General features: G+C 36.0%; 4 protein-coding genes, 2 long non-coding RNA genes and 1 other non-coding gene across 41 annotated transcripts; 4 read left to right on the top strand and 3 right to left on the bottom strand.

The window, feature by feature from the left end:
• Positions 1 to 12,704: 12,704 nt before the first annotated feature.
• Positions 12,705 to 16,529, top strand: LOC112790276 (carbon catabolite repressor protein 4 homolog 3). Of its 2 annotated transcripts, none has more exons than XR_011879800.1 (13): positions 12,705 to 13,161; positions 13,253 to 13,416; positions 13,498 to 13,563; positions 13,736 to 13,788; positions 13,875 to 13,956; positions 14,501 to 14,587; positions 14,902 to 14,994; positions 15,102 to 15,134; positions 15,293 to 15,405; positions 15,479 to 15,587; positions 15,698 to 15,783; positions 15,864 to 15,963; positions 16,186 to 16,529. XR_011879800.1 is itself a non-coding variant. In XM_025832603.3 (13 exons), the coding sequence occupies exons 1-13, from the start codon at positions 12,903 to 12,905 to the stop codon at positions 16,318 to 16,320; spliced, it is 1,365 nt and encodes a 454-aa protein (XP_025688388.1). In that variant the 5' UTR covers positions 12,705 to 12,902; the 3' UTR covers positions 16,321 to 16,529. The 2 variants fall into 2 exon arrangements, 1 of the variants encoding a protein (XP_025688388.1); XM_025832603.3 differs by having other exon boundaries at positions 15,879 to 15,963.
• Positions 16,530 to 16,547: 18 nt separating this feature from the next.
• On the top strand, positions 16,548 to 18,300 carry LOC112790275 (uncharacterized). The gene is made up of 3 exons (XR_003196585.3): positions 16,548 to 17,412; positions 17,635 to 17,878; positions 17,996 to 18,300. It is a non-coding gene; the product is annotated as an uncharacterized lncRNA (long non-coding RNA).
• A 947-nt stretch (positions 18,301 to 19,247) lies between these two features.
• Positions 19,248 to 23,740, bottom strand: LOC112790273 (proteasome activator subunit 4-like). Of its 31 annotated transcripts, none has more exons than XR_011879782.1 (11): positions 23,313 to 23,740; positions 21,782 to 21,846; positions 21,596 to 21,689; positions 21,289 to 21,515; positions 21,133 to 21,208; positions 20,768 to 20,811; positions 20,632 to 20,674; positions 20,394 to 20,545; positions 19,994 to 20,239; positions 19,616 to 19,670; positions 19,248 to 19,505 (listed from the first exon to the last, which is right to left on the bottom strand). XR_011879782.1 is itself a non-coding variant. In XM_072232804.1 (9 exons), exons 6-9 carry the CDS (start codon positions 20,782 to 20,784, stop codon positions 20,134 to 20,136), a joined length of 318 nt encoding a protein of 105 aa, XP_072088905.1. In that variant the 5' UTR covers positions 20,785 to 20,811; positions 21,133 to 21,208; positions 21,289 to 21,515; positions 21,596 to 21,689; positions 21,782 to 21,846; positions 23,313 to 23,740; the 3' UTR covers positions 19,785 to 20,133. The 31 variants fall into 31 exon arrangements, 9 of the variants coding, with proteins under 9 accessions (XP_072088905.1, XP_072088906.1, XP_072088909.1 ...); XR_011879786.1 differs by having other exon boundaries at positions 20,394 to 20,492; XR_011879779.1 differs by having other exon boundaries at positions 21,289 to 21,689.
• Positions 23,741 to 29,810: 6,070 nt separating this feature from the next.
• LOC112790272 (uncharacterized) lies at positions 29,811 to 35,217 on the top strand. Its single transcript, XM_025832601.3, has 9 exons — positions 29,811 to 30,285; positions 30,675 to 30,848; positions 31,117 to 31,513; positions 31,638 to 31,909; positions 31,995 to 32,063; positions 32,558 to 32,614; positions 33,556 to 33,608; positions 33,708 to 33,783; positions 33,909 to 35,217. Exons 1-9 carry the CDS (start codon positions 30,245 to 30,247, stop codon positions 34,846 to 34,848), a joined length of 2,079 nt encoding a protein of 692 aa, XP_025688386.1. The 5' UTR covers positions 29,811 to 30,244; the 3' UTR covers positions 34,849 to 35,217.
• A 166-nt stretch (positions 35,218 to 35,383) lies between these two features.
• LOC140183775 (uncharacterized) lies at positions 35,384 to 39,056 on the top strand. Of its 2 annotated transcripts, XR_011879777.1 has the most exons (4): positions 35,411 to 35,751; positions 36,149 to 36,275; positions 36,731 to 38,087; positions 38,546 to 39,056. It is a non-coding gene; the product is annotated as an uncharacterized lncRNA (long non-coding RNA). The 2 variants fall into 2 exon arrangements; XR_011879776.1 differs by lacking the exon at positions 36,149 to 36,275 and having other exon boundaries at positions 35,384 to 35,751.
• An 8,207-nt stretch (positions 39,057 to 47,263) lies between these two features.
• LOC112790270 (3-hydroxyisobutyryl-CoA hydrolase-like protein 3, mitochondrial) lies at positions 47,264 to 51,642 on the bottom strand. Of its 3 annotated transcripts, none has more exons than XM_025832595.3 (10): positions 51,015 to 51,642; positions 50,637 to 50,738; positions 50,388 to 50,452; positions 49,123 to 49,257; positions 48,929 to 49,025; positions 48,687 to 48,816; positions 48,317 to 48,495; positions 48,040 to 48,167; positions 47,848 to 47,949; positions 47,264 to 47,726 (listed from the first exon to the last, which is right to left on the bottom strand). In XM_025832595.3, the coding sequence occupies exons 1-10, from the start codon at positions 51,250 to 51,252 to the stop codon at positions 47,625 to 47,627; spliced, it is 1,278 nt and encodes a 425-aa protein (XP_025688380.1). In that variant the 5' UTR covers positions 51,253 to 51,642; the 3' UTR covers positions 47,264 to 47,624. The 3 variants fall into 3 exon arrangements, with proteins under 3 accessions (XP_025688380.1, XP_025688381.1, XP_025688382.1); XM_025832596.3 differs by lacking the exon at positions 50,388 to 50,452 and adding an exon at positions 50,104 to 50,156 and having other exon boundaries at positions 51,015 to 51,638; XM_025832597.3 differs by lacking the exon at positions 50,388 to 50,452 and having other exon boundaries at positions 51,015 to 51,521.
• A 15,514-nt stretch (positions 51,643 to 67,156) lies between these two features.
• Positions 67,157 to 67,264, bottom strand: LOC112792885 (small nucleolar RNA R71). Its single transcript, XR_003197605.1, has one exon. It is a non-coding gene; the product is annotated as a small nucleolar RNA R71 (small nucleolar RNA).
• Between the last annotated feature and the right edge of the window lie 3,863 nt (positions 67,265 to 71,127).

The raw sequence follows: 71,127 nt of genomic DNA, 5'->3' as shown, positions 1-71,127 counted from the left end.
TTCAATTCTCTTGACTTGAGTTTCTCATATGCATTCTCATTTTGTTAGTGTCAGTAGTATACAAACTGCTAAGTTTGGTGTCTTGCATGCATTGCTATTTGATTTTAGTTGCATTTTCATTATTCCTTATTATTAAAAATCCAAAAATAATTTTAATTTGTGTCTTTTCAAGTCAATGATACAGAGAATTGAAGATTCAGAACATACTGCAGAGGAATTACACAGAAAAAGCTGGGCGTTCAAAACGCCCAGTGAAGAAGGGCAAACTGGCGTTTAAACGCCAGCCAGTGTGCCTGGCTGGGCGTTTAACGCCCAAAAAGGTAGTGTTTTGGGCGTTAAACGCCAGAATGTGCACCATTCTGGGCGTTTAACGCCAAGATGGCACAAGATGGAAGATTTTGTTTTTAATGCAAATTTTTTTTCAAGTTTTCAAAATTTTTCAAAATCAAATCTTTTTCAAATCATATCTTTTCAATCAAATCTTTTTCAAAATCAATTTCTTTCCATTTTCAAAAATACTTGCTATCAATTAATGATTTGATTCAATATTTCAAGTATGTTGCCTTTTCTGTTGAGAAAGGTTTAATGTTTGAATCATATCTTTTCTTGTTAGCCAAGTTATTAATTTTTAAAATCAAATCTTTTCAAAATGTTTTTCAAATCATATTTTCTTAACCACATCTTTTTCATAATAGTTTTCAATCAAAATCTTTTTCAAAAATCACTTGATTTCTTTTTCACTCTTGGTTTTCGAAAATCAATTAGTGTTTTTCAAAATATTTTCAAAATCTTTTACTTAATTTTCAAAAATTACTTCCCCTCTTCTCACATCCTTCTATTTATGGACTAACACTATTCCTCAATGAACAATTCGAACTCCATCTCTCTTGATAAGTTCGAATTCTTCTACTTCTGCCGTCTATTTTTCTTTTCTTCTGACACATCAAGGAATCTCTATACTGTGACATAGAGGATTCCATATTTCCTTGTTTTCTTCTCTTTCATATGAGCAGAAGCAAAGACAAAAGCATTCTTGTTGAGGCTGATCCTGAACCTGAAAGGACCTTGAAGCAAAAGCTAAGAGAAGCTAAGGCACAATTCTCTGTAGAGGACCTAACAGAAATCTTCAAAGAAGAAGAACCCATGGCAGCCGAAAACAACAACAATGCCAACAATGCAAGGAAGGTGCTGGGTGACTTTACTGCACCTACTCCCGACTTCTATGGGAGAAGCATCTCTATCCCTGCCATTGGAGCAAACAACTTTGAGCTTAAGCCTCAATTAGTTTCTCTAATGCAACAGAATTGCAAGTTCCATGGACTTCCATTGGAAGATCCTCATCAGTTTTTAGCTGAATTCTTGCAAGTCTGTGACACTGTCAAGACTAATGGGGTTGACCCTGAGGTCTACAGACTTATGCTATTCCCTTTTGCTGTAAGAGACAAAGCTAGAATATGGTTGGACTCACAACCTAAAGAAAGCCTGAACTCTTGGGAAAAGCTAGTCAATGCCTTCTTGGCAAAGTTCTTTCCACCTCAAAAATTGAGTAAGCTTAGAGTGGAAGTCCAAACCTTCAGACAGAAGGAAGGAGAATCCCTCTATGAAGTTTGGGAAAGATACAAACAATTAATCAGAAAGTGTCCCTCTGATATGCTTTCTGAATGGAGCATCATAGGTATTTTCTATGATGGTCTCTCTGAACTATCCAAGATGTCTTTGGATAGCTTTGCTGGAGGATCTCTTCATCTGAAGAAGACGCCTACAGAAGCTCAAGAACTAATTGAAATGGTTGCAAATAACCAATTCATGTACACTTCTGAAAGGAATCCTGTGAATAATGGGACCAATAAGAAGAAAGGAGTTCTTGAGATTGATACTCTGAATGCCATATTGGCTCAAAACAAAATATTGACTCAGCAAGTCAATATGATTTCTCAAAGTCTGTCTGGAATGCAAAATGCACCAGGTAGTACTAAGGAAGCTTCATCTGAAGAAGAAGCTTATGATCCTGAGAACCCTTCAATGGAAGAGGTGAATTACATGGGAGAACCCTATGGAAATACCTATAATCCTTCATGGAGAAATCATCCAAATATCTCATGGAAGGATCAACAGAGACCTCAACAAGGTTTCAACAACAATAATGGTGGAAGAAACAGGTTTAGCAATAGCAAGCCTTTTCCATCATCTTCTCAGCAACAGACAGAGAGTTCTAAGCAGAACACCGCTGACTTAGCAACAATGGTCTCTGATCTAATCAAAACCACTCAAAGTTTCATGACTGAAACAAGGTCCTCCATTAGAAATTTGGAGGCACAAGTGGGTCAGCTGAGCAAGAAAATTACTGAACTCCCTCCTAGTACTCTTCCAAGCAATACAGAAGAAAATCCAAAAGGAGAGTGCAAGGCCATCAACATGGCCGAATTTGGAGAGGAGGAAGAGGCAGTGAACGCCACTGAGGAAGACCTCAATGGACGTCCACTGGCCTCCAATGAGTTTCCCAATGAGGAACCATGGGAATCTGAGGCTCAAAATGAGACCATAGAGATTCCATTGGACTTACTTCTGCCATTCATGAGCTCTGATGAATATTCTTCCTCTGAAGAGGATGAGTATGTCACTGAAGAAAAAGTTGCTAAATACCTTGGAGCAATCATGAAGGTAAATGACAAGTTATTTGGAAATGAGACTTGGGAGGATGAACCCCCTTTGCTCACCAAAGAACTGGATGACATGTCTAGGCAGAAATTACCTCAAAAGAGACAGGATCCTGGAAAGTTTTCAATACCTTGTACCATAGGCACCATGACCTTCAAGAAGGCCTTGTGTGACTTAGGGTCAAGTGTAAACCTCATGCCTCTCTCTGTAATGGAGAAGCTAGGGATCTTTGAGGTGCAAGCTGCAAAAATCTCACTAGAGATGGCAGACAATTCAAGAAAACAAGCCTATGGACTTGTAGAGGATGTTCTGGTAAAGGTTGAAGACCATTACATCCCTGCTGATTTCATAGTCCTAGAGACTGGGAAGTGCATGGATGAATCCATCATCCTTGGCAGACCCTTCCTAGCCACAGCAAAGGCTGTGATTGATGTTGATAGAGGAGAATTGATCATTCAAGTGAATGAAGAATCCTTGGTGTTTAAGGCTCAAGGATATCCCTCTATCACCATGGAGAGGAAGCATGAAGAGCTTCTCTCAAAACAGAGCCAAATAGAGCTCCCACAGTCAAACTCTAAGTTTGGTGTTGGGAGGCCACAACCAACTTCTAAGTTTGGTGTTGAACCCCCACATTCAAACTCTAAGTTTGGTGTTGGGAGGTTCCAACATTGCTCTGAGCATCTGTGAGGCTCCATGAGAGCCCTCTGTCAAGCTACTGACATTAAAGAAGCGCTTGTTGGGAGGCAACCCAATGTTATATTTTATCTATTTTCCTTTGTTATTTTATGTTTTTTGTAGGTTGATGATCATGAGAAGTCACAAAATCAAATGAAAAAGCAAAAACATAAAGAAAAACAGAAAGAAAAACAGCACACCCTGGAGGAGAACTTGCTGGCGTTTAAACGCCAGTAAGGCTAGCAGATGGGCGTTTAACGCCCAGTTTGGCACCATTCTGGGCGTTTAACGCCAGAAAGGGGCACCAGACTGGCGTTAAACGCCAGTAAAGGGCAAGAAGTTGGCGTTAAACGCCAGAAATGGGCACCAGCCCGGCGTTTAACGCCAGAATTGGCACAAAGAGCAATTTTGCTCGCCACTTGGTGCAGGGATGACTTTTCCTTGACACCTCAGGATCTGTGGACCCCACAGAATCCCTACCTACCCCACCACTCTCTCTCTTCTTCACCCATTCACCAAACACCTCTTCCCAAAAACCCTTCACCTATCAAATCCCATCTTTCTCTTCACCACTCACATCCATCCTTCATAAAACCCCACCTACCTCACCATTCAAATTCAAACCACTTTCCCACCCAAACCCACCCTCCAATAGCCGAACCATAACCCCCCCCCCCACCCCTATATAAACCCTTCTTCACTCCTTCATTTTCACACAATCTAAACACTACTTCTCCCCCCTTTGGCCGAACCACAAAGCCTCATCCATCTCCTTCATTTCTTCTTCTTCTACTCTCTTCTTTCTTCTTTTGCTCGAGGACGAGCAAATCTTTTAAGTTTGGTGTGGTAAAAGCATTGCTTTTTGTTTTTCCATAACCATTTATGGCATCCAAGGCTGGAGAAACCTCTAGAAAGAGGAAAGGGAAGGCAAAAGCTTCCACCTCCGAGTCATGGGAGATGGAGAGATTCATCTCAAGGGTGCATCAAGACCACTTCTATGAAGTTGTGGCCTTGAAGAAGGTGATCCCTGAGGTCCCTTTCAAACTCAAAAAGAGTGAATATCCAGAGATCCGACACGAGATCCGAAGAAGAGGTTGGGAAGTTCTTACCAACCCCATTCAACAAGTCAGAATCTTAATGGTTCAAGAGTTCTATGCCAATGCATGGATCACCAAGAACCATGATCAAAGTGTGAAACCGGATCCAAAGAATTGGCTTACTATGGTTCGGGGGAAATACTTGGATTTTAGTCCGGAAAATGTAAGGTTGGCATTCAACTTGCCCATGATGCAAGGAGATGAACACCCTTACACTAGAAGGGTCAACTTTGATCAAAGGTTGGACCAAGTCCTCACAGTCATTTGTGAAGAGGGCGCCCAATGGAAGAGAGATTCAAGAGGAAAGCCGGTTCAATTGAGAAGGCATGACCTCAAACCCGTGGCTAGGGGATGGTTGGAGTTTATCCAATGCTCAATCATTCCCACTAGCAACCGGTCCGAAGTTACTATAGACCGGGCTATCATGATTCATAGCATCATGATTGGAGAAGAAATAGAAGTTCATGAGGTTATATCTCAAAAACTTTATAAGGTGGCGGACAAGTCCTCTACCTTGGCAAGGTTAGCCTTTCCTCATCTCATTTGTCACCTCTGTTATTCAATTGGAGTTGACATAGAGGGAGACATCCCCATTGATGAGGACAAGCCCATCACTAAGAAAGGATGGAGCAAACAGAAGACCCCTCTCATCATCAAATCCCTGAGATGCCTCAAGGGATGCACTTTCCTCCACAAAACTATTGGGAGCAACTAAACACCTCCCTAGGAGAATTGAGTTCCAACATGGGACAACTAAGGGTGGAGCACCAAGAACATTCCATCCTCCTCCATGAAATTAGAGAAGATCAAAGAATCATGAGAGAGGAGCAACAAAGACAAGGAAGAGACATTGAGGAGCTTAAACACTCCATAGGATCTTCAAGAGGAAGAACAAACCGCCATCACTAAGGTGGACCCGTTCTTTAATTTCCTTGTTCTTTATTTTTCTGTTTTTCGAAAATTATGCTTATGTTTAGCTATGTTTGTGTCTTGTGATCATTAGTGTCTTAGTGTCCATGCCTTAAAGTTATGAATGTCCTATGAATCCATCACCTTTCTTGAATGAAAAATGTTCTTAATTGAAAAAAGAAAAGAATTGCATGAATTTTGAATTTTATAACAGTTTAATTATTTTGATGTGGTGGCAATACTTTTGTTTTCTGAATGTATGCTTAAACAGTGCATATGTCTTTTGAATTTGTGGTTCATAAATGTTGGCTCTTGAAAGAATGATGAAGAAGGAGATATGTTACTGAGGATCTAAAAAATCATAAAAATGATTCTTGAAGCAAGAAAAAGCAGTGAATACAAAAAAAAAGAAAAAAAAGAGAGAAAAAAAAACGAAAAAAAAAGAGAGAAAAGAAAAAAAATAAAGTTGTGATCCAAGGCAAAAAGAGTGTGCTTAAGAACCCTGGACACCTCTAATTGGGACTCTAGCAAAGCCGAGTCACAATCTGAAAAGGTTCACCCAATTATGTGTCTGTGGCATGTAGTTATCCGGTGGTAATACTGGAAGACAGAGTGCTTTGGGCCACGGCCAAGACTCAATAAGTAGCTGTGTTCAAGAATCATCATACTTAACTAGGAGAATCAATGACACTATTTGGATTCTGAGTTCCTAAAGAAGCCAATCATTCTGAATTTCAAAGGATAGAGTGAGATGCCAAAACTGTTCAGAGGCAAAAAACTAAAAGCCCCGCTCATCTAACTAATACTGATCTTCATAGATGTTTTTAGAATTCATTGCATATTCTCTTCTTTTTATCTTATTTGATTTTCAGTTGCTTGAGGACAAGCAACAATTTAAGTTTGGTGTTGTGATGAGCGGATAATTTATACGCTTTTTGGCATTGTTTTTAGTATGTTTTTAGTATGATCTAGTTAGTTTTTAGTATATTTTTATTAGTTTTTAGTTAAAATTCACTTTTCTAGACTTTACTATGAGTTTGTGTGTTTTTCTGTGATTTCAGGTATTTTCTGGCTGAAATTGAGGGACCTGAGCAAAAATCTGATTCAGAGACTAAAAAGGACTGCAGATGCTGTTGGATTCTGACCTCCCTGCACTCGAAGTGGATTTTCTGGAGCTACAGAAGCCCAATTGGCGCACTCTTAATGGCGTTGAAAACTAGACATCCTGGGCTTTCCAGCAATATATGATAGTCCATACTTTGCCCAAGATTTGATGGCCCAAACCGGCATTCAAAGTCACCATCAGAATTCCCAGCGTTAAACGCCGGAACTGGCACAAGGATGGGAGTTAAACGCCCAAACTGGCACCAAAGCTGGCGTTTAACTCCAAGAAGAGTCTCTACACGAAAATGCTTCAATGCTCAGCCCAAGCACACACCAAGTGGGCCCGAAAGTGGATTTTTATGTCATTTACTCATCTCTGTAAACCCTAGGCTACTAGTTCTCTATATATAGGACCTTTTACTATTGTATTTTCATCTTCTGATCTTTGGAATCTTTTGATCTTTAGATCTTTTGATCATTGGGAGGCTGGCCATTCGGCCATGCCTAGACCTTGTTCTTATGTATTTTCAACGGTGGAGTTTCTACACACCATAGATTAAGGTGTGGAGCTCTGCTGTACCTCGAGTATTAATGCAATTACTATTGTTCTTCTATTCAATTCTGCTTGTTCTTGTTCTAAGATATCACTTGTTCTTCAACTTGATGAATGTGATGATCCGTGACACTCATCATCATTCTCACCTATGAACGTGTGCCTGACAACCACCTCCGTTCTACCTTAGATTGGGTGAATATCTCTTGGATTCTTTAATCAGAATCTTCGTGGTATAAGCTAGAACTGATGGCGGCATTCAAGAGAATCCGGAAGGTCTAAACCTTGTCTGTGGTATTCTGAGTAGGATTCAATGATTGAATGACTGTGACGAGCTTCAAACTCGCGATTGTGGGGCGTTAGTGACAGACGCAAAAGAATCACTGGATTCTATTCCGACATGATCGAGAACTGACAGCTGGATAGCCGTGCCGTGACAGGGTGCGTTGAACATTTCCACTGAGAGGATGGGAGGTAGCCACTGACAATGGTGAAACCCTTGCATACAGCTTGCCATGGAAAGGAGTAAGAAGGATTGGATGAAGACAGTAGGAAAGCAGAGAGACGGAAGGGACCAAGCATCTTCATACGCTTATCTGAAATTCCCACCAATGAATTACATAAGTATCTCTATCTCTATCTTTATGTTTTATTCATCATCCATAACCATTTGAGTTTGCCTGACTAAGATTTACAAGATGACCATAGCTTGCTTCATACCAACAATCTCTGTGGGATCGACCCTTACTCGCGTAAGGTTTATTACTTGGACGACCCAGTACACTTGCTGGTTAGTTGTGCGAAGTTGTGTTTATGCCATGGTATTGAACACCAAGTTTTTGGGTTCATCACCGGGGATTATTTGAGTTGTGAAAAGTATTGATCACAATTTCGTGCACCAGAGAGACTCAGCGCCACCGCCGTCCATTGTGCTCAAGGGCCACCACTGTAGGGAGTGAAAAACTACCACCATTTACTGCGTTGTGGTTGTGCTCCAAGTCTCCCCCTGTTCACTCTCACAGTCTCACCAATCGCAGCTTCTTCTTCGAGATCGGTGTCTGACGTTGTCTTCTTCTACTTAGCCCCACTTCATATAGCTTCCCGTGGTGGCTCCGTGGACTGTGGTACATTGTTTCTCTTCTTCTCAATTGTTTTTCTTCTCAACCCCCTGTTCGCACTTCGCTCTCTTCTTCCTCGCTCGGTGTCCATCCTCCATCATCTTCATCCTGCGCACCGTCATCTTGTCGCCCATGTTCCTGATTCTAGGGTTTCCCCTGTTCCTGATTCGATTTGGAAACCCGAGGAGCTAGGGTTTCTGCGCCCTGCCAGATCCGATTCTTTCTTCCTCCTCCTCTGAGAATTCAAGATGTTTTGGCGCTTGGCTGGCTTGTCTACTGTGTCTCCTGTGAGTTTCGTACTCTCTCATTTCATATAGTACTTCAATTTTTGTGCGTTGTTTTGCAAGCTGCTTGGGTGCACTTATTTGTTGGTTGTTTTAATTTGTGTGGTATTTGATCGAATTTGATTTTCCATACGGAGGGTTCTTGCAATTAATTTACTATGCAATTGATTTGATTTAGTTTTTGGATGATTGATTGCAGAATCTGATGTTGTTGCTTGTTGCTATTGCTATTGCTATTTTGAGTATCAGAGTGATCGGAGCTTTACCATGATGAAAGTATTAATCAAGAAGCAGTTGCTGATAACAATGTATCTGTGAGTAATAATTCACCTGCCAAGAAGCTCTTTGTAATTTCAGTTATGTTTTTAACTTTGTAATTGCTGTTCTGTAATTTTTGGTTGTTGGTTGCTGGTTGCTGTTTTATAATTTCTGTAATTGCTAATGCTAATGTTCTTCTTTTGTAGTGTTTTGTAATTGCTGTTTTATAATTTAATGTCACCCTTTTAGTATGATTATTGGTTAATGTTCTGTAATATTTGTTGTTGAATGCTGATTGTTGAGTTCAGATATGGTGTTGTTGGTGGTTAATTTAGTCTCACCATTTAAATGTTTGTTGCTGAATGCTGCTTTTTTAACATTCCATACATGTTGGATACACTCAAATATATAGTAGAGGCTATGCCTATTTGTGTTGTGTATTATAGGGTTATATTATCATGTTGTATATGTGGCTTTCCATGGATGAGAAGACGAATAATTTTGTGTTTGATGTGAATTTGTAGGGCTACAAGGATGTGAAGGACATGGAGTGGGTCAAAAACAAGTTTCCAGTGAAATCATCATTAGGGAAAGAAGATCTCTAAAGGTAGTTGATAATAGGAACATGTTCTTCATCTTTGAGTTGTACAATTGAAATATATAGTTCTTGTTAATTGTTTGTATCCAAAGTGTTTGGCACACACAATACTCGTTAATTACTTGGGGAAGCCATCTGAATCAGGGTTATAATTTTGAGTTTGGATTTTGATAAGATCATATGTATTTGGTTGATGATATTTTATGTAGTGTTTTAAATTTTGAAGATATTTTAAGATTTATATTAGACTATAATTATATTTTAGGATGTATATTTATAATTTTTATTATTCTATTCTAAAACAGTTTTTTCAGTTGAACCACCGGTTGGACCAGTTAGACCAGTGAACCAGTGAACCAGTGACTAAAACAGTTTGATGACCGGTCCGATTTTCTGAACCTTGCTAAAAATAACAAAATTGTAATCTCTCATACAAATATCAAAATTACATATCTGAATTCATATATTAAAAAAATTCTGGTGCATGCATAGCCTCCAAATCCAACACGCACATGTAAGATGGCTCCTCAAACAGATGCTGGTTTGCTAATACATTTGCCAACTTCACGACATCTACCTCCATAGTGGCATTAACTTGATCTTCATTTTCACTTGGATCAACAATCTCATAGTTGCTTTCAAACTTTTCCTTGCTATCACAATTGTAATCTTCCCGTTCGATATATCAGTCAGCTTCAGATTGTTCGAACTCAACATATAACTCAATGAGCGATATTTGAGAGCGAGTTTCAATATACATTGAAAACATCTCTTGCATGCTCGCTTCATTAGTCACATATTTAGTTTGAAATTGAACGAATCCACCAAATACTAATATAGCATACTTGTACAAAATACATGACACTCTCCTTGATATTTGAGGATCTATCTTCTCACAAATCACACCTTTGAGTTCCTCAAATGAGAGTGTAAATAGAATAACAATCTCCAACATATTTTCACATACAAATTTTACTCTTTTAGATGTTTGTAATAAATTTTGACCATGATAATATACTTTCAACAAAACTCTATCATCCATCTTATATATTTTACTTCACATTGAAAATATTCAAACTCACTGTAATTTTTGGAAGCAAAAGATAAGAGGGAGAATTCTGAAGATATGAGTGACAATGAAATAAAGAAGAAGAAGGAGTTCTGCCAACTTAGATAGGGGTATGTATATAAGGGTACAAATCGAATGGTCTGATTTGTATTTAAGTATTTAAAATTTTTTTACCCATATAAATAGGACAATCTGATTTGGTGCAGCTCGAAATAAAAAAAATACTCAAATTAGACCTACCAATTTTAATACCTCCGAAATTTTAAATTTTTTCCCTCCATACAAATTGGATCATATCAAAACTTCAATAACAAAAAATTAGACGATCTAATTTTTAACCTGTTAATTAACAAAAAGCAATTACTATCCCAATATAACATACCTCATATCTATATCAAAGCACAACACATGCATAACATTCATATAAAAAAATGAGTCAATATAATATATAAGTTATTTGATTTATAATATTAAATATATAAAAAATAATAAGATAGTTTTTTTTACAAAATAATTTAATAGTGATATTAAATTTATTAATTAGAAAATAATACTAATAAAAGTTATTAATCAAATTTATTATTAATATTAATTAGAAGGTAATGTTAGTAGAAATTTTTAAAAGAATAAAGACAATTAAAAAAGGTAGAAAAATTATAACATAAAAAAAAAGCTTATGTGGTAATATAGGAATAGTTGTGATGTTAAATTTTAGTTATAGTAAAACTTATGTATTAACTTTTATGTAAATAAAATGGATGGAAAATCTCATGGTTTTATTGAGCAAGTCTAGTAACACGAACTTATGATTTTTTATGACGCTGATACACTTTTGGAATTTTTATTCTCCTAGAAAAATTTTTTTCTTCTGTTAATAAATTCTTAAAATCACAATAAAAATGGTGAAAAGAACAACACTTGTTTGGGGAAAAGAACTTAAATAATAAGGTTAATGATCAAATTAGTTTTTAAAAAATAAATTAATTTTTAAATTTATTTTTAAAAAATTTTATTAATTAAATTAGTCTTTTAAAAATTATAAATTAATCACATTTGTTTTTCTGTTATTTCGTTAATAATTTTTACTAACGATTGATGATGTGAAACGTTAAATAAGAGTATAAATGATATCTAGTAATAGGTGTTTATGGATCAGATCTGATTCTCATATTCGCGGTATGTATTTGAATCTAATTCGAAAATTATAGATATTGATCCGATCCGTACATTTAATAGGATGTGATTGCGAATTTCAAGTCGATATCCGCATATCTGATACGCATATTCACAGATCAACAAAAATAAATAAATAAATAAATATTTTTTTTATGCTTTATTTCAACTAACAATTATCATATATGTTGTATTATTTTATTTTTATTATTTAAGAAAAGTATGTTTAATAATATTTTACTTTAAAAGAGTAGAAAGAAAGGATTTTATTGATATTTTTTAATAAAAATAAATTTTTTAAATATTTTTATATTTTACAGATATCTCCGACATTCAATTCGACCCAATCTGCAAACATGCGGGTCAGATCGAATTGGATCCAAACTTAAAAACTATGGATATTGGATCCAATCCGACGATTTTAGTGCATATCGGATCGGGATTTTGATTATATTTGATCCAATTTGCGTTCACTCCTATTTAGCATGTCCAATTAGATAGTGATCAAATATTTTTATGAAAATCTATAAATTTAGTCTCTTTTTCAAATTATATAAACTCTAATCCCAATATAACCTAGGATTAAATTGATATATTTTTATAAATATATCCGGTCAGTATCCAATTGAACATATTAGGTATCATATATATTGTTATTTATTAGTTAATATTTTACATCATCAATCGTTGATAGAGAAACTGAAGATTAAATCGATTAATTTGTAATCTTTAATTGATAAAATTTTGTACAAACGAATTTGAAAAACAAATTATTTTTTAGAAACTAATTTGACTGATAAACTCCAAATAATAAAATATAAAAAAAAGAATAATAATAATTTTAAATTGATTTTTTACATATTGCCAATGTAAAAGATACATTATGAATTCATGCATTTCTATTTGTAAAATTCAAATACACTTTTCTAAATATGCATTTATCAAGATATAAATATGGTAGATTATGCACGTCAAAGAAAAGATAGATTGTGACTTTTGCTCGAGATTTGAAGTGATGAATAAATTAGACTGTCAAAATAGGTCAAATTTTGGTCAATATCTGTTTAAATGAATAGTTTTTTATTCTAAAAAATAAATAGACCATTTCATTTTTTATTGAATTGGCTATAAATAATTCAGACTAATGACTTATAAATAAAACGGTTTAATCGGGCCATTTATTTAACTCATAGTATAGACAGGTCGGTCTGCTTGTTTGAGGGAATAAATCCATAAAATAAATAAATGAAAAAGCATTAACGGTTGGGACTTGGGATTAACAGGGAAAGTAGTAGAGGAGAGAACGTCGAGATTAGATAACGAATTGTGGCGCTAAACTCTGTTTGGGTGCTTGGTTCTCGTTACCTTGCGCTGAATCGGTTGAGTGAACGACGGCACGGCACGTCATGGCCTCCTCTGCGCCTCCCTCTTCCTCCTTCTTCGTCTCTTCCTCTTCCACCACCAAACGCCCTCCCTTTTTCTTTGCACCAACCTCCTTTAAATTCTATGCCCCCACTGCTTCTGACTCTAATTATTCTTCCTCGTCTTCGTCACTCTCTTCTACTCGTCGGTGGTTCAATCCCCTGCGACGTAGAAAATTTGATCAGCCTCCCCAAATTGAGCGCCACTGGGTTGAGGCTCCTCATCAACCTCTCGCTTCCTCAGGTTAGAGGTTACTTCTCTTCTTTTCCGTAATGAATTGATCAGTGAGTGAGTGAGTAAGTGAGTGATTTCGCTACAATTGCGAATGTTCCAGAAAGGTTCAGTGTGGCTTCTTACAACATACTTGCGGATAGAAACGCTTCTCAGCACAGAGATCTGTATGTAAATGTTCCTTCATATTATGTCAATTGGGATCGTCGTAAGAGAGTTATTTGCAAGGAACTCTTAGGATGGGATACTGACATTATCTGTTTACAAGTAACATCTCCTTCCATTTTTCCTTCTCTTGTTTTCCATTCATATATTCCAATAATACTCCGTATGTTTTATCACTATCAGGAGGTGGACAAGTATATTGAACTCTCAAACATTCTAGTTAAAGCAGGATATACAGGATCGTACAAGGTATTTTTCACTTTAGTGTGGCCTACAATAGTTTTTGCATCAATATATTTTTCTTCCCAGCATGTATATCATCAATATTCATTCGCTATTACTATAGTAGTAAATCAAAATGTGTAGTTATCTTAACTCTTAAGGGTTGTGATACTAATAAGTTGTGCAAATGGAGTTGTAGAGACGCACTGGAGACACAGCTGATGGTTGTGCAATGTTTTGGAAAGCTGATAAGTAATCTTAATTCCTTACTTTGTTGCTTAGATTGAAATATTGACGGGGTCTAGTATATTCACTTACCCTTTTCTTTTTGGGATCAGGTTCCGGTTATTAGAATCAGAGAGCATTCAATTTAAGGACATGGGCCTTCGTGATAATGTTGCTCAACTTTTAGTTTTTGAGGTATTCATTCTTTGATGTCAACTACTTTGTAATGCAAGCATTGGCCCTCTTTGGGGTATTTAGAGTAATGCTTCCACCACAATAGGCATTTTTTCAACTGGGATAATTGAATGTCTCTGGAGTAGAAGTTTGATGATTTAATGCTGCATGGCCTAGCGTAAAGATATAACAAAGTCACAATTGCCGTTGCATATCTTATATCACTAGTTGTTGGAAACACACAAGAGACTCACATTTATTTATTTCGTCCGTGTTGCCTTAGGAATACTTGTTAAACACAAGTCTGTGACACTGCTAGAGAGGTAGTGCATAATGTAAATGCTTTACAAATGTGAAATAAATATTAATTCTTTGAAAATTTGATATTTTATGTAGTTTGATCTCTTACATTAGCTTGAACTTAAAAGCAGTGGAAATTGTGAAATTTCTTAATTATCTGCATCTGGATTCTTATTTGCCATCATGTATCTTTATTGTAAATGTTGGTCTACTGTACGTCCAGTTAGTCATTCTTTGCATATCTAACTTCATCTTGTACAGGCAGATGTGTGAATTTGATTCAAGAAGGCTGCTAGTTGGTAACATCCACGTACTTTATAACCCAAACAGGGGAGAAGTTAAATTAGGCCAAGTAAGTTCCCACTTCCCTTCCCCCTCTGGGAAGTTTATTATATTCTGTAACTTGCTCGAGAATTTATATTTATTTTGATAATGTTTTTGAAATAATTTAGTGGTTAGAGTAGAACCATTAGTATGAAATACAAACGAAAAAGAGCTATCCAAGAAATACCAGATGGAGTAGGCATTTCACCTCATTTTTGACATTCATTATTGATTATTGATTCTTAACTGCTCTCCTCCACTGAAAAAACGTTCACTTGCTCCCCCAGAACTCCATACACTGTTGAAGACTGAGATGTTTGATATTTGATATTTGTTTTTCAGATTCGGTTTCTCTTAGCAAGAGCAAAGGCCCTCTCAGAGAAATGGGGTAATTCCCCTATTGTGCTAGCTGGTGATTTTAATAGTACTCCTCAGGTGCTGTATTCTGGAAATATTATATTAGATGTAACTTTTCTTTTCATATTGTTTATTCTGTACTTTTGACATAATGATTTCTCATTGTAATTTAAATTCATCAACAGAGTGGAATATACAAGTTTTTATCATCATCTGAGGTGAGTTACTTGAAAATAATTTGTCATATTCACATTATCTTGGCTTGCAAATTCATTATATACTGCCATGTTACCAGACTGATCATGCTTTGAATCTAAACAAGGATTTCAATCTTGAAGAAGCTCACCTGAAATTAGATATGGTTTTCAATTTGCAGCTTAATATTATGTTATATGACAGAAAGGAATTATCTGGACAAAAACGTTGCCGTCCTGCTCAAGTTTTAGGCAAGAAAAAAGAAACTTTTGGTCCATTTATCTTACTGGATGGGTATTCTTCTACTTCTTTTTTAAGTTTGTGCTATTAGTTATATCAGATGATGCTCATGAGTTATTATTTCCAGATTGTTAAACTGCTGGACAGATGAAGAGGTAAAAGTTGCAACGGGTGATTCTGGGTGTCATTCAGCTGTGCATCCATTGAAGCTGAATAGTTCCTATGCTACAATTGATGTACCTACTCATTATTTTGCAGCCTATTTTGTCTATACATGATTTTTAAGAATCTTTCTGCATTGTTCTCTCATGTAAAGAGTTAAAAAAAAAATGATATTCCTTGTCAGGGTTCAACTAGTACACGGGGATTCAACGGTGAACCCTTTGCTACTTCCTATCACTCAAAGTTTCTTGGTACCGTAGATTATTTATGGTAATCAATGTCTTTCCTAAGTTCGTTTAATGATTTTGTATCTAACCTTAATGATGACAGTGCCCTAAGAGTAAGATTAGTTACCCTTGATGTAGGTACTCAGACGGTATTTTACCTACAAAAGTTCTTGATACCGTTTCAATTGGTGATCTTGTGAGGACAGGTGGTCTCCCATGCAAGGTATCACTGCTTGACTTGGTGACTTCTAAACATTCTGATAATTGATTTCATATAGCTGTGTATCAATTAAAACATTTGAAGTGGATGTCAGTACTTCACAAAATTTAAATGATCATCTCCAAACCTCATATTTCTCACTTGAGATTTATTTTTGAACCATGAAAACAAATGCATAAACATAAAAGGTTTCCAATTTAACAGTCTTTTTCTTGATCAATTTAGAAAGTGGGAAGTGACCATTTGGCCTTGGTTTCTGAGTTTTCCTTCTTAGATGCCAACAATGCATCTACAGAAATAGTTGCAGCATCAGCATCACCTAGACTAGATAATGAAGAACAGGACAAGTTGCAGTCATAATATCGTAGAGAACAGCTCGGCATTGAATGGAATTTTGCTCACCTTGTGCATACTGGTTTCTCTAATTTTCTTGGTTTGAAATTAGTTGAATTTGGTTGTAACTAGGTAAAAGTCAAGGCTCAAGTCAATGGTAAGAATTATTCACTGTAACACATAATATGCATTCACAATTGAGGAGCTTTCTTTGGTGGAAAAGTATATTTAATTAATGGTGTTTGCTACGGTACGATGATAAATTAATACATACCGATATATTTAATATATGAATAAATAATAATTAGCCACGTGGAATTTATTTTCCATATCAGCATTTGATTTTTTCTTTTTTAAATATATAGTATATCACCACTTTTACTAAAACACCCTTTTAATTAAATAAAAATAAAAAATATTTATTTATTTAATTTTATAAAAAGATTTAAATATCCTTCTTTTATTTGATTAGACAAAAATACCTTTTTAACTTAATCAAATTTTATAATTCAATTAATCCTAATTTTATAAATTCAAATAATTGAAACAATAAAATAAAAACATATTAAAAAAACAAAAAATAAAAATTATTCTTCATCTGGGTTAAACATATTAAAAAAACAAAGAACCAAAATTATTCTTCAATCTGTCCAATTCCTCTAGGTTAAACATATTAAAAAATCAATCCTTGTTCATCTTCTCCTTCCCCTAATCAATCTGTCCTCCTTTAAAGCAAAGCAAAATATATCAATTAAACTAAAAATTAATGGTTCTTCATCTTCTCCAATTTCCCTAATATCATTCGTGCCCCACCTTTCTGAAGCAAATCAAGAAAAGTTCCAAATCAAAATGTAAAACCCTAGCCCCAAGTCGTCCCCTGTCTCAGCGCTTCCGCTTCTTCGTCTTCCCTTTGTCCGGAACCCAGGTAGCTCGGCACATCGTCTCCATCCTCGCTGGCTTTTCTGTCCGTGGCTTGGAGCAGCTTGCCATCGGGCCACCGCTTGCCGTCGTCTCTGCTCTCGCCGTCGTATCGCCGGTCGCTACCAGAATTGGGTCGCCGGTCGCTGCCATTTGGGTGCAGCGAAAGCTCTTGGTCAAATCAAACCTCTTGGAGTTGAGGTCAGTAATTTATGTCATAGTTCATGAATTTTTTCCCTTTGTAAAGAATGAAATTCAATTGATTGATTTGCACATAGTTTCATTTGTACAAAACTAAAAGAATTTTTTTTATCTCATTTCTTATTTAACACTATCGAGTTTTCTATTGCATTCCATGTTGCATATGAAATTTCATTTTAGTTTCTTTTAAAATTTACGGGTCTATGCTTGTTCCTGGGCTAGAATCTCCGGCTTCAAACTTCAGATTTTTTATCCCTGCTGCTTGCTCTGTTGCACATTCATATCTGGGCGAGTCTAGAACAAAAACAAGGGCTAGGTAGGTAAAGGTTACAGGGTTACAGCCATAGGGGATCTTTGCATTAGAGCTAACAACTTATGAATATTATGGCTATCTGATGAACTTTCTGCCATTGTCTCACAAGATCTCAAATAGGATGATGCTTTATGTTTGAGTACACCCTGAAAGGTAAGCACATTTGCTTTTACTATATCTCAATTATCATCTCCTTTGCAATTATATATAAATAGATCTCATAAAGTAATGGATTCAGGAAGCCTGCTTATTTTTTGTTTGCTTGAACAGGGCTGGAAGGATACCATAGTCAAGCAAGATCAATCTCATGAGAACCAATTAGAGTGGAAGCATGTTATGACATTTTCTTTTTTTTTTTTCTATCTTTTAGGTGATTATTCTTTACGTGAGAAGTAGTTCAGGAACACAATTATCTAATATATTATTCTTTATTATTAAAGTTTAAGGGGTAGAACATCTTTTAGTTAATAATATCTTTTACATAGTGCTAAAACTATGTGGTTCAATGATTGTGAACTAATAGCATATATGTGTTTTAAATTGGGAGGAATCCAATGATTGTATTTATTTCTTCATTTTACTGCCTAGTCGGTCCCTTTTTTTTAATAGTATGTTGTGGCTGTTCTTGGATTGATCATGTCAATTTACGGTGGGTAATCATTCTTCAATAAGATGTATGGAGAGCCATTAGAAACCCCTTTTAAAGTTGTAACGGTGGGTGATCATTCTTGGAAGGTGCATATTGTATATTTCTAATGTCAAAGTTGCATTCATATCCCTTGAACTTTGTCACTTTTCAAAGGGGATTGGGTTGTTTTTCATTTTCAGTGGTTATCAGAGTAATTTGGTAGACAGATAGAGAGATATGGAGAGCCAAAAGGAGGATGAATGCCATGGTGGATAATGCATATTTTTTGTTGCTTGTTTTGGATAGAAACAAGCCACCATTTTTCTCCTCCCACTTGTAATTGATTTTTTATTTTTTTTAACCCATTGTCTCTGTTCCTATCTTAGAATATAATTTCATTTGTAATCCAACACTAGAGTTAATGTTAGGGAGTCAACAGTTGATATGCTAATAAAATTGATGACTATATGAAAAGCAAAATGGTGTCATTGTTGTGAGTCAAATTAATATAGTAATTTCACTTGCAAGTAATTGCAATAAGATCATAATTTTTTGTTCAACGGTTGATATGCTAACAAAATGAAGCTTGTAATCTATCAGTCACTGTCTTACTTGTATATATAAAGAATTAAACTCAACACTGCTTCGAAATACATGCTCTTGATATACTTTGAAATGTGCATGTTACACCACTCAATTGTTATTTTCTTTCTTCTTTCATGTATATACTTTGTTCATTTTCAGAGGATGCAATCATAATTACAACTTAACAATTGCTTGTAACATTCGTTCATTTGAATCCTTATACATTAATATCCACAATGAAATTTATAAATTGCATAAGTGAAGTCTATGTAAGCTTTATCAATGAGTAGAAACGTTGTAACAAGGCCATTGATGCTAAAAATTCAGTGTTTTATATGAAAATAATAATAACAAAACATAGCTGAAGAATAAAAAAATGCTAATGCCATAACTTTCTAACACCAGAATTCTTCGTAAGAGATCTAACTATTCTTACAGTTAATATTTGACCACAAAACTTCTTTCACTTTCTTTCAACAAATGACAAGAAATTCAATGAAAAAATAAATTGTTCTAGTTAATTCCAAGACGACAAATTGAATTTTTCTTTATGAGGCCAAGTTCCACCTGCATCAAACATGAAGCATATATGGTTTTGTGACAATATCACTTGTAAAACTTATCAAGAAAAAAGTTGTTGCACAGGACCATATATTTGGTATAACTTAACAATATACCTTGGGACCAAAGAGATCTCTAATGTTATCGATCCCACATAGTATCATCGTTGGCCTGTTTCCAGAGACAAAAGAACTTGTCAAAATCAATTTTGAATGAAGTTCAGTAGTTAGTTAATATGTTGTACTAAAATTCCTAGTGTTTTATTAGATTCAAATAGAAAATGAGTACCGAAACAGAAGAATTTATAGTAACTTTAACAAATGGTAGCATACAAAGAAGGAAATTTTTTTCCATTATTTATTACCTAAAAGTACAAGGGACTGGCCTGGCCCCAGAGAATTAAATGGCACCAGGGTCAAGCACCAAAAATGAACTATAAAGAATAGACTAAAACAAAAACAAGGTTGGAAAAAAGAAAAAGAAAATCCACTGACATGCAACACACTTTTTTGGTGTTTATCAGAATCTCTCAAAATTGTTCTAGCCATATCAGCCATTAAAGGTGTGAGTTAAAGCTTCTTCAAGGGATGACTTGGTATTGCCTTGCAAATCCTCGAGTACAGCAGATTTCTCACTAGGTGACAGCTTGTACGGTGATTTCTTTAAGAGTGTATTCAAAGCCGAAATTGCAAGTATCCTTGTCTGAGGAAGTTGACTTTTCAAATTCTTCAAAAAGTGGCCTATACGAGCAAAAGCATAAATAGTAAACACAATGCACAAAAGATAGCACAAAGGAGGATTCAAAAGTATATAACAAGCAATACAAACCAGCTATTTCACTCAGGATTCTAGTCTAATATGAAAAGAAAGAAGGCCAAATGAGTTGCCATTTACCGCCAATACAAGCCAGTGGAATCAAAACTCATAGAGCCAATCTGAGAAACCAAATCTGAAAATCCCAGTCCACAAGTATGGTTGTCTTTGTCTGATATCCTAAAAAAGCTTTTAAATACTCTATAAAATTGGATGTTGTACTTTACAAAAAGCTGTTGAAAATCAGGAACTATTAAATTATATCAAGACAATAAAACTACAGTACAAGTCAACAATCATCTGAAGGGGATAAGTTTACCCCATTAATTGCTTTCTGAGCTTTCAAGGATTCATGATGAGAACTTCAAGGAGAAACCAGCAACGTATTAGTCTCTCAAATTACCCATAGCACAACAATTTTTAACTACAATGGAAAACAATGAAAATGGAAATACCTTAAGAGAATAGCCATGATAAATGAAGAGAATGACTTCAGATCCTGGAATCAAATAAAGCATATAAGAAACATGAAACTAATAACCACCCAGAAAGACAATTTAAAGAAAATGCTTGATCATCACTGTAGTCAAAATGTAACAGAAAATGAAAATAGAATTGAAATTGCAACCAAACAGGCCCTAAAATCCTGTTTTCTGATTTCACTTTTTCCTTCACAAATCTTAAAAATAAAGAAGATTGAAAATAAAAACTAAAAATAGAAATAGAAATGCCAACCAAACATGCACTTTTCTTCCCCTAGAATTTGCAAACACACCCTAATAAAACACAACAAAACTCACACAACCAGCTATATACATACCTATACTGATCTATTGGATAATAATGAACCTGACTTCCAAGAAGGGATTGTAGAAGATGATCAGCAACCCTATTAACTTGTCATTGAGAATAAGAATAACCAAGGTCAGATATGTACTAGTAGACCATTATCAACAAGGTTGAGAGAGAATAAAACCTTCCAGGATGTTGAGTCAAAAGCCAAGAAGATAGGTTCTTTAAATTGATCCTTATAGCGGAATATTGTCGGACCGCCAAAAGTGATGCCAACTGATAATATTTTTAATTGATAAACTCTTATAAACTGATAAACAAAACCAGTCATTTACCATCCAAAGGAAATGCTCAAGCAGGGCTAGTTCAAACTACACATAGATCCAATCCATGCCCTGAATTTCACAAACACTAAAGTAATGCATCAAAGCAAAACTCCATGAAAGAAACATATCAATAGTTTATTATCACACATAATCCTCTCCCCTCACCTTTCCTCCCCTTTTACCATAATGCCCTCCGGTTGGCTGGTCCCAAAAGACTGTGGAATCTCACAAAGTACCGTTCTACATGGCAATGCACATTCTCCAGATGTACAAATAGGGAACAGAACAGTTAAATTCAGAAGTAAATATGACTTGTTCAATGTATATGCTACATAAAATTGACGAGCATACCTGTGATAAAGTAATTTTTGAGTCATACATGCTGATGAATGAATCAGCTAAATCATGTGCCTCATCTATTTTTTTAATCAACGTTAGCCAAAATAATAACAACCAGGACCAGAATATCCGGTTTATTAAAGAAAAAGTTGAGCTAAAAATAAATGAATAAACCCAGAGAATTTTCGAACACTTATGTTAAGGGTATACAATACTGCATAGTAAAAGTTAGTTCCAGTTGTGTGCTAAATCGGTAATGAGATGCCGAAAGTGGCCTAACTAGATTCAAACCAAAAGAGATCCAAATTTGACCAAAATGGAGTATATTTGGGAAACCTTTATTAGCTCCCTCAAAATTTAAACTTAAATGAATGAAAACAAAATGAGCAAAGAAACAAAAATTAAATGAATAAACAAATAAATAAATAAGATCTCCTAGTTTCTGCCATCAATAAAAGTTGGTAAGCAATAACATATTATCTTTCTATGCAACTGAATATAAGCATATCCATTGAAATCTAAAGACCAAAGCAGAGAGATAACAAATAAGTAAAACCCAAAATCACATCCACACAAAACCTAAGAGAACATATGATAATGACATTGAAGAAATATTAAACCAAATATAAGATTGATAATGACAATCAACAAAGAATTAAATAGCAAGTATTTCTTTCTTTCATCGCTGTCTTAGTTCCTTAAAACTCCCTGGTTTGCTCATCAATTTTACAGTAATAAACTAAAAGTCATTAAGAGAGACAAAAATCTGTTTAGTTAAGAAGGTAAAAACAATACAAATTTAAGCTAGATAAGTAACAAGGATCAAATTCTTTGTAACATTACATGCATATTTAAACCAAATGCCTATTTCTGCTATAAACTACTAGGAAAGAGTTAAAACAGTACTATTAATTTGGTTTCAACTTTCGATAGGCATGCAACTTTTCAATTTTCTTCTGATTTTTATAAAAATGATTTGTAACATGCTCTATGAATTATAATTAGCCAAACTTCAAAGATTTAGAGTTGTATTACTAATTATGATATAAATGAAACACTCGTATATGAAATAACATCAAGTAGCGTGCTATGGTGAAACATAATAGATGTAGTGAAAAATCAAGAATCAAGAATCAAAAATCAAAGAACAGAATCAAGTCAAATACAGAACAGGAAAAAATAGAAGCATTAAAAAATCATAACAATAATCAAGAATCAAGAATAGCAACCAAGAGAATATTAGAGAACTGCAGAAAATATGCCAACCAAGAATCAAGAAATTTAAAAATCATAACTAAAATCAAGTACTACAATACTTAGTAGTTAAGTTACAGTAGTGATATCACTCAGATGCATGCAGAAGCTCATTCAAAAAAATATCACAACACACAAAAATAGCAACACAGCAGAACTAGAGCTCATTAGTAATCAAATAATCCTTCAATAAAAAATTAAAATACAAAACATTCAAATATTCAGTAATCAAATAATCATTGAAAATGGCATAAATAAAAAACGCAGAAGAAGTTAGCAGTGAACTGACCGTCGAAGTCTAAGATTTTTTTCTTGGTTGAGCTTCTGCTCTCTGGACTCGAAGGAAGGAAACTGAAATGGAGATGGGTTTTTTTTTTCTGAGCAGTCTGAGAAGAGGGGGCAGAATCGTGACGGAGACAGAGGCCAGGCGACGAACACAACTCAGAAGACGGTGGTGGGTTGGAAGAATCTGCAACGACCAGACGAAGACGATGGTGACTAAGCGCCCGACAGACGGTGGCAGGAGCGCGATGGAGCAGATGAATACCAGGAACTGACGCGACGAGGTCGAGGAAGAAGAAGCTGCGATTCTTGAAGGAGGAAGAAGCACGGACGACCAGACGACGATGGTAGTGCCTGAGAGCGACGGACGGCGGCAGTCCTTGCGGCGGTGGTGGAGAAGCTAGTGTTTATGTTTCAACTTCCTTTTTTTGATTTGAGGAGAAGCTGTTAAGATAGGGGTATTCAAAGGGTATTTTTGTCTAATCAAATAAAAGAAGGATACTTAAATCTTTTTATAAAATTAAATAAATAAATATTTTTTTATTTAATTAAAGGGGTGTTTTAGTAAAAGTGATGATATATTATATATTTAAAAAAGAAAAATCAAATGCTGATGTGAAAAATAAACTCCACGTGGCTAATTATTATTTGTCCATATATTAAATATATCGGTACGTATGAATTTATCATCGTACCGTAATAAACACCTTAATTATTTACACTCTGTCCAAGATTCTTTATAAATCTTATGTATTAAAAAATAAATCAATGGGTGAGATAAAAACATTTTACTATATAAAATAACTTATAATATGCTCATATTAAAATATTTAAAAATACATTTTACTTTAATATACCTATTTTATTTTTCTTCTTTACCCGTTGGCCTCCCTCTTTCTTCTCTTCTTCAGAAACTCATCTTCTTACCTTGCCTGTCACTACATTCTCCCCCTGTCGGTGCCTCTTCCTTTCACCTTTTTCTTTTTAAATTCCTTACCAACTGGAAAACCTCTCCAGCTTATGGTATCTTTTATTATGTGACAATGATTTTGAAGGAACGATACCTTTTGAGCTTGGAAAATTTTCAAGCTTAAAGCAATTTTTTCTAGGACATGATGCTCTTGGTCTTCTCACAGTTGACAATGGTGGAGGTCTATGATGGCCGTCTAATCTCACCTCCTTAATCATTCTTGATTTAAGTGAGGTGATTAATCTCAACAACAGTTATATTTGGATACAAATCTAACAAAAATCACTCTCATTAAAAGAGCATCATTACAAGCGCTCGTCTTCTTTTAAATATATGCATGCGTCTTCTTCTTTCAAATTCACGTATACCTCCTCTTCCTCCCTTTTTGCGCACGCAGATTTTTCTTCTGCTTCTCCTCCTCCTCCTCTCCCTTCTCTTTTTCTTTTCCTCCTCTTTCGTTATCGTCATTACTAACAACACAACATTTTGCTAATGGATTATGTTTTGTTCACTCAGTACTATACAATTGTTTCACTATGAGTAAGTGTTCAGTTTAGGATTTAGGATTTAGAGTTTAGGATTATGTTTCGAATTTAATTTTATATAATGGATTATGTTTCGTTCATTCAGTACTATACAACTGTATCACCATGAGCACGTATTCAGTTCATTATGCAAAAAATGTTCGAATTTGAATTTATATAATGGATAATGTTCCATTCGTTTATCACTATATTATTATTTCACCATAATAACATAATCAGTTCATTTCTTTTCTGCACAATTTAAAATTCTTTATCCTCACTTTCTACTGCTTTTTCACCAGAGAGAATTAAAAAAGACAAAAAAATACAACAGCATCAATAACAGAAGAATGACCATAAAAAATTATGTAAAGAAAAAAGAATACGAAAAAGAAGAAGAAAAATAGGAAGGAGAAAAAATGCAAAAAAAAAAAAACAAAGAAAAAGACGCTCGTGCAAAGAAGAAGAGTAGGAAAAGAAGCCTAAGGGTTTGTTTGGATGGAAAGATGGAAATGGAAAGGGAGGAAATAGAAAGGAAAGAAAAGAAAGGAAAGAATTTGAATGTATCTTTATTTTCTCTTGAGTTGTTTGGATGAAAGGAAAATGGAAAGAAAGAAAAGAAAAGAAAGAATAATTTTTTTTATTTGGTTAGAAAGAAAATTAAGGAGAAAGAAGAATGAAATATTAATAAATGATATTTTTGTCTTTATATTTATAAAAATAATATTTTATGTATATGATTTATGAAAGGACAAATATGGAATAATGTTTTTGGGTTTCTCTTTCCTCAGTTTTCCGTCCATAGTTGGAAGGAAAAATTTTGAGTGGGACCCACTCTTAATTTTGAACTGTTTTAGTTTTCCACTCAAAATTTCATTCCAAACAAACAGGAGAAAATAAACGTTTTCCCTCTCACTTCCTTCCTTTTATTTTCTTTCCCTTGATTTTCAGTCCAAACAAACAATACCTAAGGAAATAAGAAAGTGAAAAAAACGCATTATCTAAAATTATTTGGATGAACTTGGATACCAAAATTATTTAAATGTGGAGGATAACTCTAATCTACCTCATCTTCAAAAACTCTACTAAGAAAAGTATATGAAAAATTTCAAATTCAGTTCTTCTTCTTCTCTTCAAAGTGTTGATCTCAAACGAGCATAAAGAAAATAGGATAAAATGGAAGAAATGAAAAAAATAAAAATAAAAAAGACATTTTATATTATTATTTATATATTTTTATAAAGAGCACTAAAATCCTGCGTTTGGATTTTCCCACCTAAGTCAATGTATATATGTTATATTGTTATCTCACAATGTTATTCTTTACATAATTTTGTTATTGCATATTTGTAGGAAAAGAAAAGGTTATTATTAAAAGGGCCCCGCTACACATACAAGCAAATAACGCATACAATCCTTACAAGTTGGCCCAACTCAGGTTTAATCCACGCGCACTCCCTTCCTTTAAATGGAGCGTCAATTTCACGCGCGTCACTCGAACGATTACGCTTCGAAAAAACCGCTCGTTATGGCTCACTCTTCCTTTTCTCCTTCAAAGATAACACAAATCCTCAAGTTTCGAGCAACATTCCAAACTGAAGAGACATTTGAACTCGTCGCGAATAATAGCAGAAACCATCAACAAAATATTATTCAAGGTACGTTATTATTTTACTCATCTTGTACATTTTCCACATTTCTGTTTCTGATTTCGAAATCGAAGAACTATGTTTTACTGTTCTTCTATGTTCTTCTAGGTTTTATTGATCTTCTTGTTCTAAGAAATTGAACACATGGTGTAAATATATTTGATCCAATTATAAGTAAATTTTTTTTCCATAATTAAACTCTCTTTGGTGTATTCAAAATGTCTGATTTACAGGTACTATAATATGAAGTGGTGATCCAGATAGATTGGAACCCATATATGACGGTCTGTATAGAGATCTGCATAATACACCCAAACACAGACTATAAATACACCCGATAAAAAATTAAATTTACACCTCTGCTGTAGATTTTAACCCAACACTACCTGAAAGCTACTTGTTGTCCACAAGTCCAAAATTAATTAAACTCTCCCTAGTGTATTCAAAATGTCTGATTTACAGGTACGATAATATGAAGTGGTGATCCAGATAGATTGGAACCCATATATGACGGTCTGCATAGAGATCTGCATAATACACCCAAACACAGACTATAAATGCACCTGATAAAAAAATTAAATTTACACCTCTGCTGCAGATTTTAACCCAACACTACCTGAAAGCCACTTGTTGTCCACAAGATCAAAATTAATTAAACTCTCTCTAGTGTATTCAAAATGTCTGATTTACAGGTACTATAATATGAAGTGGTGATCCAGATAGATTGGAACCCATATATGACGGTCTGCATAGAGATCTGCATAATACACCCAAACACAGACTATAAATACACCCGATAAAAAATTAAATTTACACCTCTGCTGCAGATTTTAACCCAACACTACCTGAAAGCCACTTGTTGTCCACAAGACCAAAATTAATTAAACTCTCTCTAGTGTATTCAAAATGTCTGATTTACAGGTACTATAATATGAAGTGGTGATCCAGATAGATTGGAACCCATATATGACGGTCTGCATAGAGATCTGCATAATACACCCAAACACAGACTATAAATACACCCGATAAAAAATTAAATTTACACCTCTGCTGCAGATTTTAACCCAACACTACCTGAAAGCTACTTGTTGTCCACAAGTCCAAAATTAATTAAACTCTCTCTAGTGTATTCAAAATGTCTGATTTACAGGTACTATAATATGAAGTAGTGATCCAGATAGATTGGAACCCATATATGACGGTCTGCATAGAGATCTGCATAATACACCCAAACACAGACTATAAATACACCCGATAAAAAATTAAATTTACACCTCTGCTGCAGATTTTAACCCAACACTACCTGAAAGCCACTTGCTGTCCACAAGATCAAAATTAATTAAACTTTCTCTAGTGTATTCAAAATGTCTGATTTACAGGTACTATAATATGAAGTGGTGATCCAGATAGATTGGAACCCATATATGACGGTCTGCATAGAGATCTGCATAATACACCCAAACACAGACTATAAATACACCCGATAAAAAATTAAATTTACACCTCTGCTGCAGATTTTAACCCAATACTACCTGAAAGCCACTTGTTGTCCACAAGACCAAAATTAATTAAACTCTCTCTAGTGTATTCAAAATTTCTGATTTACAAGTACTATAATATGAAGTGGTGATCCAGATAGATTGGAACCCATATATGACGGTCTGCATAGAGATCTGCATAATACACCCAAACACAGACTATAAATACACCCGATAAAAAATTAAATTTACACCTTTGCTGCAGATTTTAACCCAACACTACCTGAAAGCCACTTGTTGTCCACAAGATCAAAATTAATTAAACTCTCTCTAGTGTATTCAAAATGTCTGATTTACAGGTACTATAATATGAAGTGGTGATCCATATAGATTGGAACCCATATATGACGGTCTGCATAGAGATCTGCATAATACACCCAAACACAGACTATAAATACACCCGATAAAAAATTAAATTTACACCTCTGCTGTAGATTTTAACCCAACACTACCTGAAAGCCACTTGTTGTCCACAAGACCAAAATTAATTAAACTCTCTCTAGTGTATTCAAAATTTCTGATTTACAGGTACTATAATATGAAGTGGTGATCCAGATAGATTGGAATCCATATATGACGGTCTGCATAGAGATCTGCATAATACATCCAAACACAGACTATAAATACACCCGATAAAAAATTAAATTTACACCTCTGCTGCAGATTTTAACCCAACACTAACTGAAAGCCACTTGATGTCCACAAGACCAAAATTAATTAAACTATCTCTAGTGTATTCAAAATGTCTGATTTACAGGTACTATAATATGAAGTGGTGATCCAGATAGATTGGAACCCATATATGACGGTCTGCATAGAGATCTGCATAATACACCCACACACAGACTATAAATACACCCGATAAAAAATTAAATTTACACCCCTGCTGCAGATTTTAACCCAACACTACCTGAAAGTCACTTGTTGTCCACAAGACCAAAATTAATTAAACTCTCTCTGGTGTATTCAAAATGTCTGATTTACAGGTACTATAATATGAAGTGGTGATCAGATAGATTGAAACCCATATATGACGATCTGCATAGAGATATGCATAATACACCCAAACACAGACTATAAATACACCTGATAAAAAATTAAATTTACACCTCTGCTGCAGATTTTAACCCAACACTACATGAAAGCCACTTGTTGTCCACAAGACCAAAGTTTAGCAGAAAATCATTCCAATTCCTATCAAATGAATCTTTGCTATGAGAGTTTCATTTTCCCTCTCTGCTACATGTAATCAATTGATTCTTAATCTCGTTTTCCTTTCTATTTGTGCTCCGAACTCTTGTAGAAAAACCTGCAACCTTGGTATAGTTCCTGTAAAATTTTTCAGCATCTTCAAGGGTGGTAAAGGTCATTCCAACCTTCGGAACAAACTGGTCATCAACAACAGAGAGGTTGCAGATTACACCATGTTAAAAACTATAAATACACCATGTCAAAACGAAGCTGGAGTTACAGAGAGAAAAACTAACGTCAATGACGAAGAACAAACCAATGAGAAAGGAGAGGAAAAGAACGATCGAAAAACCAGGGGAAGACGTGCGAGAAGAAGAACGATGAAATTTGAAAAGAAAGAAAACAAAGAAGGAAACAAATCTTTTAAATTTGGTAGTTATACAAACGTGGGATCTTTGTATAGCGCGTGTAAGTGACGTAGGAGTTGCAGCGCATTTTAGTGGATTAGGCGTTAATGAACTTGTAACATAGTTACAAGCCCTAATCGCTTGTATACTAAGCTTTCTCTTATTAAAATAGGAATAATAGTATTCATTCTTAATAAATAATGTAACTCTAAATTTTTCTATAATCCTGACCGTCGATCGCAGCAGGAGTCAGTTCCAAAGGGCCAGTTGAGGACACACCTGCCCAAAATATAACAGGCGTTACCATGGATCTGACAGCATCCAATGAGGTCCGTCCACGTGGAATCAGAGGCAGTGCCCACCGCCGACTTAGCCTCTCTCGAAAGCAAGAGAATTTTCCCTCGTAAGCCAAGAGTGTAATGAAATGAATTGAATCGAATCGAATCCTCCTCCCTTGTCGCTATCCTTCGTTGCATTACCCGTCGGGGCAAGGCCAGCATAAAAAAAAAAAAAAGAAAGGGAGAAAAAGGAGGAAAAGAAAAGGAAGATAGGTTGATCAAACTCCAAGGTTTGGGTGCTTATTTGAATTTTGCTTTTGGAATTACATTCCCCAATCTCAACAAGTGCGTCGCCCAAAGAATAATAGAAATTCCATTGAGGATGCAACGTGTTGTTGACAATGCTCTTGCTGTTACTAAAGAGTAAGCAATCGCTTTTTTTCTTTGCTGCTAGGTTCTCTTTCTAACCCCTTTCTTATGTTGTTTGTTTGCTAAAAACATTGAAGTGTACATAAAATCTGAAATGAAATGCAGCTCAATTGAATTATGTGTTATTTTATGGGAGGGTTCTTGCATGTCACATTGCTATAAATAAACACGGTTTAAGCTTGTGACCTTGAAAGGTTTGTTTTGCAACCCTTGGCCTTCCCTTATTGTTGATCTTGTTGGGTTGGAACGATGGAGTCATTATTATACTTATTTGTTATATACAGTAATATTGTTACACTGCTTTCTTTTATTTTGTCTGGACTTGTGAATTGTGTGCATACACGGCAGAGTATGAAGAATGGCATTTGAATCTTTTCCTGCAGGTCAGTGAAGACATTCACCTATGAGTGGGTGAACAATATTGTGAGGGTAATCAATGAAGTATCAGCTCTATTGTTGGCATTACTACCGGGAAAGGCTAATATGCTTGAAGGTGTTCAAGGTTGGGAGCTAAGACCAACCTTTCGTGGACCACGATTTCCACGATGGATGGAAAAGTAGGTTTTATTTTTCACTGTAGTATTATATAGTAGTGACTAGTGAATTTCTATGTGATTTTCCATAATCTCTTTATTAAATGACATATGTATATTGCCTTCTTCAGTTTTTGTATATTTATATGCACTTTTTCAATCTATGGCATTCGGGATGCATGGCTTTCTTTGCAATTATAACTCAATAAACACAGTAGTCTGGCATCGTTAATGCTATATGTTGTTCTTGACATTGGTTTTCTTATCCTTTCCTTTGTTTTGTTTATTTTAGTGGTGTGTCCTCATTCAACCAGTTCATTCATGAACTTTCTGTGGATTCTGATGTTTCAAGCGTGGAATATTCATCTGGAGAAGAAGATAGTGATGGATATGAGTCTCCTGAATCTCCCTTATCTCAAAGTTCCAGAGCTTCTAGAGTTAGTGCTACCAATCATGGTAGACATCCGATGCATTGGATGCAGCATATCTGGCTTTGGATTGTGGTGTCTGTAAAATTTTTGCTGGGAGCTCCATTTCATCTAGTTAAGTTAGCTTATTCTGGGGTGTCAAAAGCACTTTCTACCTCCACAAATCAAGACCTTTCACAAGTACCTTCACATAAAAGAGTGCAAAGCCATAAGGACCAAATTATCCACCGAACTACTGATAGGAGACGTGGACTCATCGAGGTTGTGCAACAGTTTCTATCCATATCCATTTGGGTTCTATTTGTTGATTATTTATTTGCTTTTTTCATATGAATTAATGTGCAAGAAAAGTTGAGTTTCTGATTATTATTATTTTGTCAATCAGGATCTTCATGTAGGCATTGAGATATCCATAGAAGCTGTGTTTGACTTCGTTCACAAGGCAGTACATCTCCTTCTTTCTCCATCAGAAATGTATGAGAAATTAACCAAGTTGTTTTCATCTTGTAAAAATGATAATGATAGTGGTGAAGATACCTCCATCTCTACAACTACACTTGGAGATATTGACCCAACACCTACAGAGGGAAATGCCAGTTCTCGTCAGCCACTGAACACTGATGGCAGGACATGTCAGGATGTCATAACAGAGTTTGGGTAAAGGCTATATTGTGTTTCCATTGCTGCCCTTCTTAAATATGAAAATCCTTCTCATCCCATTCATAATCCTTCTGTGTGACAGGTATCCTTATGAAGCTATTCATCTTGTCACTGCAGATGGATATGTACTTCTTTTAGAAAGAATACCTAGGTAACTGGACCTTAAAAACTTAACCATCTACCCTATTTAATGTTTCTTACCTTGATCTTCCATAGTTAAACTTAAATGCAACATAACATATAGTCTGTTCATCGTGTAGTACTACAGGAATGCAGAAATCAGACATGATATCAATTGACATAATGTTGATCTCTCAACAATTCTAATGTTGTCAGGAATCAATTACATCTGATGTTAATAATGAAATTATTGTGTTTGGCATGTGCCCTTTTCTGGTGTACATCTTTCTTTTCAAACACATTTGTGGCTCATTTCTAACATAAGCATATAGCATTTATGGTATCAAAATTTGGAAACATAAAGCATTGAGGTGAAGGATCTTAGGAGGCTGTAATTTAGTGTTATTCTTCCAAAATCTAGATATATTGACAAATTGATTACAAAAATGGACAATATGGAAGCTGTGTTGTTTTTTTGACTTGTTTCATTGTGTAGTATTTGATGCCTAGAATTTGACTTAACAGGCGAGATGCAAGAAAAGCTGTTTATCTTCAGCATGGGATTTTGGATTCGTCAATGGGGTGGGTGATATTTTTGTCTCTATGTTGCTTTTTTCTAATTTAATTCTATGATTAAATTTACTTTTTGTGAAATGAGTAAATGCTCGAATTGGTCCCTCAAAATTCACACGAGGGTCAAATTGGTCTCCTAAATTTCCGTTCAATCAAATGGCATGAAGGAAAAAAAGTGGTCTAAGGACTAACATGATGCATGTTAGTTAATTTGGGGGCCCAATTTGACTTATGTCTGAAATTTGAGAGACTGATTTGAGCATTTACTCTTTGTGAAATGTAAAAAATTGTATGGCATGTTGTTGCTTGAAAATTTTGCATGTGTGGTTGCTTGTGTGTTTAATATTCAACTTAATTGTCTTTCTGAAGTGGTTTTCTGTTGTATCTTGAGCGCCATTGAGGGCAGCAGGTTTCATACTCTTCTTAGTTAGTTGGATAGAATACATATAAGTGGAATTGGGATCTACTGTATTTATATAGGTTTAGAAAGCTTTGTGCTAGAAGTAAGCACTTGTTGGATCAGATGAAAGCTCCTGATTCTTTTCTCCTAGCTACTGAGGTCATCAATACAAGCCTTAACATCATCTAAGCTAATACTCAATGCGGCCCTGTCTGTGTGTTTTGACTGTGTCAAGTTGTGTAAGGATTGACAAGCTTCACTGTTTTACTTTTATGTTCCTCCTTACACCTTCATTTATATCTCACTTTTTTTTTAAAAAAAAAAAAGCCTTTTATTATTTAGTTGCTTGATGGCAGAATAGTCCTGTTTTGGCCATGATGTTAGGACCCAAATTTCTGTTATTTATAAGATTGTTGTTCAAGTGCTTGGATGCCAGAATACTCCTGTTCTGGCCATGATTTTAGGACCTTAGTTACAATATCTTTTCAATAATTTATCTTTTGGCCCCAAAAATTTGGGGTATTCTAATAAGTTAGACTTTTTGTTTCAGCTGGGTATCTAATGGTGTTGTTGGCTCTCCAGCTTTTGCAGCTTATGATAAAGGTTTGTTATGTTTGTCCTGATAATTTGGGCTCTTAAAGAACATATCTGGTTTTAGAATTACTAGAGATATAAATTCTTTTAAAATAAATAACATTTCAGGTTATGATGTATTTCTGGGAAATTTCCGCGGTTTGGTTTCTAGGGAGCATCGCAACAAGAACATCTCCTCACGTCAGTAAGTTCTCAAGCAAATCCTTAACTTAAATTGTTATTAATGCCTGATACAATCTAGCTTCATAATATATTGATTATGCCATTACTCAATTGACAATATTGTACTCAAATTGATATACTGCACAGGTATTGGCAATACTCCATCAACGAGCATGGAACTCAGGATATTCCTGCTATGATTGAAAAAATCCATGAAGTAAAAACTGCAGAATTGAAGCTTAGTAAACCCGATATTGAGGAGGAAGCTAATGATGATCAAGCTTACAAGCTTTGTGCAGTTTGCCATAGTTTGGGAGGAGCTGCCATTTTGATGTATGTTGTTACATGTAGGTTAGCACAGAAGCCCCATAGACTTTCAAGATTGGTTTTGTTATCACCTGCCGGTTTTCATCATGAGTCTAACCTGATATTTAAAGTGGTAGAGAATGTGGTTTTGATGGTTCCTAGTTTGTCTCGTATCTTCCCAGCCTTCTATATACCGACCAGATTTTTTCGCATGCTCTTCAACAAGTTAGCTCGAGACCTGCAAAACTTACCTGCCGTTGGAGGACTGGTTCAAACTTTAATGGGTTATGTTGTTGATGGGGACAGCTCAAATTGGGTTGGAGTTCTAGGACTACCACACTACAACATGAATGACATGCCAGGAATATCTTTCAATGTTGCTATACATCTTGCACAGATAAAGCGTACAAAAAGGTTTAGAATGTTTGATTATGGGAGTGCAGATGCTAATATGGAGGTGTATGGTTCACCTGAGCCATTGGACTTGGGTGAACACTACGGCCTCATCGACATTCCTGTTGATTTGGTTGCTGGGCAAAAAGACCACATTATACGACCTTCAATGATTAAGAGACACTATAAATTGATGAAGGATGCCGGGGTGAATGTGTCATATATTGAGTTTGAATATGCTCATTTGGACTTCACCTTCTCCCACCATGAGGAACTTTTGTCATACGTTATGTCACGTTTGCTGCTGTCGGAGCCAAATCCGAAACATCAAGTAAACAAAAAAGCGTTAAGGTTAAGGAGGAAACAACAGCTTTCACCTAGTGGGTAGAATATGTTAAATTCTACTCGCACTCATCTCTTCCTGAAGTACCTGATGCGGCTATGCACGTGTGATACAGAGTTGCTCTATGATCTCCTCCTTCAATGTTATCCTTTTGTGGTTTAGATTTTTTTTTTTATAGACCTTGTAAAAACGTGCGAGTCTAGATTGTAAAATAGTGTTTTACCATCTGATTACTGCAAAGGCCTCACAGAAAGTATATATGTGTCTTTCCGCCGATAAAATGTATACTGTTCTTGTATGTTGGTATCACTATAGGCTTGTGAAAAGGTGTCACTTGTATATATGTGTATTTTCCCCTCAAAATTTCTTAGGTACACATAGAATGAGATTTGAGTATAAGATTTTTATACATAATTTCAAATTCTTTATTATTAGACTATTAAGATATAATATTGGTTTAATTATTTTGTACGTTTATTTCATCAAATTTTTATTTAAATCCTTACCGTTTAAATGCTTGTAATTTAATTTGTTATTTCTAATATTATCTTTAAAAACTGGCAATAATTCAAAAAACGGTGGACTTTAAACCCCTACTAGAGAAACACTGGTGGTGGTGGGTAGTAAAAAACGGTTAGTTGAAAACGACGTTAAAAACATAAAAACAAGAGAGTAAATTGCAAACCATTGAACTAAACAGTGAGAAACCCTAGCCTCTAATCCTCCGTTCTGCGTCTCTTCTTCTCTGTTCTTTTCGCCGCCGGTTCTGCTCTCCCAGTCACCGCCGGTTCTGCTCTCTCCCAGTCGCCTCCTGTCTTGTTCTGCTGCTGTGTCTTCGTGGTTTTCTGTAGTTTTGCTGCGCTGTCTTGCACTAGTTCTTGCCTCCGCTGTCTTTGTCCGCTTTTGGTTCGCTGGGTGCGCTCTTGGTAGATCTCCGGAGGTGCGACTGTGAGTTCCGCATTTCTGCTTCCTCCTCTTCTGTTGTTTTCTTTCTTTTTCTTCGCTTCTTCTCCCCTCCTTTTGTTTCTTTTTTGCTGTTTTGTTTTTATTTTTTCTGCAGTTATGCGATTTTTAATTCTGCGGTTCTGACCATATTCCAGTAAATTTTATTGTCTAATTACTTTAGCTTTTTTATTTATATTGATGTTCAAAGCAATGTTGTTGATGTGAATATTAGTGTTATTGTTGCTAGCACGCTGTTGCCACTACAACCTTAGGAAATGATGTTATTGTTGTTCTTGTTGGTACGATAATTAGTGTTCAATCCTGTTAAATCCATTGAAACACTGATCAATCGATTGGGCCAGTAAACCTCTGACTCTAGTGTGACCGATCCACTGTACAGTCCGATTTTAAAAACAATGAGGGCCGCTGCTTCTCAGAGATGGGGCTACTTTCGAATCATTGCTGGTACAATCATAGGAGGCGTCATCGGATTCTATTTTATGCACCGCATGGAAAATAATTATAAGGTTGCCACTCTGGGTTAATTTTTTTATATATTGAAAAAATTTGGGTGTAATACTTAATCATTGGATTATATTGAAAAAATTTGGGTGTAATACTTAATCATTGGATTTTATGGTGTTTTTCGAAATTGTGGGAACAGTACAATACGCCCCCCTTGTATTGACAATACGCCCCCCTTGTATTGTCTAATACAAGGGGGGCGTATTGTCAATACAAGGGGGGCGTATTGTACTGTTCCCACAATTTCGAAAAACACCATAAAATCCAATGATTAAGTATTACACCAAGATTATACCAATACGTAAGAAAAAAAATCGCCACTCTGTTCTTTCCTTCATTAACTTCTTGGTTTTGGAAGCTGTACTCATTGTTAATTTAGGTTCAGTAACATAATTTGAAGTCCTTTAGTTTCCTTTTTACTCTTAGAAATTTGTAAATTTATAATATGTGATTGCAGGAGAAGATGAATGAAAGATTGAGAAATTATGAAGCTGAATTGAAGAGGAAGAAGCAGGAGAGATTGGATGAGTTTGACGAATCATCATAGTCTTCAACTCATTGGGCTGTCTGCAACGTTTCCCTATGATTTACTCATCGTGGAAGTTGTTTCTCAGCTTGATCAAAGTGCATAAACAATGGGCAATGGCTTTACATCATTGAATTCGGTGCTTCAATAAACCTAAGCTTGTAGGGTTTTATAGATACCTTCAAAGTTGAGTTATGAAAACGTTTTGCTTCTTTGAAACAACATCCACTAGACCAATCAACCGGAGCTTTATTCTGAAATGAGTGTGATCTTTCAGTACGCTTCGAACTGAATGGTGATCACTACCTTATTGATACATTTATTAATATAAAAATGATATCTAGTTTGTTGCATAAATAAACCTAACTTTTGGGTGAAATTAGAAAGCCCCTTTGATAACTATAATTCCTAAAAATTCAACGTTGCATGACTCACCTAATTTCAAAGGTTATAAAGTATACCCGAAGAAAAAGTAAAAATATATTTTCCTTGAGAAAATGACAAATTAATATCTGACTTTTTGGTTTGCAGATATTTATATCCCAAAGAATTTACAAATATATTTAAATTTCTTATCTCTTCTAAATTTGGACACGTCAATCTTTGGATCTAATTTGTTTCATTTTGAAAATTTTTTCACGTGTGTATTTGTATTAACCAAGTTATTACAACAGATTAACGTCTGATTTTTTCGTTGGATTATTCAAGTGAACATGAAGGATTAATATGTCTATATTTTAAAAAAATTAAGAATTTAAATGTATTTTCAAATCTTTGAGGACTCCGTATATCACAAGGTAAATAATTTATTTGTACTTTTTTCATTTTCTTTTTTATAAGCATGACCTTGGGTTTTATTTTAAATAAATAAAATAAATATTTTATTTACCAATATAGGTAATTTGGGATGTTTTTATGAATTTACATTCTGTGTAAACGAGATAAGACACGTCACGAAGTCCACGTATCCTGTTTGCACACGTGTTACGACAGGTAACATATATTGTTTATAGTATAAACGATCGTTTATAGTATAAACTAGATATGCACAATCTTATTTCGTTTACACTGTAAACGAGATAAGATTAAAACATGCCTATATAAGTAACTCGTTTAGAGAGTCTCAATTGCCACTTTTCTTTCCCCTTAACCTTCATTTCTCTTTTTGTCGGATGTTTTCTTGATATTTTTGAGATATTCGGATGTTATGGCGAGCACAGATGCACGAAACGATGATATCAACCACTTGAATGCGACTTGGCACATTGTGGGAACAATCGACTTCCAGGTTAGTGTTGTTTTTATTTTTCAAATAAGTAAGCTTATGATTATAGTTAGGGTACTTTTATAAATTTAATGTTGTTATATATGAGTAAAATAGATTATGTTTTGGTAACATAAAATAGGTTAATTGGCATGTTATTAACATTTGTTAGGTATGTAATGTATTGTTAGTAAAAGTTAATTAATTTAATTTAATTTAATTTAATTTATTAATTGTTTATTACGTTTTCTTATTTTTTGAATTCGAATTTTATGTTTTTAATTTTAATGTTGAATATACTAGAGAACTTGTTTTACTAGATATTTGTTGCAATGATATTTGATAAATTTTTTATGTTTAATTTTTAAATTAATTATTCTAAAATATGAAATAATTATTTATCATTATTTTTATCCTTTTATTTCGAAATAAAAATCTTATCGAAATAGCTTTGTTATTGAAATGTTTTTATCTTTTAGCAGAGGTCACGCCTACTACTCCCTAGACGAGTGAGCCACACTCTTACACCACCAGATATCATTCTCCCTTATTTAAGGAAGGCTGACTTTGACGACATGGTGCAGCTCAAGAATTTTGTCTTTGACAACTCCCTAATTACTGCATTCGTGAAGCGTTGACGTCTGGAGACCAACATTTTCCACCTGCCTTGGGGTGAGTGTAGGACGTTGCGTACCATCTTGGGTTACACACTCACGGAGAGCCAGTGAGTGGGTGCTTACGTGATTTTCACATATAGTACCAACATCCGACTTGGAAGTGGGTAGAGGAGTTCTTTGGTACCAGGAATAGTGACTCTACAACTGATAGACTGGACTGTATAAGGGGTAGGATGATATTACAAATGAAGTTGCTATCCAATTGTCGATGATATTGAGACATGGTAGGGATAAACAAGTGTGCACACCTCTAAATTTATGTATCTCTCAAACAAAATAAAAAATATATGGTAGGCATTTATAACCAAAATAATCATGATATATAAGAATATATTACCACAATTAAACTTGACCTCACCAATATCTGAAATTCTGTCATAGGGTGACACGGAGACTCCAATGACATCCTACTACCTTTTGCATGCAATGCACATGGTACTTTAATCGATCCGACTCCACGAATCGATACTCAGCACTTCTAAAGAGGTTGTAATTCTTCACACCTTGCAATACTACCTATCTACTTTTGAATCCGTGGCCAATCCTAAATTCCACATCACCGTCTATATTGTAATCATCTCCACCTATATTGAAAAATGAAGTTTTCTCGTACACCGTGTCCAAATTCAATGTATGATAGTGACTACAGCTGATAAGGTCGGAATTGGTTGTGGGGTAGGTAGAAGATACTGAACTGGTGCTTCCACCGGAGTCTCCGATACAAACTCCCCCTCATCATCCTCAAAAGAACCATTACTGTTAATATCGGTAACATACTCCTCATCGGACTCCTCACCGTCCACGTCCATGTCTACCGCTGGACTAGCACAGTGCAACGGTGGTGGTGCAAGAGATGGATCATCGTAGACAATATTCAAATGACCAGATCCATCATTACCAACATCACCAACTCTCGCAGAAAAGCTCCATCACTTGTTCTGCCATGATTCTCCCGTTGATGTCAAACATAAAGTGCACATGCTCATCGACATGGAGTCAAAATAGACAAAACCGAGAATTTTTATTTTTCATCGGTGCTAACAACCTATACCAAACTCTTCCAACCTCATTTGTTCCGCTAGCACTGATGTTTCTCAATAATAGACTCTTTAGTTCAGATAAACAATTTACTCTCTGAGTATGCAACAGAATAGGATTATCACACTCAAATATCATCCATGTCACTGTTTCTCATATGACAATTGGGCTACACACTTACAATTACATATCCACTACTACTAGATACTTTTTCTTTAGTCTTGGAATAAAAACGGAGGAGAAGAAGAAGTTAAATATTTGTGGAGAACACAGATGGTTGCAGATTCTTTTATAGCTACTCGAAATTTATCGTACTATATCTTGTTTATAGTAAAAACGTCATAACTTTTTGTTTATCTCATTTATAGTATAAACAAAATAAGTGAGTGTATATCTCATTTACATTGTAAACGAGATAAATGTTCATCATTATCTCCCACATATCACATTTACAAACGTGATACGTAGACTTCATGACGTGTCTTATCTCGTTTCTAATGCAAATCAATAAAAATGCTCCAAATTATCTATATTAATAAATAAAATATTTATTTTAAGAAAATCCTTATGGCCTCATAATTTACATCACTCGTAACTTAAACATCAATTTTTTTTATCCAAACCTAAAAAAGGATTTGCTGTACGATTAAAATTGAAAAGATATAACCAAGTTTAATCGTGTATAATTTATTAATTTATACTTGCTATATTTTTAAACTATTTTTAGCTTTTAATGGTATCTTTTAATTTAGTAGGTCAAAGATTAATTCGTCATAAATCGAAATTCTATTAAATATTTGTCTTTAGCCAATGAATTACTATATACATAAGACTGAATTCGAACACACAATTAGCTTAATCACTAGACGAACTTAATCACAGGGCAAACTGCATGGTTGAAGAGCTTGCCTACTCTTTGGACGAACTACAAGTAATATCCAAATTCCCATCAGAACTCCGCAGTTAAGCGTGCTTGGGTGAGAGTAGTACTAGGATGGGTGACCTCCTGGGAAGTCCTCGTGTTGCACCTCTTTTTTAACTCCGCCTATGTTACACTTGCGGTACATAGCCGGTCCCAAGCCCGGATAAAGGAGGAGGGTTGTGTTAGGTCTTCGGCAACCAACGTAAAAATATAGCCGAACCCCCCATGACATGAATCAAAGACATTATTGCGCTAAAGCTAGGTCGTTACCCGGAAGTAACGCGCCGTATGGCTCGAGTACGGTGTCAAAGCAAGAGCCGCTGCATCGGTGCCCGGATGTAGTGTTAAAGGAGCAAGGGTTCTCGCGTTTTCGTGAACGGACGAGGGTAAATAAGCTAGTTCACAAAGGAAAAGGTAAAGGTCGAAGCGACAAAAGGTTGAGATTTGAGACATGGAACATAGGCACTCTAACAGGAAAGTCCATGGAGGTGGTGGATACCATGACAAGGAGGAAGATTAACATTATGTGCCTACAAGAAACGAAATGGGTTGGTGCAAAGGCTAGGGAGTTGGATTCTTCTGGTTTCAAACTTTGGTATACAGGAAAGGTGAAGAATAGGAATGGAGTTGGAATAATTGTGGATAAGCAGTGGAAGAAGGACGTAGTTGATGTCAAGAGGGTGGGAGATCGGATCATCTCTATCAAACTTGTGGTGGAGGGAGGTGCTTTTCATGTGATTAGCGCCTATGCACCGCAAGTGGGTTCGGACGAACAACACAAGATAAGGTTTTGGGAGGATCTAGAGAGTTTAGTTCAAGGCATATCTTTGGGAGATAAGATTTTCTTAGGAGGAGATTTAAATGGCCATGTTGGGAGAGAAGTGACTGGATATGGGAGTATTCACGGAGGCCATGGTTTCGGGGTGATCAATGCCGAGGGTAAAACTATTTTGAACTTTTCCTCAACTTTTGATCTTCTCATCGCAAATACATGTTTTAAAAAGAGAGACGAACATCTTATAACCTATAAGAGTGGCATGACAAGCTCTCAAATCGACTTCTTCTTGTTGAGGAGAGTCGACCGGAAATTTTGCATTAACTGTAAAATTATCCCGGGAGAGAGTTTGACAACACAACATAGGGTGCTCGTCATGGATTTTCGCGTTGAGCAAAAGTTGAGGAAAAGACATCATACGAAGAACCCAAGGACGAGGTGGTGACGGATGAAAGGTGAGGAACAAAGAAGCTTCCTAAGACGGGTAGGAGAAGAGGCAAGGTGGGATGGGAATGGAAGCGCGGAAGAGATGTGGAGGGAGATGGCAGAAGTTATTAGAAGAACAGCAAAAGAAAGTTTTGGTGAATCTAAAGGAATAGGACCAAGAGACAAGGAGTCCTGGTGGTGGAATGCGAGTATACAAGAAAAGATAAAGATAAAAAGAGAATGCTTTAAAGAGTGGTCTTTATGCCGCAATGCAGATAACTGGGAAAAATATAAGGCGGCTAAGAAAGAGACAAAAGTGGCTGTAAGTGAAGCAAGAACAAGAGCATATGAGGGTCTCTACCAGTCTTTGGACACGAAAGAAGGAGAAAAAGGTATATATAGAATTGCAAAGAGCCGGGAAAGAAGAACGAGAGATTTGGATCAGGTTAAGTGCATAAAGGATAAGGATGGAGAGGTGTTGGCTCAAGAGGAGAAGATTAATGAAAGGTGGAAGAGCTACTTCTACGAGTTATTTAATGAGGGACAGAAGACTTTCCGAGCCTTGGTCGATTATGCACAAGGGAAGAAGATCAAAACTTTGACTACTATCGAAGGATTCGAGACTTCGAGGTAAAAGAGGCTCTAAAGCAGATGAAAAATGGCACGGCAGTAGGACCTGATAATATCCCGATTGAGGTTTGGAAGGGTCTTGGAGGAAAAGGCATCAACTAGTTAACCAAGCTTTTTAATGAGATTTTAAGGTCAAAGAAGATGCCTGATGAGTGGAGAAAGAGCACCTTGGTACCTATTTACAAGAATAAGGGGGATATACAAAGTTGCGGAAATTATAGAGGGATTAAGCTTATGAGTCATACTATGAAGTTATGGGAAAAGGGTGATAGAACGGAGGTTGAGAAAAGAGACACAAGTAACAGAGAACCAATTTGGATTTATGCCAGGCAGATCTACCACTGAAGCGATATACCTATTAAGAAGGATGATGGAGAGGTATCGTAGTAATAAAAGGGATCTACACATGGTGTTTATTGATTTGGAAAAAGCGTATGATAGGGTACCAAGGGAGGTCTTATGGAAGGTTTTAGAAAAGAGGAGAGTAAGGATCGCATATATTCGGGCAATTAAAGACATGTATGATGGGGTCACAACTAGTGTGAAGACTCAAGGTGGTGTGACAGAGGAATTCCCTATTGGTATAGGATTACACCAGGGATCATCCTTAAGTCCATACCTTTTCACATTAGTCTTGGAAGTACTCACAGAGCACATCCAAGAGCCTGTGCCATGGTGCATGCTTTTTGCCGATGATATCGTCCTTATGGGAGAGTCAAGGGAAGACCTAAATAAGAAGTTGGAGTTATGGAGAGAAGCTCTAGAAGTGTATGGTCTGTGCATAAGCCGTAGCAAGACGGAATATATGGAATGTAAGTTCAGTCTGAGAAGGGAAAACTCCAATATAGAGGTGAAAATTGGAGAGAACACCTTACGAAAAGTTAAAAGTTTTAAGTATCTTGGGTGCATCATACAGGATAATGGAGAGATTGAACATGATGTAAATCATAGGATCCAAGCAGGTTGGTCAAAATGGCGGAGTGCATCTGGTTTTATATGCGACAAAAAAGTGCCTTTAAAACTTAAAGGTAAATTCTATCGCACCGCTATAAGACCGGCTATGCAGTATGGTACGGAGTGTTGGGCGGCTAAAGGAGAGCACGAACATAAGCTGAGTGTGGCAGAGATGAAGATGTTGAGATGGATGAGTGGTCACACGCGATTGGATAAAATAAGGAATGAAGATATAAGGGAGAGAGTTGGAGTAGCACCCATTGTGGAAAAGATGGTTGAATCGCGTCTCAGGTGGTTTGGACATGTGAGAAGAAGACCGATAGAACATCCAGTCAGGAGGGTGGATGAGATGGAAGATGGACAAAGGGCGAAAGGCAGAGGAAGACCTAAGAAGACCATCCATGAGGTGGTCAAACGAGATCTACATGTAAACGGTCTCTCTGTAGACATGATACATGACAGAGCACAATGGCGTCGTTTGATTCATGTAGCCGACCCCACTTAGTGGGACAAGGCTTTGTTGTTGTTGTTGTTGTTGTATAAAAGACATGGATAAAAGAAGGGTTTGTGTTAGGTTTTCGACAGCCAAAATAAAAATTTAATTGAATCATCATAACATGGATCAACGTTATTGATCTAAAACTAGGTCGTTACCCGTAAGCAACATGCTACATGGCTCACGTACAGTATCAAATGAGTAAGAGTCACTGCATCAATGTCCGGGTATAGTGTTAAATGAGCAATGATCATCGCGTTTCCATGAACGGATGAGGGTAAATAAGCTTGTTCATAAAGAAAATGTAAAGATAAAGGTCAAAGCGACAGAAGTTTAAGATTTGGGACATGGGACATAGGCACTCTAACAAGAAAATTCATGGAAGTGGTAGATACCATGACAAGGAGGAAGATTAACATCACATGTCTACAAGAAACAAAATGGGTTGGCACAAAGGCTAGGAAGTTGGATATCTCTGAGTTCAAACTTTGGTATACAGAAAATGTGAAGAATAGGAATGTGGTAGGTATGATCGTGGATAAACAGTGGAAGAAGAACGTAGTGGATGTCAAAAGGGTGGGTGATCGAATCATCTCTATCAAACTTATGGTGAAAGGAGGTACTTTTCATGTGATTAGCGCCTATGCACCATAAGGGGTTCAGACGAGCAACACAAGATAAAATTTTAGGAGGATCTAGAGAGTTTGGTCCAAGACATACCTTCGAGGGATAAGATTTTCTTAAGAGGATATTCAAATGGCCATCTTGGAAGAGAAGTGACTGGGTATGGAAGTATTCACGGAGGCCATGATTTTGGGATAGTCAATACCGAAAGTAAAACTATTTTGGATTTTTTCTCAACTTTTGACCTTCTCATCACAAATACATGTTTTAAAAAGAGAGACGAATATTTTATAACCTATAGGAGTGGCATGACAAGCTCTCAAATCGACTTCTTTTTGTTGAGGAGAATCGACTGAAAATTTTGTATTAATTGTAAAATTATTCTAGGCGAGAGTTTAACAACACAACATAGGAAAGGTGGAAATTGAGAAAAAAATGTGAAAATTGAGAAAAAGATATCATACGAAGAACCCAAGGACGGGGTAGTGGCAGATGAAAGGTGGAACTAAGAAGCTTTCTAAGATAGGTAAGAGAAGAGGCAAAGTGGAAAGGGGATGGAAGCGTAGAGAAGATGTGGAAGGAGATGGCAGAAGTTATTAGAAGAATAGCAAAAGTATATTTCTAGAGGGATAGGACCAAGAGACAAGTAGTTCTAGTGGTGGAATGTGAGTGTACAAGAAAAGATAAAGACAAAAAGAGAGTACTTTAAAGAGTGGTATTTGTACCGCAATGCAGATAATTGAGAAAAATATAAGGCAACTAAAAAAGAGACAAAAGTAGCAGTAAGTGAAGTAAGAACAATAGCATATGAAGGTCTTTACCAATCTTTAGGTACGAAAGAATGAGAAAAAGGTATATATAGAATCGCAAAGAGTCGTGAAAGAAGAACGAAAGATTTGGATAAGGTTAAGTACATAAAGGATAAAGAAGGTGAAGTTTTGGCTCAAGATGAGAAGATCATGAAAGGTGAAAGAACTATTTCTACGAGTTATTTAATGAAGGACAGAAGACTCTTCCGAGCCTTGGTCGGGTATGCACGAGGGAAGAAGATCAAAACTTCGACTACTATCGAAGGATTTGAGACTTCGAGGTAAAAGAAGCTCTAAAGCGGATGAAAAATGGCAGGGCAGTAGGACACGATAATATTCTCATTGAAATTTGGAAGGGTCATAGAGAGAAAGGCATCAGTTAGTTAACCAAGCTTTTTAATGAGATTTTAATGTCAAAGAAGATGTCGGATGAGTGGAGAAAGAGCATCCTAGTGCCTATCTACAAGAATAAAGGAATATACAGAGTTGCGAAAACTATAGAGGGATCAAACTCATGAGCCATACTATAAAGTTATGGGAAATGGTGATAGAACGGAGGTTGAGACAAGAGACACAAGTAACAGAGAACCAATTTGATTTTATACCAAGTAGATCCACCATTGGGAGAGGTATCGTAGTAATAATAGGGTGTAAAGGGAGGTCTTATAAAAAGGTTTTGGAAAGGAAGAGAGTAAGGATCGCATATATTCGTGTAATTAAAGACATGTATGATGGAGCTACAACTAGTGTGAAAACTTAAGGTAGTGTGACAAAGGAATTTTCTATTGGTATAAGATTACACCAGGGATCATTCTTAAGTCTATACCTTTTCACATTAGTCTTGAAAGTACTCACAGAGCATATCCAAGAGCCTGTGCCATGGTGCATGCTTTTTGCCCATGATATCGTCTTTATGAGAGAATCAAGGGAAGACCTAAATAAGAAGTTGGAATTATGGAGAGAAGCTCTAGAAGTGTATGGTCTGCGCATAAGCCACAGCAAGACAGAATATATGGAATGTAAGTTCGGCCACCGAAGGAAAAACCCTAATACAGAGGTGAAGATTAGAGAAAACATCCTACAAAAAGTTAAAAGTTTTAAGTATCTTAGATGCATCATACAGAATAATGGAGAGATTGAAAAGGATGTAAATCATATGACTCAAATAGGTTGGTCAAAATGACGAAATGCGTCTGGTTTATGTGACAAAAAAGTGCCATTAAAACTTAAAGGTAAATTCTATCGCACTGCTACCAAAAGGGAGCACGAACATAAGTTAAGTGTGGTAGAGATGAAGATGTTGAGATGAATGAATGACCATACGCAATTAGATAGAATAAGGAACGAAGATATAAAAGAGAGAGTTGGAGTACCTATTGTAAAAAAGATGGTAAAATCACGTCTCAAATCACGTCTCAAGTGGTTTGGACATGTGAGAAGAAGACCGACAGAGCACACAATTAGGAGGGTAAATGAGATGAAAGATGGACAATGGATAACAGATAGAGAAAGATCTAAAAAACCATATTTAAGGTGGTAAAACGCGATCTATATGTAAACATTCTCTCTATAAACATGATACATTATAAAACTCAATAGCGATATTTGATCCATATAGCCGACCCCACCTAGTGGGACAAAACTTTGTTATTGTTGTATAAAAGATAAAAATCTATCGACATTTGCTTAGGCATATTACTGATTCTAACCACTAGACCAACTCCGGTTCTATATTCTGAAACCATTGTCACTGGTTACATGATCAAGATGATCCTATCGCACAAGGGCACAACGGGCAAAAGAGGAAGGAGTGTATTAATCATTTCGAAAAGTAAATGACTATATTACATTTCTGTGAAGCTAAAGCTCTTTATTCAAAAGACTGGCCAATACAAAGACGTGTTCACGCAACTATTCCACGTAGAATCTGGGGACAATTCTTCGATGTGGAAGAAAGTACGAGATAAAGAAAAAAAATGGCTTGATTTCTTCTATGCGGTTCCATGATAACTAGAAGCAACATCGTCCATCGGTTTCCAACATCATGTGCTATATTAATAATATCATCACAGTGAAAACAGTACATGCAACACATAGGACCCGCACCTCGACCCAGAGCCAATGATAACACCACCCGTTTATTTGATGCAGTGTCTACAAGTCTGTAATGCATAATTATGAGAAGACGAAACTACACTCACTTTCTAAAATTACACACTCAATTCCTCAACCTCGGGCCCTAATGGTTTAAAGACGGCTTCCACTTCACTGGCATCAACTTCCTCTAACCTTGATGGTTTCCACCTGGGATTCTGCAAAAGAATAGTATATATAGTTATATACTAAGTATTGACTGAATCGCAAGAATTAATGCTAAATAAATCAACAGTTTGTCAACAAGACTAAAACGTAAAGATATGAGAAAAAGAAAACCTGATCCTTGTCCACCAATACTGCTCTGACACCTTCTGCAAAATCATGTCGCAATGAAGACCTTAAAGCAATTCGGTACTCAGTTTTCATTACTCCACTAAGCTGAATTTCAGAAATGCAGACCAAAAAATTAAGGGCTTGGAAACATTAAAACCACCTAAAAACCAAAAGAGAAATGAATTAAATGCATACCGTGGATAACTCACTGTCGTTTTTCCCTAGTGCAGAAGCTACTGCAGAGAAGTGCTTTTGGGTCAAGACAAGGGAGAAAGGAGCACCTTTCCCAAGGCCTTGGAGAGCTTCATTAGCCCACTCGACAACTGGCAAGATATAAAAAAAAAAGAATATTTCAGATATATGGATGGCAAAGTTTTCAGTTTCAAACATTATTCAGTGAACACATGATAAATTGTATCTTGACATTTTAAGAATAGTGTTTCATTAGCAAACAATAGGAGAATAAGCATACCATTTGAGTCAGTACTTGACTGGTGTTTACTTAGCTCTTCAATTGTCTCGGTAACTGATTTATCTCCTCCAAATGCAGATGTTATCTGAGGTAAAAGCAATTTCAGTGGTGCCTCACTCTCAGGGTTGGACTCGTATCTTGCTAAAAGTACTTTGATGTCCTGATGTGCATCCTGGGAACTATATCACCAACGGGTTTTGTGTAAGATCATTATTTTATTTATGCAATCGTTACAATTATATAACCAAAGGGCAGTAGACATGATAGACCATTTAGCATACAAGGAGACTAAAATGTATGGTGCACCAAAGGAATTAAAAGGGTGATGATTTTAAAGAAAAGTCTCAAGTGATGGTTCACGTTAACATACAAGTTGTTTGCCAAAAGGGCCTCCTTGAATGAACCTAACTTTCCAGATGGCACATAATGTGTTCCAAGGCCAACATATATTGCATCAGAAGGAGCAGAGATCCTCTTTCCAGTCAATCCAAGATAAGCACCTGCAATTAGTAATATATATAAATCAAGTAAATAATGTGACACAGAGATTCACATAAATCTAGTAAACAAACATTTTTACTATGAAATTTTTAATTTGAAATAGTAACATACCAACAGATCCTTCCCCTGGGCTTTGAGCAGCTATGTAAGCAAAACCCACATCAGGAAACAAGCCAATTCCATTTTCTGGCATTGCAAGTACAGTTCTCTGAATAGGTGTATTTAACAAGTCAAAAACATCTCAAATTGCAATCCATGAGTTTTATGCTATATCTCTAAATGAGGCCATTATAATAAGCATATACCTCTGTAATGATACGGTAGCGTCCATGACCAGACAAACCAATTCCAAAGCCCATTGTTATTCCATCCATAAGGCTAATATATGGCTTCTTATACTCAGCAATTTTGCATATCAAAGAATACTCAGCCAAGAAGACCTAAAATGTAGAACACAATATCACATTACTTTCTCGTAGCTATCAACAAGTCATGCAAAAATGCAAGATGTAGCATATCATATAATTCAACATAATGTTGACAGCAAATCAAAAGTTACACAATATAATCCACATAAAAAAAAATTAAAAAATAAAAAAGTTGACCAAAGTCAACCCAACTGCATTAATGGTTGCTTCCAGAAGGCACACAGCCACACATTATAAAAGCCTAAAGGAAAGTCAAAGTGAAGGTAAAAAAAAAAAAAAAAAAAAAAAATTGTGTGAAAATCCGGACTAGTCCAGACCAGTAATATCTGGTGCATTCCAAACAGACTGGGCATTAGTAGGACAACAACTAGAAGCCCCTTATGACCAAGGCCAAGCCAACCCTAATTTAGGATAAGTCTCACATATTTGGGTATGGTGATTCCTCATGGTCATATTCATCAGAAACAGAAAAAAAGTGAGGGTGAAAAAAGATTGAAAAGTGGCTAATTCAGCAGCTTCTTCAACCGCCTAGCCAGAGTTCCATATAGTGTATGTATTCTTTTGTATTTAGTTGGGCATAAAACTTTGTCCATAACTGTATGTCACTCATTAAACTGTAATATTGAGCATTCTAAAGGCATCAGTGCTAGGACTACAGCCAAGTTTGTCATGAATAGCATAGTCTACCAAATAAGTAGCCTTGGCATACTTTATAACATAGTATAAGCAAAGATATTACCGGTCTATGAGTACCCAAAAGTTAAAATATTATATAGGAAAGGTATTCAGTTCGTATTATTGGCATGGCTTTATACATTGTAAGAATCTGATGGTATACATTATAATATACAACTAGACCTCAATAATATCTGACAGATGCTTTTTAAATGTTATCTGCTTCACATCACCACCTGCAGATAAACTATCTCAGTTGCCAAGAAAGCAGTCATTGAGAATCGATAAACAAACTGTTATTTGACAAAAACAGGAAATGGAAACAATAGTATAGCATCAGAAGACGGCATGATGTTGATGTAACATGGAAGTAAACAATATATCCAATGAAGCACATCACAACAGCAGCCATATAAATATGCATTAATATACTAGACTTGAAGGTGAAGCAAATAACGTAATAAGACCTTCTGCACTAAAGGAGTGTTTTTGTCCTTTTGTATTTCAGCAACAACCCCTTTAATATCCATACCTGCATTGACCACCAATGGTGACTCTCAAAACCTTACCTACCACTCAAAACCAAGTAACCTCAAATCTTAAATACAATAGTATCTGCAAAAGAAGCTAATTTTTAACATATTGCAGAATGCCAGAAACATGCTTCAGCAAAATCATTTGCACGACAATGAAGGAATCATGAGTTAGAATCATACCAGCACAAAAGGCACGAGGCGAGCTGCTATCGACCAAGACACATTTAACCCTCGGGTCCGATTCCCATTCATCCAGATAACTCTTATACTTCACATCCATTTCTGCATCATCCCAACTCAATATCAAGAGCAGAAAAACAATTACCCTACTTAATTCAAAACTGTGATAAATTAGGGGGTAAAAGAAAAATGGGATCAAGAGCCCAATTTTTCCCCTTGCCTACAAATTTCAGCACAACATCCCGAATTTTTCATTCTCCGGGTTTCCAGAGCCTAGTGAGATAATCAGTAAGTTGAAGCTCCAAAATGATCGAGTGACGGTTCAGAAGCGAATCCATATACGAAAAGAATAAAGAGTACGAAGAAGAAGAAAGAAACCTAGGTTCATGGCGTTGAGAGCTTTGGGACGATCGAGGGTGATGACAGCGACGCCGTTAGGGTGAACGGTGCCGTTGACGAATTGGTCAGCCATGGCAGAGAATCGACGGAGAGAGAAGAACGATGGTTTCTGTTTTGTTGAGAGAAAGATTGGGAGCGAAGAAGCAGCAGAAGAAGCAAAGAAACGAAGAGATTGAGCTGCTCCAACACCAGCAAGAGGATGCAACCTTATTAGCATGCTTTTACTGTGTCTCTCTTTTTCTACCAAAATTGCTTCTGTGCCTTCCCCCCTTCCTGCTTTCTTCCTACGCTCTCTCCATCACATTTTTTTTTTTCCATTTCCCCTTATGACTTTTTAGCCCTCCATTTTACCTTTCCCTTACAACGAATCTTCCTTGTTTTAATGTTTTCACTCTTCAGAATTTCAGTATTCTCCTTCACAGGGTTATACTGGTCACTCCACTGCTCAAGTCAGTTAGACTTTCCAGCCCCTTTCGTGTTAACTCTATAGGAAAATTTCCTCAACTAAATTAAATAAAATAATTTATTTTCAAAACAAAATTATTGAATATTATTTTTTTTCCTGGGAACGAATTGAACATGATTTATCAAATAACAATTTTTTTCCGGGGCTAAATTGGATGGGTTCATTTCTATTTATGGGTAACATTGGGCCACCCCGATTTTTCGGTGAATGACGACTAATTTGATGCAAACTGGAGCTCTCAACCCCGAGTTTGGGCCTCAATTAGGGCCCACTAACCTAATTTTTGACACAGTTTGACCCTACAAAAGTACAAATATCCCTTATTCATTATTATTATTAAGGTTTAATTATTCTGTTAGATTTCTATAATTTTATTAAATTTTCAGTTAGGTCTTTATACATTTTTATTTTTGATTGAGTCTCTATACCATATTAGATTTTGTAGTTAAGTCCCTACTGTGACAAAAACAATAGAATTAATAGAATATTCCGTTAAACAAACCGAATATGCCTAATACTTTACTGAATATTTTATATAGTTTAATAGAATATTCCGTTAATTTTAACATTTTTGTCACGATAAGGACTTATTTACAAAATTCGATATAATATAGGGACCTAATTGAAAAGAAAAAAAATATAAGGACCTAATTAAAAATTCGATGAAATTATACGGATCGATAGAGTAATTAAATCTTATATTAATGCTTCAATGAATCTTTTAGGCTATGCTTGCTTTTAGAAACAGGACACAGAGATATGGACAATGAATATTTAAAGAGCATTTGGAAGCATAGACATACACACTAGACACATTATCTCCGGAACAGTTTTCTTTATTTTTGTGGCTACTCTTTTATGAAGAAGGATAATGATAGACACAAAATTTGAGAAGGTTGACACGAATTTTTTTATGAAATTTTTTTCCTTTTTGTCCGTAGATATTTTTTGTTATTTTACTATTATTCCTTCTTATTTTCTCTATTTTAAGCTTCTATGCATCGTGGTTCTCATAAAGGTACTCTTTTCTCCCTGCCCTATCAATTCTCTGCGTTCTTCTTTTTCTCTTTTTTCACACATACTCGCTTCTTTTGCGTAATTTCAATTACTTACTTGGCTTAATATTTCCTTCCTTCTTATTGTTCATTCTCTTCTCTATAACATGCTGCAGGTTTATTCAGTAGAAGTTTAATTCACTTTTCTACTTAGTTTGTTTATTCTTAATTTATTATTTCAATACTATTTTTACCTTACTGGTTCATAGACCAATTCTTCTTGTAATCTCTTGTACTCCTTACATATTCTCATTTTTTATTAAATTAGTTTATACTTGATGCAAAAAATTTGGGATCACATGGCTATTTAGTTGTTAAGTATAATATTTTAGTTTTATTCATATCTATCCAAACATAGGGCTTGTTTGGCGCCATTCTTGAAAAAAGATCTTTTTCTTAATGATTTTTTTAAATATCTTTTACAAAAGTAAAAGTGATTTTATATTTAGATATCTCATGCATAATTGTAAAAATCGAATCGGACCGACCGATTTAACTGGAAAACTAATAAACCGGATTATTAACTGGTTCAATTTGTTTTTTGGACCGTTTAAAGATAAAACCAGCGTGAATCCGTTAGAGTCTGTTATTTTAGAAAAATCCAACATGGTAACAGTTTAAAGATAAAATCGGCGTGAACCAGTTAGAGTCTGTTATTTTAGAAAAATCCAACATGGCTCGAATATGGGACCTTTTGTTAACTGTCTCCTAATTACCACTCTGCTACTTTGTTTTCTAATATTATATATGATAAAGGCTAATTATATAGTGAAATCTTGAATTAAATAATTTTATAAATATCTAATTTAATTTAAATTTTGTATTCTCTATTTTTTGAATTAATTATATTTTTAATTATTTACCATTATTAATAGACATATAAATTTTACTAAAAATTTATTAATTTACTTTATTTATTTCAATGTTAGTGTTGTGATTAAAGTTATCTGTTTTGATACTAGGATTAAAATTTACTGGTATTATGGATTGTTATTTTTATTGTGTCAAATTAAAATACTATTGTCACTACAACATTTTGAGTCTATGGCTACGATTTTTTTGGTCACGGTTCCTCTATGGTTACGATTTTTTAGGGTGACAAAAAAAAAGCTACGATCACGATTTTTTCGGAAAGGGTGACCATAGAATACTTATGGTCACGGTTTTTTAAAAAAGGGTGGCCTAAAAGGGTCTATGGTCACAGTTTTGAGTGGTGACCTAAAGAGGTCTATGGTCACGGTTTTTTACAGTGACCAAAAAGGGTCTATGGTCACGGTTTTTCAAAAAAGAGTGACCTAAAAGGGTCTATGATCACGGTTTTGGGGGTGGCCTAAAGGGGTCTATGGTCACGATTTTTTACCATGTAGTAGTATTAACTAATTTTATGTCTATCTTGGTATTAGTTGTCTTTAAAATTTGAGACTTGGTTGTTTTTAAAATATTGAAGATATGTATTTTAAATTTTTTAAATTTTTTACTATTTTATATTTTTTATTTATAAAGGACCGGTTTTACTAGTTCAACCAGTCATTTATCAGTTGAACCAATAAATATCAGTAATCTGACCGGTTTAATCACTAGTTCAGTTCTTATAACTATGATCTCATGTAAAAAGATCTTTTTATTTATTAATTATGTTTGGATAAAATAAGATAAAAGTACTTTTTTATTCATATATTACGTGAAAAATATTTTTTTTAAAGAAAAAAAAGATCTTTTAAAAAAAGATGTAAATTGTAGCTTCTCGAAAAAGATGTTTTTTTCTAATGTTTTTACTTTTACTATTAGAAATTTGTCAAACGCATTAAAAAATAAAAAAACTTTTTTATTGAAATTTTTTTTTTTATCGAGGGTGCCCAAACAATCACATAATGCAGGACATTACATTAATTTCTTATACATTATATCAAAACATAATATACAAAGAATAATTTTAGGGTCTCTGTTCTATTGTTGTCTAACCTAGTGTCATATTCTATCATGTCCACAAAAATAAATGCAGCCTTAACACATCAATTAATTACTATGATGCACGGACACTGACACGGACACGGGACACGACACGACACGGGACACGCCGACACGCGAATTTTAAAACCTTACCTGACACGAGGACACGCATACATATAAAATATAAAGTATTTTTTAGATAAATCGTATTGATATTTTGATATTTTATTGATATTAAAATATAAATTAAAATTTTTAATTATTTTTAATGTCTTATTTTAATTATATCAAGTATTTAAAATATTTTGTTGTTTTAATAAATAAATATACTATATCTAAATTTATTTTAAGAATATACGTTAAGAATAAGACTGGATACGCTGACACATAATGATATTTAGGCGTGTCCAGGTGTGTTTGGAAAAGAATTTTTTATTTTTTATTAAAACACGGTTGGACACAGCAGACACGCGTGTCGGATGAGTATTGGTGAGTGTCGTGTCCGAAAGACACGCGTGTCGGATGAGTATTGGTGAGTGTCGTGTCCAAAATGTGTCCGACACGCGGACACAACAACTCAGCGAAGTATCCGTGGTTCATAGATTAATTACATCTAAATTCTTAGTTTTATCTCTACCATCAAATATTAAGTGTGTTTGTGTTGGATCGATTTTAAATTAAAAGTTAATCAAATTCGATATATATATATATATATATATATATATATATATATATATATATAATTTATTCTTATGTAAATTCAATCAGTTTAATTTTATTTTAAAATCCGATGTAACACCCTACCATATAAAGTCTTATGCTTAAGTCATAATTCAGAGATGGCAAGGTATTATGACCTCTAAAATAAAAATTTAGTACGTATAGTAGTATGAATGATTGATTATAACTAGGAGCCTTTGTAAAAAAAAGGGTAAACAAAAATCGAAACTCAAAAGCGCAACACTCCGATCGATAACGTGACGAACAAGGATAACCAATGCGAGATTATATATATACAAAGGAGTGTCAAAAACAGGAATATCAAGACTCAAAATCCGGCTGCGAAGATAACCGGTCCGAGCATAGCAATATATACATATGATAAAATAAGGAAAACCCCAAAGGGACACAAATACATAAAACCTATTGTCCGAAATCTCCCATAAGAGGAGTCATCACAGTTTGTATTATTTAATGGAGATAAAAGTATCTAAGCAAAACATATAAACTAAAACAGAGTCTCCAAGAACAAATGATCTTCGCTAATCCAGAAGTCTCCAGCAGGCCTCAGCGAGAAACCTCACGTCTGCATCTGAAAACCACAAAATCCGCGTGGGTGAGAACCAGAGGTCCCCAGCATGGTAACCGCTTCCACATATATAATACATAATAATAGAGGAAAGCCAAAGGCAATCCTGGAACTTCCTCCAGATAATACCAAAGCTTATAAACAAGTTAAACCATATGTTGCGACTGACTAAAGGTTCTTCAGTCTAACTAATACTTCCCTTTCCAATTCCTTCAAACCTCCCAACCACCAGCAGGAGTATAAAGTAGCAAACACAGTTATATCAAATAAGATTTATACAAATAGGAACAAATAAGGCATTTAGACAATTAGCAAGTAATATGCAGTCAAATAGGCAATCTCAAACAATTCATATAGTATGCATATGATGAATGCCTGTCCCTAGTGGCTGATGATATCATCTGTCGGTTATAGAGCCAACCCGACAAGTCCTGGTAGCTAACCATTGGACTGTCCCTCTGTCACACATCCTGATGTATTTGCATACTTGCTATATTAGCTAGTTAGTTTAGTTGGTTTTAGCTTAGTTTCACTCATTTTTCTCTAAATAAACAAGTATTTTTATGAGTTTTGTCTTCATGCATGAGAATATCAAGGAACATGTTGATTGTAGCCAAATTCATGCAAATGATTTAAGGAATACATAAATGAATTAGTATGAATGAATCTCATGAAATTGATTGCATGGAATGGCAATAATTTGAGACAATTTCTTGGGTTAATGATAGGTAATGAAGTAAGAAGGCTATGGAGCAAGAATTTGAGCAAGAAAGATTGGGAACATAGCAAGCTTGGCGAGGAGAAAGAGACTTGGGCGTTGCCAACGTGCATTATCACTTGAGTGTTTGGCAATAACGCTAAGTAGCCTTGGAAGGTGAATTTGAAGCTTCAAAGCAAGTTGCCAACTTGAATGTACAATGGCGTGTTTGAGGGCAACGCCAACAATCCATGGCAAGCCAAGAAGAGTGGGTTGGCACGTTGCCAACTCCCCAAACTAATAGCGTGTTCCATAGCAACGCAGGGAGCAAAAACCTGGAAGGAAGCAGCTCCCTAGCACGTTGCCAACGCCACCAACAAGGGCGTGTTTGGTGACAACGCCAGCAGCAAGAAGGCTTGGGCAGGAAAGGGAGATGCACGTTGCCAACGCCAAAGTCTGAAGGCGTGTTCCTTGGCAACGTAGCAAGCAAAGCTTGGTGCCATAGGAAAGCTCGAGCACGTTGTTGAGCTGGGAGAGCATGGACGTGTTCCTTGGCAATGCATGCAAGCAAGACTCTAGGCCAACAAATAAGAGCACGTTGCCAACTTGGGGAAAGGGTGAGTGTTTGAAGGCAACGCCAAGCAACATTGGAGTGCATATGTGGGCGTTGCCAACTTGGGCCAGGAAGGAGCTTCGAGGACGTTGCCAACGCCACTTTCATTGGCGTGTTCTAAGGCAACGCCAGGAAGGACTGCTTGGTAGACACCAAGCCTTGGATCTTACCCATCGAGCACGTTGCCAACGCTACTTTCATTGGCGTGTTCCAAGGCAACGCCAGGAAGTAATGCTTGGAAGGCACCAAGCCTTGGATCTCCACCCGCGTTGCCAACGCCAGGAAAATAGGCGTGTTCCTTAGCAACGCAGCAAGCAACCTTGGGGAGCTAGTCCAGAGCCTCGAGCACGTTGCCAGCCTAGAGATGAGGGGCGTGTTTGAGGACAACGCAGGCAAACAACGCTGAATAGAAGACTTGGCCCAGGAAAGGGTGTGATGCACGTTGCCAACGCCAAGTTCTGAAGGCGTGTTCTTTGGCAACGTAGCAAGCAAAGCCTGATGCTAGGAGAATGAAGTTAGCACGTTGCTAACTTGAAATTATAAGGGCGTGTGTGGCAACAACGCAGCAACCCTGGCAGCCTGACCTTGCTCTCTTCCATGGAGTATATATTGAGTTGTAGACCTTCAAATGATGCACTCTCAACGACATTGAAAAGTAGACATCCAGAGCTTTCCAACCATATATAATAGTCTATAGTGAAGCATGAAATGGAAGCTTGAATCAGAGTCATCTTTAGGTCCCAAAAACAAGAAAATGAGGTTGAAATTTGAGGAAGCTAGAAACTAGCCCTGGAGGGAGCACGAGCACGTTGCCAACGTGCTAACAAGGGGGCGTGTTTGGTAACAACGCCAGCCTCATGTCTCAGCCTTGGGAGGCTTGGCACGTTGCCAACTTGGGAGGAAAGGGGCGTTTTCAGCAACAACTTGGCAGCTTGACCTTACCTTCTTTGAGGAAGCATAACTTGAGCTAGAAAAATCCAATTGAGATGATTCCAAGTGCATTAGAAAGAAGACACTCTGAGCTTTCCAATGATGTATGATAGTTCATATTGAAGCAGAGAATTGACACTCAAATTCTGGGCAACATTAGGCTTGAGAGAAGAGTCAAGAAGAAGAAAAGCAAGTTGTTGGCAATAACTTGGGCCAGCAACGCCCAAGTCTCAAAGCTCACTCCCAGGAAAACACCATGCACGTTGCCAACGTGCATTAAGCCTAGAGTTATTGCCAATAACGCCCCTCAATGGGCCAGAATTGTTGCCAACTTGCTCTGCTTCCTCTGTTCCTCACAAAGGCCAGCAACTTCTTCAATTGAACCAGAAATTCAACAAAGAGAAAGCCCACATTGCTAGCCCAATTGAAGATCTTTGAAGGAGTTTTAGGACTAATATAAATAGAGAAGGAATTTGTACTTTAAAAGGGGACTTTTTTTTTTGACATTTAGACTGATAGAAACTTTTACTTTCTAGCACTTGTACTTGGAGAACTCTCTTGAATTTCCGGGAGTATACCGGAAAGCTATTTTGGCTTTTCTTGCAACTTTTCATCTTTCAGTTTTAAGCATTTTCTTCTTCTTCTTCATCTTTCTTCACACTTAGTTTAATTTTCATTTATGGCAATTGTTGTTGAAATTGGAGCTATGATTCACTAAACCCCACTTTCATTAGGGAGAAGAGCTCTGCTTATTTGAATGCATTGATAAATCATCTTCTCCTTCTCAATTCAAGTGGTTAATCCAAGAGGAAACTCTTGTTCTTTAAAGATTCAATCACCATCGAGAGAGGGGTTAATCTATATGAATTGTGTGGTGAATTTGAGAAATGAACCACATAGTTCAGTTTAGAGTTCATCCTTTCATAATCTCCTTAATCAATACAATTTGGTTGGTATGTGAGATGTAACCTCCCTAAGTTGAGATTCTGGAAATTGTGTGGCTTGGATTAGAAATTGAGCTTCATCTCTTCTCATGAACAATTAGATCACGAGAGTGGCAATTGGTTATGTTGAGAGAAATTGGATCACCAAGAGATTGGGATTCAATTACCCACTTGCCATGGATCTATACCCATGATTGAGAAGGAATTGATCAACATCAATTCATGAGAATTTGCATCTCTAATCCCTAATGATCCTCTCCATCATTAATTTTTATTTCTTTTACTCTTAGTTATTTGAACACCCATTGCCCCATTTCCCTTCTACATTCTTGCAATTTATTATTCTTGTCATCTACATTCTGTCTCTTTATTTCTTGCTCTTTGCTCTTATGCTCTTTAAATTTCTGCAACCTTTAACTCCTTGCAATTTATCTTTGATGTCATTTAAGTTTCTTGCATTTTAAGTTTCAGTTATTTACTTTCATTTTATTTCTATATTCCAGTTCTTTAAATTCCTTGCCATTTAAAATTCCTGCAATTATGTTCAAAAATCACAATGCTCATGAAATCAAAACCATGTTTGCTTGACTAAATCCATCATTAAACTAAAGTTGCTTAATCTACCAATCTCCGTGGGATCGAACTCTCTCTTAGTGAGTTTTATTACTTGATACGACCCGGTATACTTGCCGGCTATACGTGAAATCAAATTTTTACGTATCACATCCCCAACTCAAGTTATACTCGTCATAAACTTGATCATAATCATGATCTATATCCATCACCTTCACTAGTGAATATTTACGGGGGCGAGCTCATCCGGGTCTTTCACAGTGCCCGGCCACACTTATGACATAGGGTCAAAAGAGCTTCGAGTCTCAACCTGGAGCACGTGGTGGCTAGCCACTGCTTCCTTCCAGGGAAACTCTCATCTCCAACAGTGGAAGTGCATCATTCACAATTCATTCAGCAGCATATATGCATTATACTTGGCCATAATCATGGCTCCGCCGTAACACGGCAATAATCTAGCCATCCGGCTCACGATTTCTCACGGTTAAATCCATAACCAGCCACCCGGCTCACGGTTAAATCCATAACCAGCCGTTTCATTAACAATTACGGCCTTTCGGCCCATGGCATAACAAGCACTTCCACCACCATCCTCCGCCTCTCACATAATCATCTTTGATCCTCATTGATCATTCATTTTTTCCTTGCTTCACTCGCAAGTTACCACATCCCCTAGCTCCTTTTCCCATTGCTAGGCATATCATAATGATTTAAGACATAAATGGTGAGATCGAAGGCTTAGAAGTATGAGATTTGGCTTTTAAAAATCAAAAATCAACTTTGGGATAAAAACGGGGCCACGCGTACGCACACTCCACGCGCACACGTGGATGGCCATAAAACTCACCGACGCGTATGCGTCATGCATGCTAACGCGTGGATTGAAAAATAGCCAATCGAAACGCACGCGTCAGCCACGCGTACGCGTGGGTACTCTCGTGCCCCAGGCACAAAACTGGCACAGTTCAGGCACAACCCTCTAGAAAATGGCTGGGCATTGGGTGCAGCACATCGGCGCGCCCGCGCACACCACGCGCACGCGTGGATGGCGTTTTCTGGAAGAACGGCACGTACGCGCCAAGTGCGCCTACGCGCGGGGGATTATTCTGCTACAATTTTTCTAAGTTAAAAGCTGCAGAATTCACCGATTCAACCCCCAATCTTCCGACGGACATAACTTTCTCATTTTAAATCGTTTTTCACCCGTTCTTCGAACGACATGGACATCCCGGATCCAATTTCATTTCTAAATAGATTTGGCATAAAATGGAGATCCGTAGTCCAAGTTAAGTCCCGTCAAAGTATGCCCAAAAACCATATTTTCATACAAAATCACAGTGCTATTTTCAAAATAAGCCATTTTCAACTCTTTTCAAAATCAATCAAAACATGCCAATTTCATCCCTTTTCTTTGAAATCAATCAAAATATATCAAATTCAACATCAAGCCTCCTCAACTCACACATTGACACATTACCACAATTTACAAAATCACTATCCCATCATTTTAACCCACTTCACCCAAGTGGTTCAAACCCAAACACATTGACATATCACATACTCTTCCTCATGCCAATTTTCAACAACACCAATTCCAATAAATCATCATTGTACACAATCAATGTCATACTCACCATTAACATGGTTCAACCCACAATTCAACCACAACCAATCATCAAGCATATATCACAACATGCATATTTCTCATACATCATACCATCAAGGCATCAATAATCATCGTCACATATATGACCACATCATATATATCAACCATTCAGCAACACCAACAATTCAATGCCTATCTTAGGGCCTCTAGCCTAAGTATTTCCTACCACATTACATATTAGATACGAGAAACCGAGACCATACCTTAGCCGATTTTCCAAGCTTAACCGAAGCACTTCCAAACCACTTTTTCCTCAAGCTCTCAAGGCCTCAACACCTCCAAGAACAGAATTTTTACCACCAAACCCTTTTCAAGCTTTTCAATGTCACCAATCAAGCTCTAATATTCACATATACACAACCTAGGCCACAACCATCATACCCATACACAACATCTCAATACCCAAACATCATAGAACCACAAATTACACTAGGGTTGAGAATCTTACCACATCCAAGGTCCAAAGAGACAAGATTAACCTTCTCCTTCAAGAGAGTTGGGTCCTATAACATCAAAGAGCCCAAAATCTCAACATTTTTGCTCATGAAACTCGAAAATAAGGCTGGAAATTCGAAGAGCAAAACGTGGCTTACCTCAAGATTAATTGTATGGGTTTTGTAGAGCTCTCCGCGGTGAACACGTGGCCGCAAACGGAGCAGCAATCGGAGCTCTATATCAAAAGTTATGGTGGTTTGAAGATCAAGTGAGAGAAAGAACTTGAGAGAGTGTTCTTCCCTCCGTGGCCTCCATTTTCAATGTCTGAGTGTGTTTAATGAGGAGAGAGAATGCTGAAAACTAGGATTTTGGTTTAGTTATGTTGGGCCAAGGGCCCACTTTGGGTCTGGTTGGCCCGGTTTGGTCCGTTCGGTCCAATCTTGGTCCGAATTCTATAAAATTGGTACCGAAATTCTCGTCTCAATCTCCTCTATCACATTTAGCCACAAAAATTACATTTTGGGCTTTCTAGAATAATTCTTATTTATGGGTTAATTAGCCGTTAATTAACTGGGTCTTACATCCAACCCGATCTAAATTATTACATTTTAGATTGGATTGATTTGTTTAATTTTTAAGAAATAAAATTTAAGATTTATTATTAAAAATAAAAATAATTTTAGATTGATAAAATAGATAAATAAATCTCATTTTAAAAGACAATTAAAAACATTTATTACAAATATACCATAAAAGTCGATGATACTTTTCATTATAAAAGATATTATGATGTTGATGCGTGAGCATCTTATACCCTTTTTCAAAGCATTTTCTAGTGGTTTTTAGTTATATTTTATTAAGTTTTATTATATTTTAGTACAAAAATCTTTTTTGGATACTACTTTGAGTTGTTGTAGTGTTTTTATAATTTTAGGTGAATTTTGGACGAATTTGGTAGAATTCTGTACAACAACGAAGAAAGGATAGTAGATGCTGTCAACCCTGACCTCCTTGCATTCCAACGAGTATAACATGGGCTACAGAGGTTCAATTGATGCGGTTTTAACTGCGTTAGAAAGCCAACTTCCAGAGCTTTCTAACGATATATAATAGTCTAAACTTTTCTTCTGGAATCACTACTAAATCTGGCGCTAAACGTCAAGCTTGGCATTTAGCACCCAATAGGGACAGACCAGCGCCAACAGGGGACCTCTGAATGCACTAATTTTGACCCCCTTGTGGCATTTGACATGCACCCCTGAAGTTAAACTCCCCTAGCAGTCCGAATCACTTCTCTTTGGGCCTCTCAAGTCGATTTAACACTTCTTAGCCTATTTTATTTTCTTTTTATAATTTTTAATTACAAACAATATCTTTTAGGTTTAATTACAAACAATATCTTTTTTGGATCTAACATTTATTACTAACCAGGGGGGTTGCATCAAGCCTCATTAGGCGGCAATTCTATTTTCTCTGTAAGTATGAGCAACTAAACCTCTTAATTAAGGTTAGGAGCTCTATTTATTTCTATGGCTTAAGACTATTATTCTTTTATTTTAATTAATGTCTGATTCAATTCGAAGGTGTTGTTTTCATTCTTAATCTTATGAATTTGGGTGGAACAAGAGTGTGACCCTTATTCTACATGAGCTCTTGTGATTCTCGAGAGAGCTATCTCGCTTGAGCTACAACTTGAAAACACTCCTCCTAAACTGCTGATTACGTAGGCTAATTGGGATATGTGATATAAAATTCTGTTAGTTGATGAGTGGATAATTTATACGCTTTTTGGCATTATTTTTAGGTAGTTTTTAGTAGGATCTAGCTACTTTTAGGGATGTTTTTATTGGTTTTTATGCAAAATTCACATTTCTAGACTTTACTATGAGTTTTTGTGTTTTTCTGTGATTTCAGGTATTTTTTGGCTGAAATTGAGGGACCTGAGCAAAAATCTGATAGGAGGCTGACAAAGGACTGCTGATGCTGTTGGATTCTGACATCCCTTCCCTCGAAATGGATTTTCTGGAGCTACAGAACTCCAAATGGCGCGCTCTTAACAGCGTTGGAAAGTAGACATCCAGAGCTTTCCAGCAATATATAATAGTCTATACTTTATTTGAGCTTAGACGATGCAAATTGGTGTTCAACGCCAGTTCCATGCTGCATTCTAGAGTAAAACGCCAGAAACACGTCACAAACCAGAGTTAAACGCCAAATGGGCGTTACAACTTGGCGTTTAACCACAAGAGAAGCCTCTGCATGTGTAAAGCTTAAACTCAGCCCAAGAACATACCAAAGTGGGCCCCGGAAGTGGATTTCTGCACTTAGACTTATCTCTGTAAACCCTAGTAGCTAGTTTAGTATAAATAGAACTTTTTACTATTGTACTAGTGTCTAGTCTTTTGACCATTCGATCTTTTGATCATTCAGAGGGGCTGGCCATTCAGCCATGCCTGGACCATCACTTATGTATTTTCAACGGTGGAGTTTCTACACACTATAGATTAAGGTGTGGAGCTCTGCTGTACCTCGAGTATTAATGCAATTACTACTATTTTCTATTCAATTCAGCTTATTCTTGTTCTAAGATATTCGCTGCACTTCAACATGATGAATGTGATTATCCGTGACACTTATCATCATTCTCACCTATGAACGCATGACTGACAACCACTTCCGTTCTACCTTAGAACGAGCGTGTATCTCTTGGATTCCTTAATCAGAATCTTCGTGGTATAAGCTAGAACCCTTTGGCGGCCATTCTTGAGAATCCGGAAAGTCTAAACCTTGTCTGTTGTATTCCGAGTAGGATTCAGGGATTGAATGACTGTGACGAGCTTCAAACTCGCGATTGTTGGGCATAGTGACAGACGCAAAAGAATCAATGGATTCTATTCCGACATGATCGAGAACCGACAGATGATTAGCCGTGCTGTGACAAGAGCATTTGGACCATTTTCACTGAGAGGATGGGAAATAGCCATTGACAATGGTGACGCCCTACATACAGCTTGCCATGGAAAGGAGTATGACGGTTCGGATGAAAGCAGTAGGAAAGCAGAGATTCAACAGGAATACAACATCTCTATGCACTTATCTGAAATTCCCACCAATGAATTACATAAGTATTTCTATCTTTATTTTATGCTTTATTTATTCTTATATTCGAAAATCATTATAACCATTTGAATCCGCCTAACTGAGATTTATAAGATGACCATAGCTTGCTTCATACCACAATCTCTGTGGGATCGACCCTTACTCACGTAAGGTATTACTTGGACGACCCAGTGCACTTGCTGGTTAGTTGTGCGAAGTTGTGACAAAGTGTGTTTCACGTTTGAGAGCTCCAAGTCTATTGGCGCCATTGTTGATGATCACAATTTACGCGCACCAAGTTTTTGGCGCCGTTGCCGGGGATTGTTCGAGTTTGGACAACTGATGGTTCATCTTGTTGCTCAGATTAGGTAATTTTCTTTCCAAAAAGTTTTCAAAAATCTTTCAAATTTTTTTATTTTATTTTCGTTTTTTTAAATAAATATAATTTTCGAAAAACCCAAAAAAATTATAAAATCATAAAAATAAAAAATATTTTGTGTTTCTTGTTTGAGTCTAGTGTCAATTTTTAAGTTTGGTGTCAATTGCATGTTTTAAAAACTTATGCATTTTTTTTCTTCGAAAAATTCATGCATGGTGTTCTTCATGATTTTCAAGTTGTTCTTGGTAAGTCTTCTTGTTTGATCTTCAAATTTTCTTGTTTTGTATTTTTTGTTGTTTTTCATATGCATTCTTGCATTTATAGTGTCTAAGCATTAAAAATTTCTAAGTTTGGTGTCTTGCATGTTTTTCTTTTCTTGAAAATTTTTCAAAAATAAGTCTTGATGTTCATCTTGATCTTCAAAGTGTTCTGGGTGTTCATCTTGACATTCATAGTGTTCTTGCATGCATCATTGGTTTCGATACAAAATTTTCATGTTTTGGGTCATATTTGTGTTTTTCTCTCTCATCATTAAAAATTCAAAAATAAAAAATATCTTTTCCTTATTTCTCTCATAAAATTTCAAAATCTTTGGGTTGACTTAGTCAAAAATTTTTAAAATAAGTTGTTTCTTGTTAGTCAAGTCAAGATTTCAATTTTTAAAAATCTTATATTTTCAAAATCTTTTTCAAAAATCAAATCTTTTTCATTTTTTCTTTATTTTCGAAAAATTTAAAAAGTGTTTTCAAAATCTTTTTCTTATCTTTATTTCAAAATTTCGATATCTTTACTAACAATTAATGTGATTGATTCAAAAATTTGAAGTTTGTTACTTTTTTGTTAAGAAAGGTTCAATCTTTAAATTCTAGAATCATATCTTTTAGTTTCTTGTTAGTCAAGTAATCAAATTTTAATTTTAAAAATCAAATCTTTTCCAAAATATCTTTTTCAATCATATCTTTTCAAAATATCTTTTTTTTAAATCATATCTTTTTCAAAATCAATTTCAAAATCTTTTCTAACTTCTTATCTTCTCAAATTTGATTTTCAAGTCTTTTTCAACTAACTAATTGATTTTTTGTTTGTTTCTTATCTTTTTCAAAACCACCTAACTACTTTCCTCTTTCTAATTTTTGAAAATTGCCTATCCCTTTTTCAAAATTCTTTTAACTAACTAATTGTTTCAAATTTTAATTTTAATTGTATTTCTTATCTCAATTTTCGAAAATCACTAATCATTTTTCAAAAACAATTTCCAAAATTCTCTCCCTCTCATCTTCTTCTATTTATTTATTCATTTACTAACAATTCTCTTTATCTCAAAAATTCGAACCCTCTTCTCTCTTCTGTGTTCGAATTTTTCTTCTCTCTCCTCTATTCTCCTCTTTTTCTACTCACATAAAGGAATCTCTATACTATGACATAGAGGATTCCTCTTCCTTTTTTGTTCTCTTCTTTTTTATATGAGCATGAGCAAGGACAAGGACATTCTTGTTGAAGCAGATCCTGAACCTGAAAGGACTCTGAAGAAGAAGAAGCTAAGAGAAGCTAAAGCACAATAATCCAGAGAAAACCTTACAGAGAATCTCGAAAAAGAAAGAGACATGGCCGAACCCAATAACAATGGTGGAGGTGCAAAGAGGATGCTTGGTGATTATACTACACCTACTTCCAATTTTTATGGAAGAAGCATCTCAATTCCTGTCATTGGAGCAAACAATTTTGAGCTGAAGCCTCAACTAGTTGCTCTAATACAACATAACTGCAAGTTTTATGGACTCACATCAGAAGATCCTACCAGTTTTTAACTAAGTTCTTGCATATCTGTGATACTGTTAAGACTAATGGAGTAGATCCTGAAGTCTACAAGCTCATGCTTTTCCCTTTTGCTGTAAGAGATAGAGCTAGAACATGGTTGGACTCACAACCCAAAGATAGCCTAGACTCCTGGGATAAGCTGGTCAAGGCCTTCTTGGCTAAGTTCTTTCCTCCTCAAAAGCTGAGCAAGCTTAGAGTGGATGTTCAGACCTTCAAGCAAAAAGATGGTGAATCCCTCTATGAAGCTTGGGAAAGATACAAGCAGTTGACCAAAAAGTGTCCTGCTGACATGCTTTCAGAGTGGACCATTTTGGATATATTCTATTATAGTCTATCTGAGTTCTCTAAGATGTCACTGGACCATTCTGCAGGTGGATCCATTCACCTAAAGAAAATGCCTGCAGAAGCTCAAGAACTCATTGACATGGTTGCAAATAACCAATTCATGTACACTTCTGAGAGAAATCTTGTAAGTAATGGGACGCCTCAGAGGAAGGGAGTTCTTGAAATTGATGCTCTGAATGCCATATTGGCTCAGAACAAAATGTTGACTCAGCAAGTCAACATAATTTCTCAGAGTCTGAATGGATTGCAAAATGCATCCAACAGTACTAAAGAGGCATCTTCTGAAAAAGAAGCTTATGATCCTGAGAACCCTGCAATGGCAGAGGTAAATTACATGGATGAACCCTATGGGAACACCTATAATTCCTCATGGAGAAATCATCCAAATTTCTCATGGAAGGATCAATAAAAGCCTCAACAAGGCTTTAATAATGGTGGAAGAAACAGGCCTAGCAATAGCAAGCCTTTTCCATCATCTTCTCAATAACAGATAGAAAATTCTGAGCAGTGTACCTCTAGCTTAGCAAACATAGTCTCTGATCTATCTAAGGCCACCTTAAGTTTCATGAATGAAACAAAGTCCTCCATTAGAAACTTGGAGGCACAAGTGGGTTAGCTGAGTAAGAAAATTACTGAAACTCCTCCTAGTACTCACCCAAGCAATATAGAAGAGAATCCAAAAAGAGAGTGCAAGGCCATTGATATAATCAATATGGCCGAATGAACAAAGGAGGAGAAGGACGTGAATCCCAATGAGGAAGACCTCATGGGACGTCCTCCAGACAGAAAGGAGTTCCCTATTGAGGACCTAAAGGAATCTGAGGCTCATATAGAGACCATAGAGATTCCATTGAACTTCCTTCTGCCATTCATGAGCTCTGAGAACTATTCTTCCTCTGAAAAGAATGAAGATGTAACTGAAGAGCAAGTTGCTCAATATCTAGGAGCCATCATGAAGCTGAATGCCAAGTTGTTTGGTAATGAGACTTGGAAAGGTGAACCTCCCTTGCTCATTAGTGAACTAGATACATGGGTTCAGCAAACTTTACCTCAAAAGAAACAAGATCCTGGTAAATTCTTAATACCCTGTACCATAGGCACCATGACCTTTGAGAAGGCTCTGTGTGACCTGGGGTCAGGTATAAATCTTATGCCACTCTCTGTAATGGAGAAGCTGGAGATCTTTGAGGTACAAGCTGCAAGAATCTCATTAGAGATGGCAGACAAGTCAATAAGACAAGCTTATGGAATGGTAGAGGACGTGTTAGTGAGCGGATAATTTATACGTTTTTTGGCGTTATTTTTAGGTAGTTTTTAGTAGGATCTAGCTACTTTTAAGGATGTTTTTATTGGTTTTTATGCAAAATTCACATTTCTGGACTTTACTATGAGTTTATGTGTTTTTCTGTGATTTCAGGTATTTTCTGGCTGAAATTGAGGGACCTGAGCAAAAATCTGATAGGAGGCTGACAAAGGACTGCTGATGCTGTTGGATTCTGACCTCCCTGCACTCGAAATGGATTTTCTGGAGCTACAGAACTCCAAATGGCACGCTCTCAATGGCGTTGGAAAGTAGACATCTAGAGATTTCCAGCAATATATAATGGTTTATACTTTGTTCGAGCTTAGACAACGCAAACTGGCGTTCAACGCCAGTTCCATGCTGCATTCTAAAGTAAAACGCCAGAAACACGTCACAAACCAGAGTTAAACGCCAAACGGACGTTACAACTTGGCGTTTAACCACAAGAGAAGCCTCTGCATGTGTAAAGCTCAAGCTCAGCCCAAGAACACACCAAAGTGGACCCCGGAAGTGGATTTCTGCACTTAGACTAATCTCTGTAAACCCTAGTAGCTAGTTTAGTATAAATAGAACTTTTTACTGTTGTACTAGTGTCTAGTCTTTTGATTATTCGATCTTTTGATCATTAAGGGGGGCTGGCCATTCGGCCATGCCTGGACCATCACTTATGTATTTTCAACGCTGGAGTTTCTACACACCATAGATTAAGGTGTGGAGCTCTGCTGTACCTCGAGTATTAATGCAATTACTACTATTTTCTATTCAATTCAGCTTATTCTTGTTCTAAGATATTCGCTGCACTTCAACATGATGAATGTGATGATCTGTGACACTTATCACCGTTCTCACCTATGAACGCGTGACTGACAACCACTTCCGTTCTACCTTAGAACGAGCGTGTATCTCTTGGATTCCTTAATCAGAATCTTCGTGGTATAAGCTAGAACCCTTTGGCGGCCATTCTTGAAAATCTGAAAAGTCTAAACCTTGTCTGTGGTATTCCAAGTAGGATTCAGAGATTGAATGACTGTGACGAGCTTCAAACTCACAATTGTTAGGCGTAGTGACAGACGCAAAAGAATCAATGGATTCTATTCCGACATGATCGAGAACTGACAGATGATTAGCCGTGCTGTGACAAGAGCATTTGGACCATTTTCACTGAGAGGATGGGAAGTAGCCATTGACAACAGTTACACCCTACATACAGCTTGCCATGGAAAGGAGTATGACAGATTGGATGAAGGCTGTAGGAAAGTAGAGATTCAGCAGGAATACAGCATCTCTATGCACTTATCTGAAATTCCACCAATGAATTATATAAGTATTTCTATCTTTATTTTATGCTTTATTTATTCTTATATTCGAAAATCATTATAACCATTTAAATTCGCCTAACTGAGATTTACAAGATGACCATAGCTTGCTTCATACCAACAATCTCCGTGGGATCGACCCTTACTCACATAAGGTATTACTTGGATGACCCAGTGCACTTGCTGGTTAGTTGTGCGAAGTTGTGACAAAGTGTGTTTCACGTTTGAGAGCTCCAAGTCTATTGGTGCCATTGTTGATGATCACAATTTACGTGCACCATTAGCTTTGGGTAATTGAGATTTTTGTGGCGCTAAACTAGTCTTCTAAACTTAACCATCTGATCTAAATTGAATGACCATGAGAGTGGCTTTTGATGAGAATTAGAGGAGATTAAATCACTAAGAGATTAGGGTTTAGTCACTTATGATTTGCCATAGAATGAATCACTCATTGTTAAAATAGTTGGTAAGACGTTTTAATTCGGAAAAGTAAACATCTCCGAGACCTTAATTATTTTCTCATTATTGTTTTACACCAAACCTATTTATTTGCTTTGTTTACTTGCTTTTCACTACTTATGCGTTTTACAACAACAACCACCCTTTACAATTTGCTTGACTAAGTCCAACAAGATAACTATTGCTTGCTCAGTCCGCAATCCTCGTGGGATCGACCTTCACTCACCTGATGTATTACTTGGATGACCCGGTGCACTTGCGAGTAAAGTTGTGCGAGTTCTAATTTCGCACACCAAATTTTTGGTGCCGTTATCGGGAATTGTTCGTGATTGACAACTACTGGTTGTTTTGTTGCTTAGATTATGTAATTTTTATTAGTTTTTGTTTAATTATCTTTCTTTTGATTTTCGAAATTTTTCTTATTTATTTTTCTTAATTTTCGATTGTTATCCTATTTATCTTTCCCTTACATTCGAATTATTTCCTTTTGTTTTGGCTATCTTATTTTTATTTGATTTCAAATGTTAAGTTTGGTGTCGTTTTAGTGATTTTCTTTTTTTGGTTTAATCAGTTTTCTTTTTTTTATTTTCGAATCAAATCTTGTTTATTTTTCTTAATTTTCGATCTATATCTTATTTATCTTCTCCTTGATTTTCGAATTTTGTGTTAGTTATTTTAATTAAATTCAAATTTTGAGTTTATTTTCTTTTTATCTTGTTTGTTTTCTTTAATTTT

The sequence above is a fragment of the Arachis hypogaea genome, chromosome 3, assembly GCF_003086295.3.
Source record: "Arachis hypogaea cultivar Tifrunner chromosome 3, arahy.Tifrunner.gnm2.J5K5, whole genome shotgun sequence".
In the NCBI taxonomy this organism is placed as follows: domain Eukaryota; kingdom Viridiplantae; phylum Streptophyta; class Magnoliopsida; order Fabales; family Fabaceae; genus Arachis; species Arachis hypogaea.
Note: the sequence above shows the minus strand (reverse complement) of the source record. Positions and strands in the feature narration are given on the sequence as shown.

Coding starts and splice junctions, on each gene's coding strand:
- LOC112790276 (XM_025832603.3), top strand. CDS start 12,903: ATGGCCTCCTCTGCGCCTCCCTCTTCCTCCTTCTTCGTCTCTTCCTCT. Junction 15,588..15,697: donor GTTCCTATGCTACAATTGAT/GTACCTACTCAT, acceptor ATTCCTTGTCAG/GGTTCAACTAGTACACGGGG. Junction 15,784..15,878: donor GGTACCGTAGATTATTTATG/GTAATCAATGTC, acceptor CCCTTGATGTAG/GTACTCAGACGGTATTTTAC.
- LOC112790273 (XM_072232807.1), bottom strand. Junction 20,546..20,631: donor CTCAGAAAGCAATTAATGGG/GTAAACTTATCC, acceptor GATTTTCAACAG/CTTTTTGTAAAGTACAACAT. Junction 20,240..20,393: donor TCCACTGGCTTGTATTGGCG/GTAAATGGCAAC, acceptor TTGCTCGTATAG/GCCACTTTTTGAAGAATTTG.
- LOC112790272 (XM_025832601.3), top strand. CDS start 30,245: ATGCAACGTGTTGTTGACAATGCTCTTGCTGTTACTAAAGA. Junction 32,615..33,555: donor ATTTTGGATTCGTCAATGGG/GTGGGTGATATT, acceptor TTTTTGTTTCAG/CTGGGTATCTAATGGTGTTG. Junction 33,784..33,908: donor AAGAACATCTCCTCACGTCA/GTAAGTTCTCAA, acceptor TATACTGCACAG/GTATTGGCAATACTCCATCA.
- LOC112790270 (XM_025832595.3), bottom strand. CDS start 51,252: ATGCTAATAAGGTTGCATCCTCTTGCTGGTGTTGGAGCAGCTCAATCT. Junction 49,258..50,387: donor ACACTCCTTTAGTGCAGAAG/GTCTTATTACGT, acceptor TCTACATTTTAG/GTCTTCTTGGCTGAGTATTC. Junction 48,817..48,928: donor CCCAGGGGAAGGATCTGTTG/GTATGTTACTAT, acceptor TACTAATTGCAG/GTGCTTATCTTGGATTGACT.